The sequence below is a fragment of the Venturia canescens genome, chromosome 11, assembly GCF_019457755.1.
Source record: "Venturia canescens isolate UGA chromosome 11, ASM1945775v1, whole genome shotgun sequence".
Classification (NCBI taxonomy): domain Eukaryota; kingdom Metazoa; phylum Arthropoda; class Insecta; order Hymenoptera; family Ichneumonidae; genus Venturia; species Venturia canescens.
The window spans coordinates 8,993,179-9,046,079 of NC_057431.1; the positions used below are offsets into that span (position 1 = coordinate 8,993,179).

Consider the following 52,901-nt stretch of genomic DNA (forward strand, 5'->3'; position numbering starts at 1 on the left):
TCTTAAAGAGTGATCGAGAATCCGAAGATTTACGTCAGTCGTCCATTAGGAGTTTTTAAAAATTCAATTTCACACTCCGAAAACGTCAAAATCACATATTTTTTGGGAGAATTTTTTTCCATTTGCTTTGTTTTATACTATATTGAAATTTTCGACCGCAGAAACTAAAAAATAGCGGAGTTTGTTAAAAATTATTATATTTTTTCAACTTTTTCCAATAATCATCGAAAAATTGTCATTTCGAACGATCAATTAATTCACCAACGACAAAGTTGCAAACTTGCGAGGCCATTTTGGATTTTTGAAAAACTATCTCAGTAAAAAATTCGAGCGAGTATTAAAATTTTTTTTCACCACCCAAACCGAATTTCCGTTGCGGAAACACAAATCCAACAGCTGGGGAAAGCTTGTTTAGCATTTGGCGAATTTACGATAAAAAATAAAATACGGCGTCGTTTTGGCGAGGTGAGTCAGTCGATGTCGTCGTTCTCCCATGAGCTGGCAAATAGCACTGCAGGGTTGAGAGAACCAGTACATTTAGGGAAAGATAATAATAAGGCAATTTCAGTTCAGGCTTGTTATCTCGGTGGAACGTTAATCTTCATTTTCCGAAGTTCTGTGGACGGTTTTAGCCTGCTACGATAAACACAGTCCAAAAAAAAAATTGACTCATCGTTGCAGGTGCGAGACGTTCATCGTAAGTTGTCGCGATTGAAGTCGAGCATTTTCGAAAAAAAGTCTTGAACAATAGGGAGTCATCGCTACTATTCGTCATTAAAATTCATCGAAACTTATCAGTCGGATTGATCACAATATTCTCGAATCGCAGGAAGAAACGACTATTTTTTAAAACACCCATGACAGCGCCACGAGCGTCCCTAGCATTAAACAAACCAACGGCATCATTGTTTTCAATGTTGCTGCGTAGCCATGCGAAAACGTCAGTGTTGACATAAATCAAAATGTCAGATTGAGATTGTCCTAAAAACAGAAAAAAGCTCGCAATTTAGGCATTTGAGCAACTGACGGAGACGCAGGGAGGAGGAGGTGATAACGAAGCGCCAAATAACAAGGCGGTTGTGACGAGGCGCGGGGGGGAAGAGAAGAAAAAGCCGGTAAATTGGCGAACACGAGATGAGGGGGGACCTTGTAACGGCTTCGCTGCACGGTAGCGTGCACGCGACTGAGAGAGAGCGCAACGGGACACGTCGAGTTGCTGCTCGGCGGGGGCGCGGAGGGGAAGCGAGTGGCGGGGAGCGCCGCCGACGGCGGCGCGGGGAAGCTCCAGTGCCACAAAACCCATAGCGGAGAACCGGTCGCGGTTGCTCGGTTGCTCAGTAACCTCAGTAACTCAGTATACTTCTCTCTGTCGCTGTCGAACGTTCTTATTGTGCGAACGCCGAAAAGATCCTTTTCGTAAGGTCGAAAAAGTTCACTGGACTCGTGTACCTACGTGCAGGGGAAAGATATCGAAATTTCGACTGACAGGTCAGTGGATTAAGTTTACCTTAAAAATGGGAAACCGCTCGATAAAAATGGCACGAAAATTCGTTTTAATCGCGATTGATACGTGGGCGTTTCTGCGCTCCTTAAAATTCTATCGGCCATATCCCTTCCGTCCTCAACCGGTTTTGCCCTCGGACTCGTACTCGATTTGTTCTGGTAATTGCGTACCCGCGATAATCGAATTTTATGAAACTGCCATTAAAAAATCTCTCGTAACTAAAATATTTTGGTTTTTTGAAGGTAACTCAAAATTTATGCTTTTTTCATCATCGAATATCGAAACGAGTTTTATTGTGATATTGAGAAATAAAAAAAATTATGATTCATGACGAATCGCGTACTTTTACCGTCTCACCCGTTTCGGTGCGATCTTCTCTCCGCGCTGGGCTTGTTCTCGAGCGGAGAAAGGATCTTCCAGCTTCTCTATATATACATATAACGTGCATTTTATTCAACATTCTCGCGCGGTGGCTTTTCTAAATGGAGAAGATTGCATTTCCAGTCTACTCTCCCCATTCCATGCTCGATCAACCGGTACCATTAAATGCGATAATAAAAAAATGACAAAAATACGACTAAATTGACATTGTTGAAGGGACCTGTACAACCCTGAAAATTCAATATTTTCCGTAACAATAAAAATTCATAAAAAATCTGATTTTTCAATCGTCCACTTTCCCAGCATTATTAACCAAAAAATGAAACATTCAACTTTTTCTCACTCGCATTAAAATATTCCACGAGCTTTCGAGCTTCCATTATTAATGAAACCCTTGGACAAGTGTCAAATGACAGTTGCACTAAAACATATATTCGGGAACAGAAACGTGATTTTTTTTTAAGGCACTAGCCATCGTAAATGAATTTTATTTAAAAATTCTTGAGTCGAACAAAGAGTTGTTGAAAAAATCGAATTTTGTGAATATTTTTGTGGTTCTCATTTTTAGAAAAAGTGAAAAAAAATTTTTTTGTCCCATTTTGATCGAGTAGAAAATGATTGAACTTTCGTCATCGAAGTTATTGATGAATTTTCCGCTCTTTTTCGCTCTTTTATGGCCCTCGGACGAATTTGTGACGATTTGAACGTCGATTTGGGAGAAGGGTGCGGCCGATTCCTAAAGTGAGAGACCCGTCGCAGGACCCCCATTGTTAATCGTGTGCGTATGTGTCTGTGCCAGTGTCTCGGAGCCCGATATCCCACTGCGTGACGCTCCCTTTTCCTATGCGTTAGACGGCCTCGATTTTCATGTATTTTCATCGACGTTCATTATTTTGTGGGGTGAAGCGAAAATTTTCGATGAGTTTTTAACGAATTTATGAAAATGGCTGCGAAATCTCGTTTTAACGTGACGACTTTCGTCGTTGAAAACGCGCAAATTTTCATTAGCACCCTTCAATTAATTTTTTCCCAGCCCAATTGAATGGCGTTCGTTTGATCCGCAAAGATCCAGTAGGAGATGGTCGGACCTTAAAAACTGACACGAAAGTTGGTATTTGGCTGCGAAAATATGATTTTTGAGAATATTTTTCAAAAATTTGTCCAGCTGGGGGCGTGGAAAAATTTTTCAAACATTTGTACATCGAATTTTCAGTTTTAAGGGGCTATTACTGTCGTTTTTTCAAATCTGAAAAGGGCGTGGTTTGAGACTTTTTTATCCGACAAAAAAATGCGGGCAGAAACGTCGTCGCCGGTCTCCCAGGAATGCAAACCTTTATTTTTTCCGTCTCTTTTTTCCCACTCCTTGAACCTCCTCGATGAGGCTCACACTGGCATCTAAATATACAAAATCTAAATTTGCATTTTGTTGGAAGGCGAAATTCGGGGGTGGGAACTGTAAAATAAATCGGTGAACGGAGGACTCGAATTTAGTGTAATTCTCCAAAGAAATTTGAAAATTTGATTCCAATCAGCTTCTGCGTCAGTTTTGAGTACGCAAAAAAATGGAACCTGTCGAAAAAAGCTTGAAAAACCTGTAAAAACTCATGCAGTTTTCGAGACAAAAGACAAAAGCCGAGCATTTGTAACACATCCGTGACCATGAAAAAAAGGAACGAGATAAAAGGGGCTTGACTCTCTTCTACATCTGTGCGATAGTGACGCAGTCGGGAGTTGCTGGGTCGAGAGTAAAGTGCTCGAAAAAAAAGAGGGTGGTAGGTTACATCCAGAGGCCGAGGTAACTCCCCGCCTGTCGTTTTTCTATACATAGAAACGGGGTGGTACAGAGAGTTGCAAAAACCGAGGTTCAGGACCGCCGAGCTGACAGGTCGTTCAATTCCAAGGAGAAAAGTCCTCGGCGGTTTTGCTGTGCGACGCGCCGTTCTCGAGATATCAAAGGAAACGTGCGGACCGAGCCCGTTGGCTGACGCGTCCCCACCGCGCGCAAGCTCCGCCCGCTACGCCCCAGCCGCGCGCCCGATTGGCCAGCGCTTCGCGCATCGATATCTCGCCAACGCAGCATCCCAGCCAAAAGTGCCTGAGGACTTTTCTCTCTCAAATCTCGAGATCTGTCCACTGCCTTAATTTCGAACGAAACTTTTGAGCCGACCGGTATCCACGGAGCCTCCCACCACCGCCCCCCACCCTTGGCCGTGAGGCTGGAGCTCTCGAGACTCCAATCGATGTAAGCGTCTGCCCCGAGTCCACCGAGCACAACGGGGAATCCCTCTCGACATCAAAAGATAGAAAATCCCTCGCGTATCGAATACTGGACGCTCATTTCGCCTTCTCGGTCTAAATTAGACTCAACGTTTCCCCAAAATTTTATTCCCCGCTCGCCCGCCCCAATTGGCAGCGTCCGATTTTTCACAGCTGACGCGTTTTACTTTCAAAAATCGGCGTTTTCAACAAATTTTTTATTTTAACTTCAACGGAATCACATTTCCAAATTTCGTCAATGATTTTCATCGATTTTTAATATCGTTCATTGAAATCGAAGCTGCGGAACGAGAAATTTTCTCCTTCTACTTTCTGGCAGCCATTTTTTTTTGCTCACACTCAAAATAATAAAATTTCTAGTTCAGTGTATTTTTGTGCATATTCAGTGGATTGGTTGCTCAGAAAATCGGTCTGCAATTTCAACGAAGCTTTGTGCGCATGCAGCTATTTCCAAATTCGTTGCTAACATCGCATTCTTCCTAGAAAAAAATCAAGCTCATTTTTTTTTTTTTTTTTATTCGACTCGCTGAATCTCGGTCCATCAATGGTACGGAAAATACGGAAAAAGGTGACCCACGAGACCGTCACTCATTCGCGTTCGGATTGCGCTCGAAAAAACTCGTTTTTGATTGACATTTTTTTGAAAAAAATCAATTCTTTGTATTTTCTGTCCGAAAGAACGTCAAAAATTGGTGAAAATTGTTTTAAGTCGTTAGTGGCACGATGATAATCAAAAATTCAAATGTTTTTCAAATCGAATAAATTTTTTCGTAATTTTATGAATGTCGAAGAAATTCTTGCTCGAGAAAAGAAATATTGAGATTAATTTGGAAGAGCCTTTTGTTGGAATTCGTATGTAAATATGCGAAACCGTCGAGCACTGTTTCTGCCACGTAACGGTACTTTGTGTGTTTTCTGTCGGTTATTCTCTCCCTCTCTGTGCCTCCTCGCCGCGTCCTTCCCCCCCTCCCCCCCCCAGAGCGGCAGGATCGATTTTCGCACAGTCCTTCGAGCATGCCAACCTTCGAACTCAGCATCGAATAATTCGCAAAATTCGCACATGACAAAAGTGCGAAAGGTGGTCCGTTTGCTGTGCGAAAAAATTGGCGAAAATCGATTTTGATGTGTAATTTTAATTTTTTGAAAAACAAATTCGTACTGTCGAGTGATTTGCCGCGGCCATTTTTATTTTATTCTCGTTAACAATAAAACTCTCCGAAACGTTTCGCTTTCGCGTGCTCCCCGAAAAGCCACAGAACAGCGCGTTTACTCGAGCGAATTTGGCTAAAAAACCCGAAAATTGTAATGGAGCGTGACAGTAAAATTGATGAAATTTTTCTCAAGTCCCGTCCGTTTCACACGACTGAATTGATTTTTCTTTTCCCAAACGAGGAGAAAAAATGTGCAGAAAATTGACAGCTTTTGTGCTCGACTGTATCACGCTCCCCTCTGCAGTTTTTTAACGCGGTTTCTATACGCTTATCCATATTCATACACACACACACACACGCACACAGCGACGCGACAAACCCGACAAATCATGTACGGCTCACACACGCTGGACAACGAGCCCAGCGAGAGCGGTGTGGATATTAGTAAAGTTCGATGTACGTGGCTTTATACACTCGCACACAATAATTTACTGTGCTGTAGTTTTGCTCACCGTTTCATAATGGCTATACACACATGAATTTAAACACGTACGCGTCCTCGCTCCTCGGAGGGTTCGTTACCCGTCACGGTCGTCGCCACGGTCGCCACACTCACGCTGGCTTCGCGCCACTGCCGCGCAGTGGCGCTGGGCGCAGTTTTTTTTCCCCCGAACTGCACTGTACACGAAAAGCGACTGTTTTTCGTCCTTTTCGAGCAGAATAACTGGCGCCTGACGATTTTTTTATTTCACTTGAAATTACGCGTTAGAGAAATGTTTTCTCGATAAATATGAGTTGTCCGAGTGTTTCAGTTTCCTTTAACATTCCACATTCGTTCGTTTTCACCACGATTTCCTGAGGTTCGACATTCTTCTTCATTTTGACAGTTATCGCGTTTGAATCTTCAGATTTTTTTAGAGATTCTACGAACGGAAATGATTTGAATTTTCCATTTTATTTTCTTCCTCTCCGTTTCTTGCTTTCTACTGCAGCCAGCTCGAGTCACTTCCTTATTCCATTAACTACGATTATCCAGCGTTAATTGACGGTTGCGCTCGTATCGTGGCGAGCTCGCGTCCACGCTGTGCAGAATCGCGTTGCGTTCTCTCTCCCTCTTGACTCGTTAGTCTCGGACGATAGAACGTTCTCATTTTTTTCTTCTCTCTCGCTCTTCCTCGATAACCGGACAAATTGAATTTCATTTTGCCTCGAATCGAGCACGAGTTTCAGTGCAACTGGGAGCCCAACTTCGACTCGATCAATGGCCGACTCCATCGCGATGGAATTTCCATTATTTTTCCATCAAACATTTTCTTCGTGGAGCCAATCTTTTTCAAACGACATTTTTCAATACTTTTTCCCCCAGTGATTTTAAAATTACAATTTTTTCTCGCTACTTTTTTTCTTCATTCGAGTCCCCAGACAGTTTTCTTGTCTCGTTACGATCCAGGGAGCTCCGCATCGGACGCGGGGGACGACGTAAACGAGATCGAGGAGCTCCTCCACGCAGTTTTCATTGCAAAAACGACCCAGTTACCTTATTTTACGTGATTTTCAACCGTTGCAATTCTCTTTGAAGCAAATTGCATGTTCATTCCCCATAAATTATCGCCTCGTAAAAAAAACTTCAATTCTGACGGTTTCACATTCTCAAGCGACTGCGAACTGTCAAAAAACACGATTTTTCAAAATCCTCAAAAATTACGAAATTTCCAACTGTTTTTATCCACTTTTTCACAGTTTTTATGGCCACGATGCATTTCTTCCTAATTTTATCCCGCTCGATCGACTCGGCTGTCAGTTCAGGATGATTTTTTTCTTTTTCTCCATTTTTTTAAATCCTACATTTACGTGTACCGTAAAGTCACATTATTCCACGGCCTCTTTAGCTTCGTATTTCTCTCTTTGCTGTATACAGTCATACTCGGCGGTTGCCTTATAAGGAGCTCTCGAAGCCTCCGGAGGTCTTGCGCGCTCTCCTCGCCTTTTATTTATTTTCTCCAGGCCTTCCACCGCTCTCACGACTCTCCAAAAGGCCCTCGAGATCGCTAGTCTGATCGGGGACGGACACAACTTTGAATTCGAAGATTGAAACGTTCGTTAATCCTCGAGGAATATTTCATTTTCGCCATTTTCAAAATAACCACGGAAAACAACGAAAATCTTTCGCCTTCGATCGTAAAAAAATTTATTTCTTCCTGCAAACATTCGGAGAAGAAAAGTTCGAAATTTCAAAGATAAACAAAAATTCATGCTACGATTCACCGTTGGTGAAAAATATCTGACACTTTTCGAAAAATTTCAAAAAGAGTTGGAAAATTTCCATTTTTTTTCTATTTCAGGGCTCGAAAGCAAAAAACTTGGGAAAAAAAATCAAAAATTAAGAAAACATCGACGAGCTGTCAAAGTATTCGATAAATCTTCACTTTTTTACATGGGATGTCGGAAATTTTCAAAATCAAAAAATTTCGACAATTTCGTCGATAAATTGTAAAGAAATATAAAAATCAATGAATTTTTAACGCCGCGCGGTAGAAAAATCGATGTTGAATGACAAAATTTTGAAAATCGAAAAAAATGAGTTTTTTTAAGTTGAAGTGAATAAATCACGAAGCGAGTTGATGGATTTGCTAAATTTTTCAACTTTCATCCGCGAAAAGGTGAAAAAAACCATTTTTTTTCAACCCGATCGAACCTAAAAAATAAATTTTCTACTTCGTCGTTTCCTCGATCAATTGAAACCGTCAATTTCGAGAGGCTTCGGAAAAAATGGAAAATGAATTTTTTAAAATAAATTTACATTTTTATCTCGATAAGGAGATTTCGAAAAAGGGAAGCGAGAATGAATATCGAGAGCGTTTACGGTGATTAGACGTCCGGAGCGGTTTTCGTAGGAACGTTCATGTTTTTTCATGCCTCGAGTGACTTCATTAACGTGGAATTTCGAAGTCACGTTCGAGATTATTTTTTAATCCTTCTCGCTTTTTTTTTTCACGCGATTCATCACGGACTGCGCACGGCGCATCAACTCATTTTTTCTCTTGTCCAAGGTCGCGCGATTTATTAGTCACACAGAATTGCCTCGGCGCGCAATTGAACGAAATTTATTTAAAAGCGATCGGACCGAATGACGAAAATAGAAGTACGATAAAAAAGCGCGTTGTGAATAACGAGAAAAAGTATTTGGTGTGAAAAATAGGGAAAAGCAATTTTTTAAATCGTAAAAAAGTAATCGGCGAGGAGCGAGAAAGAAAAAATGGCACGAGAAGCGGAATTTAAAAATGAAAAATGATTTTGAAATAATTGAAAACTCAGTTGAATCAATTGTGTAAATGATAACGAAAAAAAACGTCGCGGATTGAGCTGAGAAATTGATTAGGCCGTAAAAAGCTGCGCGATTCTCGTATCGTTATTTTTTTTAATTGGATTCTTTTAATGACGTATTTTATAATCTCGTGAATTGACCGCAGCGCCACGAAACGCGGGGCGAATCTCCGGTAGGATTGGACGTTGATTATTTCTTGGCTTATTTCTCTGCCGCGGCGGTGCGACGGCAGGAAGTAACACGACCGACTGATTTCCGGTTCGTGATTCTTTCGCTTTGTTGAATATTTTTCCTCTCCCGCCTTCATTTGTGCGTGCGAGAAAAAGATAAAAAAGGTTAATAACGAGAAAGGGGGAGCGAAAAAGACCGAGGAAAAACACGGACGCGTCGATAAAAAATCGAAAAGTTCTTCCTCCTCTCCCCCCCCCCCCCCCCCGCCCCTTCCCGCCGCCCCGCGCACGATACACGCAGCGAGAATATCAATAACGAGAAACTACAATGGCGCTCGCGACAGCCCTCGAAAATTCACATTCCATGCACAGCTGCGCTCGAAACAAACGAAAAATCGCTTCTAAATATACAATCGCGAACGGATAAATAAAAAATGAAAATATTCAACGACCGAACGAACTTTTGTACACAACGACAAAGCATATTCAATCGATCGCACACAGATCCCTCGCCGTCACGCTTCTTTGTATTCCTTCTTCAAATAATGGCTCGTTTATCTTTTCTTTCTCCCACCTCGACACCTCTGACGAATAACTCATGGCTGTGATAGCAGACTCGAGCCTTCTTCTATACGTCGAATGCGCACCGCGGAGAAACGTTTTTCATCGATTCTCAATTCTTTGAGCTTTTCACATTTTTTTCTGATCTTACGAGCTTTGGATTCTTGCCTGTACTTACTGCACTTTGGACACACGAATTGAGTTCTCGTTCGATTTTTCGAGCGAAAGTTTTTACGGAGTTTTCACTTTTCAGCAGATCGGGACGAATTTTGATTTCGCCCTTCACGCTAATTCGATATTTCTCGTGGTTCGAGTTTCCATCTGATTTAAAAAATATTCTTACTCCTTATTATTTTAGTTCTTTTTTATTTTTCAACACGCCAATTACTTTTTCTAGTTTAATGCTCGAGGCATAAGAACGGAAATGCTAGACGAGTTTTAATTCCTTATTTGTTTTAATGAACACAATGCTAGAAGTGAGAACAGAAATCGCACGAGGGCGTTACGCACTTTATGTATCGCGTGTGATCCGTTATACGTCCGCAATTTTTTCAGCGGCGCTGTCGACTTCCTCCGAAGCTTACGAGCGCGCCTGTGTCTTGTTCTTCAACCGCAACGACCTTCCCGGCGTTCGAATCCTCAGATTTTGACGAATTTTATCATATCGCTGGTCAGTTTATAAATCGTAGAAACTCGTGGCGCAAGACTGATTTTAATTCGCGAGTTTATCACACACTTTCCGTTTCAACAAATTCAGCTTCATTTCCTGGCCAATGGAAGCTAAATCTTCGACTAAAATGAAGAAAAAACTTCGATCATTTCTGTCGGCCCGGGATGCTGATCCACGGAAATGTAGACGAGCTCGAGAGCCTGCTCAGCCCCAATGAAGTTTCGACTTCCGAGTTGAACAACGAAGAGATTATCCACGTTTCGTGTTCACATTTCAACAAATATTTTTCGAAAAAAGTCGATATTCACTCGGAATTCGAGTGGATCTGAACTTCAAAATTCAACATTTTTCAACTTCGAATTTGAATTCGAAATAGGGATTTTATGCAGCAAAGTACAAAATTCGTGGGATGTTGAATAAGTGTAAAAAAATGCATTTCAAAAGGAAAAACAACCTTTCAGATTTTTTTCTGGTTCCGATTTGCATGGCGAATGCAATATTTCCATGAATTTATACTTCGGTGAGAGAAATTTGAAGAAAAATCGTAAAATCAAACATCGAAGAATAAACCGCGGCTGATTGACCATGTGCGCCGCTGAATCGTTCGCCCTTTGTACAAAATCGATTAAAAGTCTTTTGTTTTTCTTTTTCTGCGCCATTGTTTGATAGTCGAAGCACCGTCAATTTCGTTTCGTGGACACGCTCTTCGATGACGCATTGTCACGTTGTGTGTTGAAACTCTTATTCGGCATAACCCACAAAGAAAAAACTGACGTTGCGCGCCAATCGAAAATTTCTCGTGTCAGCGACATCAGCAAATTTTCGCGTATTCCTCGTATCAAGAACTTTTTTTTTTCCATTTCTGGGATTTTTGGGACTGACATTTCGATGGAATGTAAAAAAATCATAACCAACGATCCTCAAATTTTGATGAATATTCAGCGAAACTAAGAAGAGCTTTAAAGTTCGAAATATTTGATAGGAAATTCAGAAATTTTGGAGAATTCATAATCAAATTGACATGAAAGTCACCGAGCTTGGAAACATTCAAAACAAAAAAACTCTTCAGACTCGTAGAATCCCGAATTCTTACTGAATTTTCGATAAATTATCTAAACAATGATTTTTTTCTTTTTCTAGATATTCAAACACAAACATAATTTAACATGTCGAACCCGGAGACCCCAATGTTGAAGGACCTTCCCAAAGTCTCGTTGGACCTCAAGAGCGAACTCGAGGGATTCAATCACGAGTGCATGAAAAAAGCAGCGACAGCCATAAAAAATGTTCTGCCCTCGGCCGAAGGTAATTTTTCATTGAGCTTGATATTTTTAATTCGATTTCTCACAGTAATTTCCTTCAATTATTTGTTTCTTAAATTCCTTATGATAAAATGTTTTTGCTCGTTGTTAAGTTTTTTCAAAAATTATAATCATTTTTATCTTTTTAAGTTTCTTTTGTCAATTTTCACTTTACTTCCAATTTTCTGGCTATTATTTCATGGAGATCTGATTCGAAGGTTTAAAAATATTTTTCAAATATGAAAAAAATATTTTGAATCTCTAATTTGCTTTGAGCAACAAGATCAAATCATTGGATCATTCTCGTTGATCAAACGAAATTCAGCCAGAAAATTGAAGCAAAAATAACTCAAGCGGAGTGCAGCCATGTTCGTTGATTAATTTTCATTAATTTTATCCTAAAAAACAATCAACGAAACAAAACGATTGTGAAACAAAAATGGGAACGTAGACGTCCGGCAGGAACGACAACACTCGGACTTGATCCATGACGTCGAGTCTTTTAAGACAGGTCAATTGAAGCACGCAGACACAAAAGAAAAAATTGTATTGCCCAATGCTACAGGTATTGAGAACCAAAAGAACAAAAAAGGGGAACACGCTCGTCAAAAATGGTGGAAACTCGTGGTGTCAGGCTATAAACTACTAACAAATATAATTAACCGATTAAATTTTGAAAAAGTTATTTTAGGCTTTGGGAATAGTAAATTGATAGCTACTTAGAAATAATTTCGAATATGACCATTAAATCTACGTTCGTCGTCTTCGTGCTTGTGGTGAAAGGAAAGAAAAAACTTGCCCGACATAATGCGATGGGAATCATTGAATTTTCTGTATTTTCATTATCGAAAAAGATGCAAAAATTTTTTATCCAGTTTTGCTATCTTTAAACATAAAATTCTGCTTCGATCATGACGGAGATCATTGTATTGCTTCACATATCGTTGGTGGATCGTCCAATTTCTATGAAAATTCGTACAAATTTACTGGAATCGTGCTTTTTCTCGTTTCGAACCTGCATTTATTGGGGCGCTTCCAAAGAAAATATTGTATCGTCCTGGCCACGCGTTGCTTCATTTTTTCACTAGAATATCAATTTTTTTCACAGATGTAGCTGCAGAAAAAAATCAAAAGACCCTCATCGCCGGAATTGAAACTTTCGATCCGGCCAAACTCAAACACACGGAAACCCATGAGAAAAATCCTCTTCCTGACAAGGACGGTGAGTGAACTCAAAAATTTTGTGACAGTTGAATCGCAGTCGCAGACTCACCCGATTGTGAATTTCGAGTGAGTTTTGCACAATTTTCTCGGCAAAAATTTTTCTTCTTGACAAAAACTTGAAACTTGACAGTTGCTGCTGTTTCCATGGCTATTTTTCAACAGCGATCAATGTCCCTGGCAGTTGATAATTCATTTTGTTCCTCTGTTTCGCAGCTATCGAACAGGAGAAGGGCAAACAGGAGTTCATTTCCGGTATCGAGAATTTTGATCCGGCAAAGTTGAAACACGCTCAAACCCTGGAGAAAAATCCTTTGCCAACCAAAGAAGGTTCGAATTTCAATTGATTTATTCAACCATAACCCACTCACGAGCGCAATTCTTGGAGTGGCAAACCGTTTTTGCGTTTTCCCCGAATTTTTCATTCTTCCGGTTCCCTAACGAAGAATCTTGGCCACTGAATTTTGGGGCTCGTGAAAAATCGATCAGAACGAGTCGCGAAATATTTTCTCTCAAAATATGAAGCAAAAAATCGCGTCTTCCTGTAAAAACAAAACTCCACAAAACTTAAAATTTTGCGAAATCGTTTTAACTACTACAAAAATTGAAAAAAAAATGATGTTTCGGGGTCGGAAATGAAAAAAGCCCCTGGAAGAGTGAAACTTGACTAACCCTCTAAATTTTTATTTCCTTTCAGCGATTGACGCCGAGAAGGTAGCCGCTTAAAGATAACCAGGTAGAGAAAAAACAAACAATATTGAAGAGAAACAAGAAAAAAGGATGGTGAGGGAGAGAAAAACACTGAAACATCTCATCGATCGATCGAGCGGTCTTCAAATTCTTCCAGTCTTTTCCGCATTATATAAAAATTTATTTATAAACGTGCGAAAGCTTTTTCCTGGCAAATAATATTGATATTCGCGCATAACCGAAGGCCTTAAAAGCCGAGCGATCATTTTCGTAGTCTCGTTTTATCGGGAATGAAAAAAGCTTGCGAGAAAAGCCTGCCGAAAAATGTATCTCCGCTTCGGAAATTTGGCACTTTCCGTATCTCGTAAAGCAGAGAAAACGAGAGTGAACTCATCGGGAAATAAAAGCATGCGATCGCTGAAGCAGGCCCAAACTGACAAAACGCAAGAATAAAAAAGTTTCACGATTATTTGGATAGTCAATGCGAGAGAGATTATTAAACGGGAAAATGGATTCAATTTTTGCTATATTTGCTTAAAATCGTGTCTATACGCAACTCGACTATTATGTAGGACTTAAAAATAAGGAATTAAAAAAAAAAAATGTAAAAAAATCACGAAGCGCGTCGAGGTGAATATCGAGAAACAAAAAAAAATACGAATTTACGCGCGTTAATTAAGGCTGGTGACGGCAAGTGCGGCCAGTAATGATATATTCCTACAAAAACGCAAGCGCAGCAGAGCAGCAGCAACAAAAACAAAGATATAAATTGGTGCAATTTTTTTTAACCTCGTATTTTCACACACTCGATTTTATACGTGTAATTCCTTTATTTCGGTTGTTTTCTTCTCAAAACGCGGTTATGCCGCTCGCTCAAACTCCGCGCGCCCCCTTAATATCGGTGCGAAATAATGACTCTCCATTCCTCTGGAGAGGAAAGGGAAAAAAAATATGTTATTCGATATACTCCGCTGGAAAATCGATCTCGCGAATAATTTGCCTATTTTTTTCCCTCGAAACGTAACCCCGAGCACGGTAAAATGCGCGCGCATTATCACTTGAGAATTTTTGAAGAAACAAACGAAACGAAAGAAAACACATTGTCATGAGAATGAAGAAAAACAAAAACAAACAAAAAAAAAAGAGAAAAAAGGAAATAATAAGTCACGAACAACGGTTGATATACTTTTGTAAGAATATGATATTTTATATAACGGGCTATTGTACTTTTTTAATATTCGTACCACGTATTTGTATTGTCATATACCGATGAAGTAATTACCGCGAATACAGAAATTGTGAAAATCAACATAACCTAGAAGTGGTGAAATTGTCTTTTTCTACCTTATCTCAAATCCAGATACTCGACCTGTCATCCTGAAATAAAAAAATCACATTTACGCATTGTCGTGTTTTTTTCTTTTTTTTCCACTTATATTTTTGGACGAGAAACGTTCCATGGTTGAGCAAAACTCCTGCAAGGCGATCTGTCAAATCTCGTCGAATAGTTTTGAATAAAATTCTTGAGGAAATTGTGGTTATTCGTTAAATATATGTGGAAAAAAACGATCCTTTAAAAAAGTAATTTCTTGATTTTTTTTGTAACGGTTCCTCCACTTACGGATGACGAAATTTATTTACAATTGTTTTGGATTTATTAGAAAGACTTAAAAAATAAATTAATTAAATAATTCTCCGATTAAAGGTTTTGAAAACAATGAACAAAGAATGCCACGAATAAAAACCGTGTACGAACTTCGAGAACGATACGGCGAAACACTCGGTGAGCTTTGAAATTCTTGGTAACGGTGCTCGGAAGGGGGGGGGGGGGGAGGGGGGACAACAACAAAAGATAAGGAAGAGCACGAATGTTTGTGACTCGGACAACGACGACGATTTGTACACAAATAAGAAATTCGAAAACAAATGAAATTCGTTTTGCCATTTGTCATTTAACTGAAACAAAGGATGATTGGAGAGAATTTGTTGATTGTCCGTTGAGAATAATGTTCTCTTTTAAGAGATAAAAAATATTCACGATCTTTTATATTCGGCTGTCAGCAGATTTCTCTCAAAATGACGTACATTGTAACGGAATTTCTCGAAATAGTCACTAAACAAAATACAATTTAACAGTAGCAATTGGTAGAGGGAATTTTTCTATGATGATTAATTCAAAAATTTTCGTTTCTTGCGACGACATCGCGATTGCTGTGTCGATACGTCTTTCACTCGAGTATATACATCGAGTGTTTATTTTGGTTAGATATATCGAGTTGTTTGTCCGAGCGTCCGAGCGAACGATGTGAAAGGGACGAAACTGACGAAAGAGCGAGCGAGAATGGAAGAGAAAGGATAAAGAGAGGAATGAATATGGTGGGGGGAAACACAAAGAATAATTTACGTACCACGTGTTTATCGGCGTGGGGAGGGGCGGTGAGAAACGCGGGGGGCGCGATCTTTCGTCCCGCGCCGCGATGTTTGCCGGTTTCTCGTTCTTTGTGTCTTCACATTCGTGCCATTGAGTTACGCGATAAAGGACGACGTTGTACACACTTTTTTCTTCAACGTGCATTTTTTTTGCCCTCTTCGTTTTCTACCCTCCTTTTTTCCGTCCGCAGCAACGCACGTTTCTTCAAATTAGTGCAAATAAACCTCAATTAACATATTTTTCGAACGTATTCGTGCATGACATTCCCTATCATTGTTTCTCATATACGAGATGGATATTTCTCCGAGAAAATCACTGAAAAGATCGCCGCCCGATCCCGTTGACGATTGGCTTCACAACGAGGGATACGTTAGGAAACAAGTTCCTCGCGATCCTACATGCCTTTTTCGCACTTTTGCCGAACAAATTTATTCCACCCAATATCATCATATTCGCGTTAGACGAGAATGTGTCGATTATATGCGGAACAATAGCCATTTGTTCGAACCGGTAAGCAATTACTTTTTTTTAACAAATGTCTGGATATTCGAAATTTTCACTCGTTTTTTTATTTTTCGCTATGACTCACTGTGAAGTCGATCAATCTTATTGTTGCGCTACATTGTTTTGTCTGGTGTTGAGAAATTCGTTGATATTTCAAATGAAGAAAAGGTGCGGCGGTGGGAAAAAAATATCGTGCGCCATTATTTACGTTTTTTAGACCTTTTTTTTTTTTAAATAAGCAACGCATAAATTTTTCACGACTTTTCACTAGTTTTGAAGTGAAATTTGTTGACATTGTAATTGGAATTCAAAATGTGGTTTTTTTTCGTGCAAACTTTTCAGCAGAGCCTCACCTCGCTCTTTCTGCTCGAACTCAAAATTTTATATAATTTATTTTTGCATTTTTTGATAATCGCAAAATAATTGTGTTCACTGAATATTCAATTTTTCTTCGCTTTCCTACAAGAGTCCTGAAAAATGTAAATTTGAAAAATAAAAATAACAAAAAACTCCCTAAAGACTTGGGATTTTCTGGTCAAAAGCTGTCATGGTAAATATTAAATATGCAAAAACCCTTTTTTTTTTTATAAAATATGCCAAAAATTTATTTCAAACCTTCTTTCTATCACTTGCAGCAGAGATACATGAGATTTTTTTCTGATCCCACATGATTGTTTCACTTGTTTCATGGGGTTTTTTTAGTCAATAAATTCATTGGATTGCTACCTGGACCAAATGGCATGTTTCACCGAATGGGGTGGGCCCGATGAGATCAAAGCCATGTCTCTTCTTTATAAAAAAGAAGTAATCATGTTTGACGGCGTGAAAATGGTCAGTAAACCCATCACTGACAATGGCTTTGAAGAGACAGTTCTTCTCTGTCATACACCACCGAAACAGTACGACAGTGTTTACCGCAAAGATTTTGTCGCTAGCGCTGCTTTCTGCCAGTGTAAGATTAATTTTTCCATTGTTTTTTTCATATTTCATCATTCAACAAAATCGCAAACAATTTAATTTTGATCATTCAAATTATTTCAATGTTTAGATGATCTACTTCTGGGTTTTCTTCTAATTTTTTGTTCCATTCTGTCATTTTGGAAAGGAAGAAAAGAAGAAATTGAGATAAAACTGAACACCGATGGAATTCTAAAATTGATGTTCATATTTCTATGACTTTTTTCCCAAAACTAAATTGCTGAAGAATTTTGACCATGCAGTGCTTTAAAGACTTTCTATGCTCGTAACTTTTATTTTTGAATTTTAGTGTTCAAAAATCGTTGAATTTCATTTACAATCCACTGAATTCCAACAGTGACGGTACCAATATAACTCCCAATTTTCTTCGTCATTGTATCAGTTTCCATCATAGTTGTTAACTGACATATCGTCAATGTAACAAAAATTATTAGTAAAATAATTCATTTGTTGTAATACAAAATTGTCTTTCCACAGCTCTTGTGTATCAGACTCTGTATAAGGATGTTTTCAAAATGCCAAACATAGAAGAAACGGTGAAAAACATGCTGCACGATCGCTCGGTCAACCTACGACACGACAAATTTTTCCTCAAGGGAAATGTGGACATGAGAGAGTAAGTTTCGTCTTGAAAATCATTCTTTAAGTTGAGCATTACGATTTTGAAAATAAATAAAAAGGGCCAACTGCAGCCTTCTTTCAGGTACTGAGAAGAAAAGGTTCGTTGAAGAAATTCTGGAATTTCGTTTGATATCGTTGAGATAAAAAATTTAGCGGCTTTGCGAAGAATTTATGTGTTTCCATGTGCTGTCATTTCGATTGCCTATGCCAAATTTTCGATATTTTATATTGTTTTTCTGGCATTCAGTCTATTTTTAATGATACGTTACAATCTTGTTGACGTCTTATAATTTTTTAAAATCTATGTTTTCAGGATTTTCGAAAAAATTCGAAATTTTGATATTATTCATAGTCCCAGAGAAATAACGAGAATGAAAAAAAAGATGAGCATCACGAAGTTGTCGACGAAAGGAATCGAAAACTGTCGAAAATTCATTGAAAAGAATATAAAAAACATGAAAAATTGAGAAAATCATAAGCCAAGGAAAGTAACGATTTTTTTGGTTACTTTTCCAGGAAGTTGACGACGGAATTGTTAAGCAAAATTGAAAAAGGAGCAGAAACGAGTGAGGAGGACAAGTCATTTGCTCGTGGCATCACGCCTTTCCCTTACCGAGTTGCCAAAGCCCTCGATCCCAGTATTTATCGTAACACTGACGTTGACATATGGCACGAGCTTCGAAGAGGTAAGAAAAATTCAAAAAATTTCAACGCCAAAAGCCAGTATATGCGACCGAAAAATCCGTTTTTCCCAGATAAATTCGAGTCTACCAAAAAAAAATTGTGAATAATCGCCACTCCAGTGACAGCCAATGACAAAACGCGTTTTCAGAAGTAAGAAATGGCGGCTGGACACGATGGAACGTCACGGAACTTCAAGTAGGAGGAAAATGCCTGGTACAGGTTGATTACAAGGACAAAGAATCGGACAACTCGAATAACAATAATAATCTGTCACGTACGAGCAACGCTAAGGACGACAACGGGAACGCGTCCAAGGACTCCACTAAAAATTGTTCGGTTAAGCGCGATCCTGTACTGCTCTTTGGCCACATTCAGGAAATGAGCAAAGATGAGGGACCCGTCGTCGTTTTTATTGAGGAACTCGGTGAAAAGCGAACCTTGCCATTTGCTGCTCTAAAGCCCATTGGCCCGAGACGCAACAAGCAAATCAATTGGCTTTCGAACTACCGAAGAAATCCGACTTTCGATACGCGTACGTTCGAAAAATCCGCATCCTCTGACCATAATTCATTTGATTATAACTTGAGTGAAAAATCAAATTTTCGACTACAACTTTTTGCCCCTCTTTCCAATGCTTTTCTTGCAGATAACGCTGAAAATGTTTTCTTCGTGTTTTCTAATTTTGCAGATCATAAATGGAAAAAAACGTGGAATTCGAGTAACAGAAAATCGAAAGAAACGAGTTACCCGACGAAAAATCCCGTGGACCGGAACAACAATAGCAACGACAATAAAACTGACACCGTCGCGAAAACTAAAGAGCCCGAAAAAGCCGAGAACTGGGAGGACGAGTCCGGGTAACAATTTTCTTAACCGAATTTTTCATTTTTTTCGTCGTTTTTATTGATTTTTTCAAAGTTTACTTCCTCTTTCAGTAATAAAACGAAGAAAAATGGAGTGACTAATTATTCCATGGAGACTTACAATTCCTGCCAAGGTTTTCCCATTGAGGTAAACTTCCAAAAATTGAAGTGAACGCCTGCGAACTGCAGCTTCCGATCAATCAATTCATTCGCCAAATAATTTTTCCTCTCCTTCTTTAATTAGTAGAGAAAAAAATTTCCATGTTAATTCTCGAAAATTTGAAAATTTTGAGGAGCCAAAGGAAAAAAATGTTTTCTCATCCCATTTTAAATTGTTCAGACGTCGATCGACGTGAGACCAGTGACGGTTGTGCTGGACAATCCTCAGCCGAATTCCCCAGCACCTCCACCGGCTCCAGTGGCTAATAAAGTTGAGGATTACTCGAAAAAATCGTCGCAAACTCTGAAGAATGGAACGAGGAATGAAAATCCGGAGAGAGAATCGCCCAACGCTGGATCCCTTCCGCCCGAATCGATCATTCAACCCCTTCACCAAGTTTCATTGCATTCGGCCAGTGAGGCTTTCTATCCTGGTCATTCCGGTGATGAATCATTAATTGATAAAATTCCTTTCAAATCTGATAATTGCCGAGAAAGTTTCTATTGCTTTTTATTATATTTCGAAAAAAGCTTTCATCGACGATGTGAAAATAATTGGAAAATGGTTATTTTTGGTGCACAGCGATGCAGCCGATGTACAAGTCGAATCAAAACGTGATATGCACCTCACCGGAAATGAATAATTACGCGTTTCCCTGCTTCGCGGACGAACCACCCACGCCGGGCAGCCTTTTGGACCGGACGATTCGCGCTATCAATTTGGCAGTTCCTTCAAGCGTTGACGCGAACGGCAGCGATTTGCCATACTCTGGTATCCTTTTTTCGCATTTTTTTTATTTCGAGTGAAAAATTCATTTTTTTTTCTTCCTAAGATCTTGAGCTTTGGTATTCGATTCTTTCAGATCCTGTCACGCTCCGATTCTTCTACAATCTTGGCCTCGAGGTACGCCGATATTTATTTGGTCTTTCGAATTTGGTTGAATTGAGAGTTTTTTTCATTATAAGCCAATTTTCTTTATTCAAAATCACAAATTTTCCTTCTTTTGCAATTTTGGACGTCAAACGTTGAAACTTTCTCCGAAGTTTGTAGTCTATTTATTTGTCAGTCATTTTTCATGAAATTTCAAATTTTCAGTATTTTCGAGCGGCTCACGCGATGAGCCACCCCCAAAATCTTCAGGCGCCGTCTTACCCGCCAGTTTTCGTGCCGCACGGAAATTACATCAGTCCAAATGCGCCGAGCGAGGTGCGGGAGCAAGCTTCGATGGGGAACGAGGAGGAGAATCAGCGTCAAGTCGCGCACAGCGCTCCGCGAGGGAATTTCATACCGCCGCGTCGACGAAACCAAGAAAATCCGGCGAACCATGCAAAATTCAACAACAGAGAGGGGCACCTCAACAAGAATTTCAATCGCAGAAACGACACCGGCGACTATGGCAGCGTTATGAAAAGTCATAACAGCAACGACATCAGTAACGATCCCTCAAAGAGAACGAATCTCGATAACAACCGATCGCAAATTCATTCTGCCAACGATCGATCCAGGGAAAATTCCAATCAAAAAAAGAATCATCCCTGCACGAGATACAGGAAAAATGTCGACAGTAAGAACAGAAAATTGTTCGCCAATCGAAATTTTGGGCTGACATACTTTTTTTTTCGTTTTTTAAGAGAAAATTCATGATTTTTTTTAGCTCTTTCCCCTCTTATGCTTGCATAGAATTTCCGTATGAAAAATTGACCACTTTTCACGAGATTTGAAATAATCGATCCGCCAATTTCGATTTACGAATGAAATTCAACTAAATTTGCAAATTCAGGAGAAAATGCGTGTAAAAATTTCGAATTTTTCGTATTCAGGAAAAAATGTTTATGTCGAAAATCCGTTCTGATCGATTTTCCTCCCTTTTTCAGCTCGTAATCGCACTTACGCACCGCCACCAATGTATCATCAAGAGAATTACCAGAGCCCGATGAATTACGTACCGAATCAGCCCTCGAATTTCGAGGCTCAATCTTTCCAGGCGAAAAATTCCGAGTCGATCCAGCAGCAGCCACAGCAGCAGCAGCAGCAGCAGCAGCATGGAAATCCCGGAGTTTGGCAGCCGCCTCCGCAGTCAGCGGGGCCTCCGGGCGGCGGCGGTGCGCCGCAGCCTCTGAATTATTCAGCGCCTTACGCTGCGGGACCGATTTACACGACAGCGATGCCGTGTTACTCGAACGAGTCTGAAGGGTTCTTCGCTCCGGGGACGACTTTCTACCCGTCGATTCCCTTCGTCCCGGCTCCGGCTCCGAACGAAATTCCGCTGGACGGGAGTCCCGTCAATTCCTTCAATCCCGTCTCCCAGGCTTATCCAACCATCTCAGAAAATTATCCTCCACACCCTCCGATCTCGAATCTCTACCCGCCTTATCTTTACCCCCAGCAAACCATGTACTCCGGCATCCCGAACCAAGCGAACAACCCTCAGGACAACTGGTTCCCTGTCCCCGGTGGACAGCCCCATTACGTTCAGTACCCCCACGTCCAAAATCCCCAAACTCCACCGTCCAACGTCAACGCTTCCGCGTCCCCTTAAAAGTCGAGAAAACTTGCGGGTAAGAACTTTCGATTATTGATTCACTGGAACTTGCATTTCGGAGTTTCGAACTCGGAATTTTTGCGGCACCAAAGTCTTAAGACTCTTTGCTCCAAGTTTCGAGCCAAATCCCGGAGTCAGTCTCTATTTTCGATTTTTCATTGTCAACTAATTCGTTAATCAAATTTTCATTGAAATTCTGTTGAACGTGTAATTAGTCTTGGGAAAAATTCAATGGCAATCGATTTTTGATCGATTACAAATTGTCACTAAAACTGAAATGGTCGTGCTACGATGAATTTTCATACTCCAAAGTGCATTTTCCTCGCTTTGCTCGATTTCTTGGAAACAGAGTTCAATTGTACCCGAAAAATCGTCTTCCCCATAAAACTGTTACTCCCTGACATTCCGTTCGAAAAATCGCTTCAAATTTGGGCAGAAAATAAAATTTCCTGTGAAGTTTGAAGAATTCCAAAATCACAAAAGTTCCAAAATCGTTTACTTTCAATTATAAATTCAATTAGACTTTCAATGAATTAATTATTTGCAAAGTTCGCCAAGTTTTTCTCCGGAAGGTGTCCACGTTACGCAGGAATTCGGAGATTGGACATTTTTCTTCTATTCGTGAAATTCCATCGAATCTTGAGACTTCGAATGAGTCCAGTTAGTGAGATAAGAGAGAATATTAAAAAAATATTTTTCATATACTTCGCGTTGTAAAGAGAGTGGAAAATGAATGAAAAACCCAGTGAGATAATATTTCGATATCGACTGTTCTAAAAAAAAATGACTCGAGCTCCAGTTTCAGCGTCAGATTTTCCTACCACAAGTGACTATTTTTCCTTATCGTTGCCTTTTTTCTCTTCATTCGTTTTCCATTCCTGAACAGTCATATTTTTCGCTTTATTTTTTTTCTTTTCAAATGAAATATTCAATAATTAATGTATTGCGAGCTCTTTCGACCTTAATAAAACAAAATGCTTATTTTTTTCAATTTCCTAAATCGTCGTTTTCGTCCAAACTCCATTTAGCTGAACGCCCCAAAAAATGAGAGATTTTGAGCTTCGAAACGTCAAATGAAGAAGTCGTTGGAAAAATATTTTAAATGTTAAATTAATTTTTTACATAAAAATATTTAATTACTAAATTTGAAAAAACTGTACATTTCGAAATGAGATTTCGATTGGTTCACGTTGTCGAGGCCGAACAGTTGTAAGTTCTTGCGAGCTCCGACCGTCGCTCGGCGCTGTCAACGTATTTGAGAAATTTTTCGATCGTCGTGAGCGGTGCTTGGTTTTCCGACAGCGTTTTCAGAATTTCATCGATCGAGAGACTCGCTTCCAGTTTTGGGGTTCCGAGCCAACTCTGCAATTTTTTGAACATTGAAATTCTCATTATCCATGAAAAAATTTTGGCACAGTTTTTTGTCATTTCTCAAAAGTTTTTTTTCATTTCAACGACAAGAAAAATTCGGCACTTATGAGTAATTGGATTTTGAATCGAAGATTTCAGTATTTTAGAAATTTTCGTCGTTCGATTTCCTTTCGAAGCTTTTTCATCGTTCGGTGACGAAAATTTTTGAAAAAATTAGAAAACGTGAAACTTTTTAACCTTGGAGAGCAACAAATTATCGATGTCGTTCCATTCTTGCAACGAAGCTCTCATTTTGAGTGCAACTTTTTGATATTGTCTCGCAGAGATATCGTGCTCCTTCAACAACATTTTCGGCGAGGCCAAAGCTCCCATCGGAGAATTATAATGATCTTTGCACGCGTAACGCAGACAGTCGAGTACCGGCGAATTGAGGTTAAAAACCTCGTCGACTTGTCTGTTCTCCAGAGCCATTTGCCATCCTGAAAAAATAAATGAGAACGTTGGTCGAAATTTTCAAATTGGAAAGCGATTTTTAAGTCACGGGCGATGAAAGTAAGTTTTTTGCGAAATTCATTCCCTTTCGAAGGCCGAAAAAAAGTTATGAAATATTTTTTTCAAGTAATCTTTGGCGCCAAATATAAATTTTGTCAGTTGACGATAAAAAATGATAAAAAAAAGAAAATCACTCAAAAGTTTCGTGTAATTATTGAGAAACGCGGACTCCTTGCAGTCCGGCAAATCGATGAAATGAGTTTTGTAGCATTTTTCAAGCTTCTCGACGAGTCTGCTCGCGTCTCTCGTATTCCTTATTATTATGTCGAAATGGGTAATCTGTGGAGAAAAATTTGGGAGCTCAAAAGTTGATTATACGTCCGATAAGAGCTGACAAACGAGTGTTTTTACTCACTGCAGCATCAACGCGACGACCCTGGGCCCTGTAATTTGACGAATTTCATAAATTCCGACGTTTTCCACGAAAATTATTGTTTTGTAAAAATATTGAAGAATTTTCAAATGTGCTTTACGTGAGCAAATCTGTGATTTCGTTGACTTGCAATCTCGTCGCTAAATATCTTACGTAAACGGGAATCGAGTCCGGCCTTTCCAGCAATATTCTTTCGACCAAGGGCCATTTTAGAGTTTTTCCAATAAATAATATGACCTTCGAACCAAAATAAACAATTAAATTTCATTTGAAACACTTTTTTATTGTTTAACTCAAGGAGGTTTAAATAAGAAGATTTTTTTGTGTTTAATGATTTGTAAAAATGAAAAAATAGCAATCGATAAAGTGCTGATGATTCGAATGAAAATAGAAATAAAACTGACTATAAGAATGGCGTTTCCATCGCCACTTGCTAACGCAGCATCCAAAAGAGCTGTCTTGCTCACAAGGGACTTATATTTCTCAAGGGAAAAAGGCTGCCCCAAAAGTATTCTCCGCAAAGTAATATCTGGTTGAACAACGGAGGGTTCTTCCGGCAGAAAAATTTTGTCTGCCGTTAATACTGTAAAAGACGAAAAAAAAAACAAATTTTGTGGATTATTCATGATGAAGCTGATTTTCGATATTTTACTTAATCGAGTTTCATAGTTTCTATTCAAATCATCTCAGTTGAAATTGATGTCGGCTGTTCTATATTGGCATTAGATTTTTTGATTGAAATCTTTTACCGTTGTATACTTATGAATATAAAATTTTTGTATTTCATGCAAATATTTGATGAAGATTATATTACTTTTTGTTGAAGATGTATTGAAGCTTGAACGTATGAACGTCGTTGAGACATGCACAGTGTTTTTTTAGAGGTTAGTTTCGACTTTTGCTTCGTGTTTTTTGAAAATCCACTTTTAATATCTGGTGATTCAAAGATTATTTGAAATTCTTACTTATATTGAGAGTTTGTTCGCTGATAATGGACAACAAAGGTTTCAAATTTGGTCGAGTATCTTCCTGTTGAAAATATGCAGTCGAAACTTTGATGTTCGATATTCCTTCCCTCAGTTGTGCTGTACCACTCTTCGAGACTCCAAATAAATTGTCGACCTGCAAAAAACCGTAAATGAAATCCAATTGAAATTGAACAATAAAATTCAAACTTTGTAAAAGACGTTTGTGTACAAGATAACCTCGTTGTTTTGATCGAAACTGAATGAGTTTTTGTCGCTACTGTTCCAGTAATCTTCGTCGTCCTTAGCCGACGACATTTTCAAATTTGGAACTGTACGTTAACACTTATTGTTTCAATTGATTATTGAAGTGTCGATAAATTTTTGTTTTCTTACGCAGCCCAATTCTTAAATATTTCGTACTGGAACACTACTGGAATGACAGCTGTCAAACGACATAACCTCACATGCTAATGGGGAGGGTTTCTCTCGTTTCTCTCTTCAAACGCTAGATAGCGTTGCTTCGTTTTCCGCTATTTTTTGAAATACCCCGCTCCCCGACCCCTGCAGCCGCGTTTTCGCGCCAGCTTCCGAAAAGCTATAATAATAATAATAATAATATGATAATAGAAAAATTGTATCAATTATTGAATCGAGTAATTGTTTACATCGTTAAGAGGTTGGTTCGATTTTCTTGTGGTCGAAGAATTTACGAAATTTCGTCTACAATGCCACAAAAATTGCACGTGTTGCGTTGCTATTCTTGTAAAATGTTTCAGGTAAGAACATTTCTCTCAAATTCTAACCTCAAAAGATGAAAACTTTGTTTATGGAGATTGCGCTGATTTGAACCGGGTTTTTTTAAAAATCAGTCATAAGTTTCCGAGAAAAGTCAGGGTCCCATTTCTATATCATTGGCTTCAGAATGGGTTTGTTTGACGGTTTCCGAGTACAAAAAAATTATTATCTATTCTTTGAACCTAGTAGAACTCGATATTTACCATTTTCTCAGTATTTAATTGGCTTTTGTCATTGCCATTGTTGGTCCAGGTGCAAATAGTAAAAAAAGTGCCGAAATGGCAGTGCAGGATGTGCAACGAGAAGCAAATGACTCAAGTCGTTTATTTCCAAGGCTCTGGTGCAGAGTGCAGAAAATATGTGCAGACCCAAAACCTAAAAAACATTGAAGGAAAAGAATTGGCGGTGATCGATGCTTGGGGCTTTGACTGCGAGGTGGACGAACATTCCCAAGACTCCTGTGACTGCAGTGAGAGAAAATTGATGGCTGAAAAATTGACCTCGTTTTTGACCAGCGATGAGCACGAGTTGAAAGAAAATTCAGAACTTTTACAGTCTTCAAAACGCCAGAAATTAAATAGTGGAAGCAAGCTCACAATGAGTTTGCCGGACACGGATTTGTGTAGCTCGAACAAGTGGCAAAGAAAGTCTCGAACTTTTCCAATCACAAAAAATAAATTTGACCGTCCTAACAAGTACAACAAATTTTTAGAGCCTCAAAGAGTTCATGAGGTCAATGAAGAAAAATTTGAGGGAAATTATTCTCCAAAAGAAAAATCGCCAAACTTTTCGGACACGGAACATCAAAATTCACCCATTAAAGATCCCAGTGGTTCAAATTCACTCTCAAACTCAATCAGCCCTAAAAACAGCCTCGAAAGTCGTGCAAATGACCTTCAAAACAATGCTGAGCCCATGGACCAAAAAATTGAAACCTGTGAAGGCTTAATCTCAAGTCAAGTTGACGAATCATCTAATAGCTCACGGTCTCCGTTTCAAGGCATCGTTGCCAACTTGTTTGAGGATCTGGACCACGATTCGGACTTTGAACTCGATTTTTAGAGCACAAAAATTTTAATTACTGTATTTATATTTTTATTGTATTCATTTCACTTGATTACCATTCATTTGTTTTAACCTCACTTTTCATTCAAATTTTCCTGGGAGAACAAGCTTTCTCTTGATTATTTTTCATTATTTATTTTGTACAAGAAGTTCCTATGAGTAGGAGAGTCGGACTGCAATTTCTCGAAGGAATTGTATCAGAATCCAAAAAATGTGATAATAAAAAATGTGTGATAAGTTTTTATGGTGACAAAATTCGCATTATTTAGCTCTTGCAACGGTTAAAAAACCTTTATTATTCTCAAATCAAAACGAATTGCAGTTTCGATCTAAAAACGTTTCGATATAATCTTAGGATTCCATGATTGAAAAGTTATCAAAATTTATACCTATCGTCCGCTGCGCAAAAGTCGAAGCTCGGCGCAAGTGATAAAGTTTCGCTTTGTTACCGACAGATGAAAAGTTGGCTAAAAGTGCACCCAGATAACCGCAGCGTATATATGCGAGGTTACGTTTTGATCAATTGTGGCATTTATGTTCGTACCGCAAAAGCTCCACAACCAAGAGACAATTCAATAAAATAAAAATAAACGAAAATCAAAAAGCCCTCCAGAGAGTAATAAAATCCAGAAAAATGAGTTCGAAACTGTTGTCTATCGAGTCGATCGACATATTGGGTACGATTCCGCAGTATTACGCTTTGGTCGGTGGTTTTTTGGTACTGTGGCTCGTGTGGGTTATCGCGAAGAGACGATACAGTAGCAACAACAATCGTCGGACGCCAGACGACGATGAAGTTGAAAGAAAATTGTCGAATTGGTATCCGGAGCCTTTGATCCCGGAAGTTTCGTCTTCGAAAAAAGTTCCAGTAGAATATGAAGTTCCCCGAAGAGTGACAACGCGAGTAGGGAAAAGAATCGTGGTCGAGGGCGTCGATTGTTTGAATTTAGCGACTCACAATTATTTAGGCTTTGCCGATAGTCCCAAAATCCAGGAAAATGCTGTCGCAGCCATCCGCAAGTATGGAGTTGGTTCTTGTGGCCCCAGAGGCTTTTACGGCACTGTCGACGTTCATCTCGAACTTGAGGAACGCCTCGCCCAGTTCATGGAAGCCGAAGAAGCTATAGTTTACTCTTATGGCTTCAGTGCAATCGCCTCTGCCATTCCGGCATATTGCAAACGACGAGATATTGTTTATGCCGATGAAAAAGTCAATTTTGCCATCCAGAAAGGCCTGGATGCCTCCCGCTCCACGGTTAAGTACTTTCGGCACAACGATCCTACTGATTTGGAAAGATTGCTGAAAGAACAGGCACAAAAAGACTCCAAAGATGCTAAAAAAGCCACCAAAGTTCGTAGATTCCTTATCGCTGAAGGAATTTTCATGAACACCGGCCTCGTTTGCCCACTACCTCAATTGGTTGAACTTTGCGAGAAATACAAACTCAGAATCTTTCTTGACGAGTCTATTTCTATTGGAACCTTAGGAAACAAGGGACGTGGAGTTACCGAGCATTTCAATGTTCCCAGACACAAAATCGACATGATTATGGGTAAGAATTTTAAAAAATTCCATAAGATTTGCACTCATGAAAGTTTGTCATTTCAATGAAATGGTATCAAAATATACTTGACCCTCCGGCTAACTTTCCTGAGTAAAAAACATTTGTTGAGTGTCAAAGGTAATTTGATGCTCGGAAAACCTTTTTCAGTAATCTCGCAAGACCAAGCACTAGGAATTGTACATTTTTTACTCTGGAAAAAATTCCAAATGAAAGTGCTAAAATTTAACTTTTGAAAGTAAAAAATGAATATTGAAGCCTCAGAAGTCTTGAAACACGATTCAATAATAGAAAGTAACAAAAAATTGAATTTCCAATAAATAATTTATTCAATAAATGAATTGATAACAAAAAACATGAACCAATTATCGTTTCACATGAATAACCTGAAAAAGAGTTTATGAATCACGAAAAAAAGTTGACTAATAAATTTTCGTGCTCATTTACTGAAACGATTTGAAAAATGTTTGATATTTTTTCCAGGTTCTTTGGAATGGTCCCTCAGTTCGATCGGTGGTTTTTGTTGTGGATCGTCGTTTGTAATCGAGCATCAAAGATTATCGGGACTGGGTTACTGTTTCTCAGCTTCGCTGCCTCCTCTGCTGACAGTGGCAGCGACGACGGCTCTCGATATGATGGAATTAGAGCCCGAGATATTTTTAACGTTGAAAAAAAATTGCGTGGCTATTGACGCTGGGCTACGAAAAATGAACTTTTTCGAAATTTCAGGATTCAATGAATCCCCCATAAAACATATTTTTATCAAAGAGACTTTCGAACGCACCAAAGAAAATCAAATTCTTGACAAAATATCGGAAAAATGTATAGAAAATGGACTCGCCGTTATTAAATCCGCATATTTGAACACTGAACGCGAGATTCCGAGACCGAGCCTTCGAATCACAGTTTCTGTTCTCCTCAACAAAGAAGATATCGATTTTTTCCTTAAAACTCTTGAAAATTGCACAAAACAAGTTTTGCCTTTGTAAATAGCATTTGTTATCAGTTTTTCTCGATTCTTTTGCTTTATATTCAGTTTTTTAACTTCGGTGACGGAAGCTCACGCTTTAGAGCTAAAAATCAACGAGACACAGTATTTTGAGGTTAGAACGATAAGAAAGGAAAAAAAAAATTATGGTGCTCACCAGAAGTTCACGCTCGCAGAAACCTCGGCAGAAATATTCAGTTTTTGTTAATAATATTGTAACGTTATTTATACTATAATAAAATGTTATTCTTTCTGGATTTGTTTGTTGAGGAAAAATGAAAAAAAAAAAATTATTTTTCAAAACCGACTTATTTAGATCCCAAATTATTGACGAATTTTCGTGTAAAGTAAAAGTTATTCGAATTTTTTTTGGAACATTTTCGTATTTCGAATTTTCCGCCCATTTCCGCCGAAGCTTGAAGTCGGACCTGTCGGACGATACGGTGTGACGAATGCGTAATTTGTCACCAGAGTGCGCTGATTTCTGCGCTAGGACCGCGAATTTCGTACTTCGCAGCATTTTATACTGATTTGATAATTTGATCATTGAAATATTAATAAATGAGAGAAACGTGATGGACTTGGGTGTCTAATGTATAAGTATACCATAAACAATAACCGCTAGTTGATAAAAAATATGAACGTATTGACTAACTCATTCCTTATAGTTTACATTATAATAATCTCCATATACGTTGAAATGTATCGAATAAGGCTTTCTTTGATTTCTTATATAAATAGTTTTAATATCCTAATACGATACTTTACCCACATTCATCTTATAAATATTAGGCTAGACATATCCTTCGTCACTCTTATGCTAAGGACCTAAAATAATAAGGGCATTATGTGGTGTGAAGCGAGCGTGTGAAACCGAAGCGTGGGTCGCGAGACCTCAAAATTGAATGAGTGGGATGATGAAAAACAGCGTGATTGGTCCGCGTATGAGCGGAGCGTACAGAGTCTGCGCGTGAGAATCCAAAAGATTTGTGAGACTAAAAGTCGAACGGAATAAAATTAAGGAGAACATTGTTGTCAGCCGAATAGTCAAAAGATCCACATTTTCGTCAATATATTAATCAAAAATTAAATCTTTGTCTTGAGTTATTGGAGAGAAATTCGCAAGGCGAGTTTCAACTCCTTATCAATCGAACCCACCCAAAACTAAGGGATTCGAAATAATAGTTACTATAATTCCCGCTCGGAGCGTTACGTACGCGCGCCGAGAAGAAAGAAAGCAAAGAAAGAATCGCTAGAAAAGCAGCGGCAGCCGCGAAGCAACGGAGGATTTGAACGAATTTAAAGAGATTTTCGGTAACCATCAAATGGAGGTGCATCATTTATATAATTCTTTTGGTAAATTATTTGAGAGGAAATTGAGAGAGTGTGAATCAGTGGCTATCGCGCTGTGAGTGGGAGAGAGATAGGGTTACAACTTTGTAAATGAAATTCTTCGACACGGTTTGACCGCTTGCAGAAAGCCCCTGTCAGCGAATTTTCTTCGCCATCGTTTCGCTTCCTCTGGCAGATATTCTTTCCAATGGGTTGAACCGTGTCGAAGGATTTCAATTTCCAAAATTCCAAGTGAGGTTAGGTGACTGATTCGATGCGAATTTCCCGCTCGCGGAGTGTCACACGCGTCACCGTCACTGCGGAAACAGCCCGATCAAAAGTCTAAGAACTTTACTTGACGAAACTCGACAACCAACCAATCGGCGACTCGGAAATAACGCGATACCGAAAGTTTAATGATTCGAAATTAAATTTTGCCTGGTTTTGGTACGAGAATTCGACTTCCGATAAAGTTACATTCGCGGCGGTGGATTTTGGGACAGCGAACGATGAGAAGGTAAAGTCGTTTGGTTCGTTGAGATTCTCTCGTAGTAGAGGTGTGCCTGGAAGACTTCGTTTTCGATAAATTCGTTGCACTGCCTCCGAAATTTTTTTTTGCATTTGATAATTTATTTTCATAAAAAAAGTTTCCACCAATTGGTATAAATGGACAAACAAAAAACTAATTTAACCAAATTTATGACTACGAAAATGAAAAAAAATCGGGCCCCTCCGGGATTTGAACCCGGGACCTCCTGCACCCAAAGCAGGAATCATACCCCTAGACCAAGAGGCCGTTTTCATATATAAATAAGCATGTCGTTAATGAAGTTTGTAAGCAAAAATTGAAATATTTTGCCTCTTCAACGAGAGACTTATCATCCAGACTAAATTTTGAAAAAAATTCACGCTCAATAATGTTTCTCAAATTTACAGGTTCCGTAAAGTATCTTGGAAGAAAAAAAAACCAGGCGGCTGCTCGTAGCATGAGACGAGGACTGAATAAGTGTTTCTACGATGATGAAACCAGGTAAAAAGAATGAAAAACCAAAATGTTTTTGCACGAAATTCTCAAAAAGTGTTTTCGACTGAAAATGTAATTTTCGCAGACTGAATAATTGGAGTCCAAAATTCTAATTGCAGAATTTCTTGCTCCGGTCCTCCAAATTTTCAAACCGAATGATTTGAGAATCGTTGAAAAAAGTTTCCAGCATTCAGGAAACTTACTGCAGGTAACGCAGCGACAAAAACTATTTTCAACGATGCTTTCAAGTCTGCTTTTCGTCCTCTCCAAGAAGACCGTTTTCAAGGGGGTGTCTTCGTCTCCGAAGAATCAAGGAAGATTTCTTGGAACTCCGATCAGCAGGAATGGAGTGAAAAAAATTTGATAATCAACTTCCACAAGAGTAGTTTCCACCAATTTTTATTCTCGTGTGAAGGTAAAAAGTGGGAAAACGTCGGTCTGTCAAAATAACTGGAATATCGCTGTGTTTAAAAACATTCAGTATTTATTTGGTTCCACTACAAATATTCAAAGACTCGAATGAATATTTATCCGCCGAAAAAAATCAATAGAATATGAATTTAGAAAAAACGATGGTATACAAAACTCGATAAAATTCAGCAAGGCTTTGATGTTTCTCAGTCTTATGTTTAATGAAAAGTGAATAACTGGCTATCTAATATGACGATGTCGATGAGGATGAAAAGGAATTTTCTGAGGGGGATTTATTTATTTGTACGATAGGCCAACGATCGTTGGATGAGCGCGCAGTTGGTGATTCGAAGTGGAGTCGTTTTGAGGAGGGAGCGAGTTATCACTGTTGGTGATGGTTGAGATCGATTGTATCGGCTGTTGAGATTGTCTGCCGGAGGTTTTGTCGCTCGTTGTTGGTGGGACGTAGAACCACCAGGCCATAAAGAAGAAGAGCAAAGTAGCAGCTTTCCCGATAAATGCGAGGGCCAGCATGTACCTGTTTTCAAAAAGGTAAGAGCAAAAGCAGTGCTTAATAGTATATTACACACCTAGGGAGGGAAAGTAGACTACTTCAAACCGCGGGCAGAATTGTCACCCGAGCCGAAGGCGAGGGTGATAAGCACGCGGTTTGAGGTGGTCTAATTTCACTCCCGTGGAGTGTATACGATTTTTCTGTCCGACGCAGGTGGAATGCGGCAACTTCGGCCCGCGCAGCGGGCCGAAAGTTGCCACTTTCCGCCCGGAGGGCTGAAAAATCATTTTTTTTCTCCTTGAAAAATTTTGCCAAGTTTTTTAACACGGTTTTCATCGAGCTCGAATAATTTGTCGGCTAATTAAGTTTACGGAGATTTCAAATCGTATTATTCCAGGTTGATTTTCTCCTCGTTGATCCATAATCGTCCATAAGAAGGAAAATATCTTGCTGGGCTCTTTGACAAGCGAGCAGCGGAGCGGAGATGATTAGAAAAGCCACAACTCACCGGCTCATGTATAAATTATCGTAGACGAGGCAGGCGCCCCTGCCGTCCTCGCAACTTTCATGCCAAAGTATGCACGTGTCGTCGATGAGAGCACCAAAAATAATGGGGGCTGGTATGGTGCCCAAAATCCTCACTTTAATCCACTGGATTCCAAGGGCAAACGACCTTTGCTCGTCCCTGACGACCCTCAGAGTTGACGAGAGCGCTGGCATCGTGCATAAAAACGTCATAAACATAATACCGAATGCGAGGACCGCGAAGAGCCACAAGTGGCCGCAGCCACTCGGACAAGTCGTGTTAATGGCCTCGTAAGATGTTATCACGTTAGCCCCAGTCTCTGAGGTGCTCGTCGTGTTCAACGGCGCGGCATCGATGCAGCTACATTCCTCGTACACCTGCGCTCAATAATCACAAGCTCGTTATATCTTTTCCAGTTCTTGTCATTTTTTTATTAATAGAAAAACTCATTTTTCAGCTCGCCAGGACAATTTCTTTGGACTCCACGTTCGAAAGTCTCGTCGGAATTTCATTCGAATAGCTTGCCTGGCTCGTGGAAATACTCACTTTGACGTCATTGATTGTCCTGCCTCGATGACAGCCAGCGTGGCACGGCGAATAGTACGTTATTCCATCGGACCCACAAATTGGATCGAAATCCACGTTGAAACAGCCGCAGGCCTTGTTGCAGGTACTCTCGAGATTCGGAGGGCCGCTAATAAAGCAACGAATTTTATGAAGTTTTTCAAAAGTTATAAATTTATTTTTCAATGAGGACGATCATTTATGTGCGAATGGAATCATTTAATTTATTTACAATTCAGTCAAAAAAAAAAGTCAAAAAGTCAAAAAAAAAAAAAAAACAGAATAATTCACTGGCTGACCTTTGAGTAGCGTGATAGGGAACGGTCAAACCAGCAAACTCCAAGTTTGGACAATTGAGGGCAAAGCACAGAGTAAAAACGACGCAGGCTGCTGTCGCCAGGAGGCAAAATTTCAATATTCCTGAACACGATAAATTCCAACGTTTGACCAAATAGCCGCCCAAAAATGTTCCTCCCCCTCCAGCTGGCACGGTCACCAATCCTGAAAAGAGTAACAAATGAAAATAGCCAATGCCTAAAGTTTGCTTGCAAAAATGTTTTTTGGCTTCGAATGAGTATAAAAAAATGTTGTAGAACTTGAAACCTTTTCTGGCCAATTCTCTCGATTCGTTCGACGTTTCAAGCTGTTGAATAAAACTGAGAAAAAAAAACTGGACATTCTCACCTATTAAAAGAGCTGCAGAGCTCGCGCTGACGGAGAATTGATTTTCAATCAATTTAGGCAAGAACGAAGCGAAGCCGGCAATTAAAAATCCATCGCTCGCACCGGCAAGGTTGAGCATGAAAAAGGCTGGATTTTTCAACAGTTGGGCGAGCTCTTTGGGCATTTGACGAATTTTTGAAAAAGCCTCTTCCGTACCGTTGGAGGAACCGGAAGTTCCTTTATGCGCTTCGGATATTCTGTCTTTCGCCAATTCTTCGGAACCTTATTGACAAATTGATAAGAATAAATTTATCGTTTATTAAAAGCATGAATTATTTTTTTTTCGTACCAGGCAAAATCGCTGGGAATGCGAGAAGAGGAATCGCCACTGCGAAGCAAATAACGGCAGCTGCGAGAAACCCGATCCACCAGGCACCGATCCAAACGTTCGAATCCGGTGTCAGGCCAATTCTGCAAGTAAATGAAACATTTTCAGGTTGAAAAACTTGAGAGAAAGTTATTTAGAGCGAAACCCCATAATTTCTGGTGACGTCCCTTTAATTATCATCTGTCAACGCATCAAATTCAGTTCCAAGTCTCGCTGACAAAGTATTGCGATTCCTCGAATAAAATTTCCAACTCGAATAATGAGAGCGTTCGAGGGGGTTTGCAGAGCTCATGTTAGGCGAGGTTGGGAGTAAAAAAAATGAAAATATATATTCAAGGGACATTTTCATTGACGGTTTAAACGGTCCTCATATTAAGGGGTCGAAAATGAAAATTTTCTCCAAAATATCTAAATATATTTGGACAGGATTTCAGCAGCTCCCGTGTTAAGGGGGCCCCCAGCTCTTTTTATTCCCGAAAAATAAAAAATTCTCGATATTTGAAAAATTTCTTTTTCCTTCTGCTTCCAGGTTCGCCTTTCCGGTTTGACATCCCGAAAACTACGAGAATTATGACTCCATGACACGAATGACCACTTCATAATGGTCCCTGAAGGCGAAGTTGAGCCACCGGCAAACTCAATTTACGAGCTCTTCCCCTTTAACCAAAATCCACTTGGGCAACTTTCCACCCGGATTTAAACTCGATCTATCTGTGTCAGAGCTCTCTAAGATTCATTGACCAACGGAAATCGATTTTCACTACACCACACCGTGAATCATTGCCGTACAGCTTGCAATTTCCAGCGTTTATTCACCTCCCCCCCCCCCCCCCCCTCTCTCTCTCTCTCTCGATGCACGTGGGTTAGTTAAATAGCCACGTTTGAAATGCGTATTTAAAGAGTGTCCCAACCCTAAGTGCTCTTATCGCTGGGTGAAATTGAAAAGTTCATTCGAAACTCGATCATTTTAAGGGGTTCGACTAGAGATTTTCCATGTTGACTAATAATAAAGTTGGTACAGCTAAACACTGAAAAAGGAATTGAATCAGTTTTTTGTGACTTTAATCAAGAGACCCAAATGCGACTTGTTACTTCGATTGGTTCGAATCGGTACCTTCGGTGAGGGTCGATCACTAAAAAAAGCTCATCGAGACTCGAACCAAGTGAAGAAAAGTCAATTTGGGACTCGGTTTGGGTCTCGCGTGTCCACTCAAGTCGAAAGTTATAATTTTGATATTTTTTCATCTGGAACTCGAATTATTTTCATGAAATTTCAAGCGATTCGGTTCTGGCATAGAAAATATGAAATTCCCATAGAAAAAAGGCCTCGCTGGGAATCCCAGAGAAAAAATGTTGGAAAAACTTGAATATTCTGAATTTCCGAGGCATGGGCACTTTGCTTCTACGCTGCATCGCTATTTGCGTGAGTTTTTGGCTCGTTTAATCGTCTCTTTCATCATTCGTTTGTGCAATACGAAAAAATGTGGGAAAAGTTCTCAAAAAATATTATTTTTTTGCATCTCCAACAATCGGCGCATTTGAGAGATTGAAATTGTTGTGATTTGCCAAAACTTTGATAAAAATCCCGAACAAGTTCTTAACAAATTTGTATTTTTCAGGTAGCGAGAGAATTCCGGATGCTGGAACGACCATTTGGACACCGGGGGTATGAAAGCAAAACGAGGAATGCACGAAGAGCGTGGGACAGCACGAGCTCTGCCAACAACCGCGATAAATCCTCCCCAGAATTTAATAAAGTTTCCAACCTAGCGAGAGGCACCACCAGTTTGGAGGAGTGTGTTGTGGGTGTGCTTGTGTTTTAGCGAAGCAGCGATGCATCCGTTGCGGAGCATCTGTTTCGAGGCATGTTTCGAATTACCTGAACCGCGTAAAACCCGAGTACGGCATTAATGAGCGAATGATTTTATCAGCGCTGATAAATCTCGTTAATACCGCGCTGTTGTTGATTACGAATTCGTTAGATCAGAATTACTTTCTTGACGGAAATGTCAAAAGTTCAATCTGCCAAAGTCATGAATTTTATTTGAAAAAAATTATTTTTTTTTCCGTCGAAATTTTGAGAATATTGAATCTGATGAGATTCCAGAATCCCCGCAATTTTTGTCGCTCGTATTTGAGCTATTTTTCATATTTCGTTTTTTCCAAATCCGTTTTTGTTACTTTTAATTGCCGATGAACTAAAATAATTCGTTTCTTCTCGATCCACAAACTTGCATCATTTTGCATTTGGAATTCGTTCTCGTCGATTGTTTCGAAACAATTATTATTATGGATTTATCTGAAAAACTAAAGAAAAAAAATAACGAGAAATTCACTCACGTTGCAGGATCGACGACGGGGAAATCGGTGTAGATTTTCAACAGTTCTCCACCGATGACGTAGCCCATTGCAGGCCCGATGACAGCCATCGTGTAATAAATGCCTTGAAGAGAAGAAAATTGCAGAGAAAAATTGAAAGAGAAAACTCGAAAAAATTCAATAACGAAAAAAATGAATTTTTTCCAACGCTTTAAATTACCCAAGTAAACGGAGGACATTTTTTTCGAGACGTTTTCATCGATGTAGGTTACACCGAGGGTGAAAAATGGGGCTGCACCGGCGCCTTGGAGGAGTTGTGCAACGAGGAAGATCGCAAGATAAAGGCCACTGTAGGGCTCAACGTCATTGTGCTCGGTATTAAGGCCGTCGCAAGAGTGCTGAAAAAATTCCAAATTTCGACGATAACGATCGATAATTCAATTCTCGAATTATTTCAAGCTCTAAGGCTCTCTGGGAGTGAATTTGCTTCCCTAAATGTGCTTGTCTCGAGTCTCGATTCCGACGCCAAGCTTTCATTCGTTTTTTTTCTCTGATCCGATGTTTATCTCACCGAGTTTGTGGAGTAGCTCGAATTAGTGAAATCCTGACACACGTTTTCGGATCGTTCGCCACCTCTGTAGGTTCCGGCCAAATAATGCGGCGACGCGAAAACCAAGCTTCCGAGACCCAAGGCAACGACTCCTGCTCCGATGTATCTTGTTTGTCGGAAATTTACCGAAGCGTGGGGATCAAAGATTGATTAGTTTTCTATACTAATTATAATGAACCTTTTCAAGGTGGATTGGTGACGGCTACGTGATCTTTCCACCGACTATATTTTTCGAAAGTTTCAAAAGACGAAACATTGAAATAATCATTTTATTATCATTTTAATAATATTTTTAAAATATAGTCTGTAGAGAACCAACATTTTCATACAATTTTTATTATTTAAAAAATCGTTTGAAGAGTTCATTTTGACGAGCGTGGTGCAATTTTATTTGTTACGAAGTGAGTTTACTGTCCAAAGTAGTATTACGGTGGAGGACAATGAAAAAATGAACGATAAAAAAAGTTAACCGGTATAAAAATGATCGTTTTGTAAAAACTGACAAAAAAAACGTGGCGAAGCAAACGAACGACAAAATATGACCGAAAGGTCGAACTGACGTTACGCGTGAACGCGAATTGAATGCAGCGTTGTAAAAAGTTACCAATCCATTTGACGTGTAATCCGAATGATTTCTCCTCAGATATTTTAAAATATTTCAGCTAATTTTCAATGGTAACGTTAAAAAAGTAAAATACTCGTTTATTCTTAAATACCCACGAAATACAAGGATCGATTTTGTTTTTGCAAAATCTTGGATGCGACTAATGAAAAAATTCAATAACTTTTCATGCGTGTACGACTTCGATGTGCCGGAGTGACGATAGTGTCAGAGAAGAGTCGATATTCAATAATTTGTTGCTAAACTGTACACGCGGTAACTAGTGTAGTGGACAAAGTATCGTGTAATCTTGAATGGCGAATATTCGCCCACCGACCTCAATTTCAAATTAGCCATTGTAAAAGTAAATTTTCTTCCCATTGGGCCCCAGTTTCGGTGGGATTAATCGAGTATTTTAAATTTAGTCTCATCGTTAAAGGCTCCCTTTTCGAAAGTATTTCAATCCACTCACCTTGGTTTCGATGCTTTCGACCGCCCTCCCAAATAGCTAACTGGGACGAGAAGAAAAAAACTGGCAATGTCATAGCCCCCAGCGATGAGTCCAGTTTGCGAGGACCTGAGACCAAACCTCTTTTCTATCGTCGTTATAACGACATTTATAAATCCATTGACCACCATTCCTGTAACATGGCAAATTATCATTTGCAGAACATTCAGCCCGGGGTTTAGGTTTGAAAAGAGTCTCCCCCAGGGGTGGGGACTTTCGCCCCAAAAGGGGCAACTCCTGGGGGAAAATTCCAATGCCAATGACATTCGATCATTATCATTTGTTCCTATTCCAATGAAAAAGAGTTGGCAAAAAAACAGAACGAAACCAATATTCTTTTGAGTCCTCGCATTCGGTAGCGTTGACGCAACGTTTTTTTTTGCAATCCAATTAGGGTATGACTGGATGGGGATGGCTCGACCAAAAATTGTATCTCATTGGAACTTCCGTACTTCCTGATGGAATAAAAATCTGAAAAAATTCAACAGCATTTGGAAAACAATAATCTTCCGGTTACCTATTGTTTTTTTTTACGAATCAAATGTGTGTATTTTTCCGAATGCTTAATTTTTTCCGAATTTTCGTCGATTTTCGAAATTTATTGAAAAAATTTTGATGAAATATTTTTAAAAATTTGAATTTTCGATATGTTTTACAAGACATATTTACCATCAGTTTTGAAAAGTCTCAAGGTAACTCCATCAAAAATGTACGAATAGAGCCACTGACAAAAATTTAAAAAACGGAATTTCAAAAATCCACGAAAATTCGTCAAAAAATCATGAGCATTCAGAGAAATGAGCACACTCGATTCGTAAAAAAAAGAACAAGGCTTTGCTGTAAAATTGTTAAAAAATTATTTATTTAAACAACTTATCAATAACTTTTGGGCAATGTTGTTATCGATAATTGCAGTTGTTCAGAACTTTCCAAGCGTTGCTCAATTTTTTCAGATGTTTTATCGCATCACGAAGTACGGAAATTCCGATCAGGTACAATTTATTTATCGGCTGGGCCATCCATCTCCAGTAATACCTTAAAAATGAAATTCGCATTGCTCCAAACGAGTGAATTTTTCACTTTCCTTTCTCATCCGGCGTGTAAGAGCGTGGGGGGGGGTCAGTGACTCATGATTTTCCCACGAGTGGACCCTTTACTCAATTACAGCCCACAATGAAAGCTCTGCTTCTGTATGCGGAGAGTGAAAAAAAGACCAACTCTCGCGATCTCTAGCCCGTTCACGTTCTGACGTAGAATCGGGCTCCATTGTTCATTAATTTGTTTAATTTATCAACCGTCTCTCTCTCTCTCACGCTTCTCGCTCGAGGAACCGTGGCGCTCGTCGCGCTCGCGTGGCTCGTTCATTAATCTCGGTCTCTTCTGCTGTGAACTCTTCCTCGCTCACAAATAACAACTCCCGCGGGTGCGTTCGTTCTTCTTCACCTTTCACCGCTTGCCCAAGATAAATGTTTGGCGCCTTACGCGCAGTTCCACCCCCCCGGCGAATTTTCATTGTAAATTTAATTATTATCGACGAATCTCCGTAGAAAAGTCCCGAACCCCGAGCCTCTGGGACAAAAACCGAATACAAAGAGCGTGGCGCGCAGTGACATGCGGAGGCGAGTGTCCCAGGCCCGGAAATGAGCAGCTCGAACGCTGCCTCAGAAACTTAAGGAAGTTGAGGCTGTACAGTAGTCATTTTTTTTACCCAAAAGTGATGACCTGTACCTTTGAAAAGTTAGGCCAGTTTACAGTTTGGCAATGTTGCGTACACTTTAATTAAAGAAAAGTTGGGGAAAAAAAGAGGAAAAACTGGTGAAAGCTCAGTCGAAAACACGAACAGTGACGATCCTAACCTCAAAAAACTGCCGGAAAACAGATTATTATTAATATAATCTCAGCAAATCTCCTAATAAATCTGAAAAAAATTGACATTATTCGGCAAGCCTTGCTCATGTTGCCCAAAAAAGCTTCATATTTTTAGCATCATTTTTAACGGAGATATCACCGAATGTGTCTTGACTTCCATAAGATTACATGTTATTTGGGCCAAATTGTTATTGATTTTTCTCAGCAACGACGCTCCTAAACTGTCTGAAAATTTAACTGATTTTTTTTTACACTTCACTTTATAAGATGCAATCGGTTTAAAAGCGGTGACATCATTTTCGTTCTAATGCCTCAACTTCCTTAATAATACTCTCAGCCCTGGAAAGCTTAATTTGAGGAAATAAAGTTCGATGATACGGAATTGAGGTCGGGGGCGAAATCTCGGCCCCGACCCCTAAAAGGAGGAGAGTTCGGTAGCTCTCTCCTACCGGTAAATTCCATTTCCGGTTATCGGCTTCGCAGCCTCTCGAGTCTCTTATTTGCTTCGTGTACACGCACAAAGTACGACATTGCTTCGTACGTGTGCTTCAAGAGCATTGCTACGCGGAGACCCTTCTCTCCCTCTCGCTCTTTCTCTCTCCAGTCGTTTGCAGCTGGTGTGCTTGAAAGCTTCGAAATTGCATTTCGATGGGTTTTCACCCCCCCCCCCCCCCCCCCTCCCCCCCCCGACTCCTTTTTCCCTTGTCCTTTACGCTTCTCTTTCTCTCCTGTTGCTCCCGATGCCCCCTCGCGTATTCTCCTTTCTCGACGTTTGACAGATCGGTATACCGTCGTTTAAACCCCCTGCTTGGGCATGAACCCTCCCCCATAGCGCCCCGCACCCTGGCGGCACCTTTTGGCGATAAATCGTCAAAGTATATTCCGTACGGGTAATTAGACAAAAACATTTGGTGGCGAAACGATTTAATCATTTTCATTGGTTTTTAATTTACATTAAAATTTTATTTTTCGCCGAAAAGTGATAATTATCGTTGAAATTGACAGTGATCGGGGACTGATTAAACGAAATGATGGGGAATTGATAAAAAATCGTTGAAATGAGCAATAAAATAGGCGGAATTTGAGTGAATATGTGTAATATGATGAATATTCAATTTTTTAATGTAATATCAATGAATATATTCAATTTGTAGAGTTGAAAAAAAAGGTTTGATTGTAAAATTCTTTTTTTCGAGGAAAAATGTAGCTTGAGAGTAAGTGAATTTTTTTGAATTTTGCGACAATACAGAATTGACACTTGACACATTTCTTGTATGATATTTTCAGTGATCCAATCGTTCCGTTATCGACTCGAATATTAAGTGAACTGTCGTTGATAATGCGAGAGGTGAAAATTGAATTTAATCGCTAAATGTGCTGCGATATCTGTGCAAATGTTTGCTGAGCTTCGCAATTGCGATGAGAAGAATGGTGATAATGGAATTATTTGACGTTTGACGACGACAGCGGAACGCGAAGGATCGGACGCTCGATAAGATCTTCGAGGGTGAAAAAAATCGGGGAATTGAAAGTAAATAAAAATTACCTTGCATCGCCCCTGCCCAACAAAGCCAAAACAGGGCCCATTTTGCGGTGCGAAACTTTTGCAGGTAAGAAGGTCTGAACCAGAGCCAACCGCATTTCGCTGCCCGCTCGTCGGCCTCGACCTCGACCTCGTCGATGCTTTCCCTCCGCTGCTGATTCTTACGATAAGCCTGATCCGTAATTACTGTCTTTTTACCTATTTCCGTCTCGTCCGGATGCAACTGCAGCTCCGGAAGTTGACTCGGTAGGCCCCCCACCTCACCCAAAACCGGCTGAAATGTTCAACGTTTTTTTTCCTACTCGTTTATCCAGGCACGATTATAAAAGTCTGAATAATTAGAAATTCATCAAATTTTGTGACAATCTTGCTCAACGTCGAGTGCGAAAACACTATTTTTTATCAAAATTTTATTCCGCTTAGTTATCGAGTAATCACGCATTAAGGTATAACCGGATGGATAGCTCGACGAAAAATTATATCTCTAAAAATAATAATATTGCCCGAAAGTAAATAACAAATTAGTTAAACAATTAATTATTCAATAATTTTGGGGTGACCTGTTGTTTTTTTTTACGAATCAAATGTGTGGGTTTTTCCGAATGCTCGTGTGAATTTTTTCCGAATTTTCGCGGATTTTTGAAACTTATTGAAAAAATTTTTTTTAATTTGAATTTTCGATATGTTTTACAAGATATATTTACCGTCGGTTTTGAAAAGTCTCAAGGTAACTGGATCAAAAATGCACAAATAGAGCCACTGACAAAAATTTAAAAAACGGAATTTCAAAAATCCACGAAAATTCGGAAAAAATCGTGAGCATTCAGAAAAATGAGCACATTCGATTCGTAAAAAAAAAAAACAAGGGTTTACTGTAAAGTTGTTAAAAAATTATTTTATTCAACAATTTATTAATAACTTTTGGGCAATATTATTATTGATAATTGCAGTTATTCAGAACTTTCCAAATGTTGCTCAATTTATTCAAATTTTTATTGCATCACGAAGTACGGAAATTCCGATCAGGTACGATTTATCGGCTGGGCTATACATCCAGTACTACCTTAAAGCAGATTTCTTATGCCCGGAATGTATGGCTATATATAAGGAAACGCTATGCTTGTACACGTGAACTTTAGTGATCAATCACTCGATAACTGTACAGAATAAAAATCTTTAAAAATTTGTATTCTCAAATTTGGCACTAAAGAATATGTTGACCAAATTTTATAAAATTTTTATAATTTTGAAATTTTATCCCGTGAATATGCCACGCTCCCTTTAAGGAGGGTGGCTACACTCGTCAAAATGATAAGAAATTGATCAAATTTGGTGATAATGTTCTTCAACGTCAAGTGCGAAGACAGCATTTTTTTCAAAATTTTCTTCTGCTTAGTTATCGAGTAATTACGCATTAAGGATATATTGCACAGGCGATACAATGTTGCCATGCTGAACCATGCTAAAAACATCAAAATATTCAAAATGATCAGAATTTTATAAAATTTGGTGAACATATTTTTTAGTGACAAATTTGACAATACAAATTTTTTAAGATTTTTCTTCTGTACAGTTATCGAGTAATTGATCACTAAAGTTCACGTGTATAAGCATAGCGTTTCCATATATATAGGTATACATTCCGGGCATAAGAAATCTGCTTTAATGCGTAATTACTCGATAACAAAACAGAAGAAAATTTTGAAAAAATTTGTGTTTTCGCACTTGATGTTGAAGAACATTATCACCAAATTTGATCAATTTCTAATTATTTCGACTTTTGTATCATTCACCCTTAAAGCAGATTTCTTATGCCCTAAATGTATACCTATATATATGGAAACGCTATGCTTATACACTTGAACTTTAGTGATCAATTACTCGTTAACTGTACAGAAGAAAAATCTTTAAAAATTTGTATTGCCAAATTTGGCCCTAAAGAATATGTTCACCAAATTTTATAAAATTCTTATCATTTTGAAATTTTTAATGTATTTAACATGGTTTAGCATGGCAACATTGTATGGTCGGTAGCCACCCTCCTTAAGGTCGCACGCTCGCCACAGGCTGGTGCAAATTTGCACTCGGACTTTTCTACACTATTTATTTCACCGTTCAACGTATGGAATTGATCTTACAACGGGACTTTTTCGGGGTAACAATTGCTCAGTAATCGATTGCGACGATGAAAAAAATTGAAAAGTCAACTTTTGTTACAGAAAAATGGGCAAATTGAAAAAAGGCGTTTGAGAAGCTTGTTTTTTATTTTCGTCGCTGCAAATTTGCACCAGTATGCGCTGTCTACGTCCCTCAACATTCTTGTGAAAACGAAGAAAATTAGTGCGGTCCCAGCGAAAGATGAGAATTTCATAAATTTCATCCTTCCAGCCTGAGAAAAATGAAATTTCACGCACTCCCAAATTTCAAGTCTCGTCAAAAGTCAACATTTATCAAAAATTCAAAAGCCAACAATTGCACTAATGAGAATGATTTAAAAGAAGGAATTATCGTCGGCGCAAAAGCGCCTCGACCCAGCAAAACAGCAGCGGCAAAAATGAACGAATTTTCATTTATTATTTCTCTCCCGACGTTCAAACTTACACGGACGACGAACTTGTCACGCATATTTCGATGATTTCAGAGTTTCATATCCAAACGGTATTAAGGCTAAATCACTCAACAATTCCGATCGAGGGCGATATCAGAGTCCGAAAATTCCGAAGGGTCTGTTAAGCCAGAAAAGTGCGTCAAGGGGACGGACGGACCTCGCGAGAGCGCGTGTCGCACGCGACTGAGGAATTAAACAGTGAGCCGCGGTGAAGTGAGAATTCGAGTTTACCAGCCGCGTCGGGGCGAGCGGGGCGACCACGCCGCACTGTTATTTTGTTTTATTATTTCCCCTTCTACTGCGAGGAGCCGCGTATACAGAGCGCGTAGCGCAAACATTGCTTGGAGGACCGATTCTACTAGACGGAATGTGCGCTCGTGTGCGTCCGGATTCAGTCTCAAACGCGTCTCGCACGCCCCCGCACCAGCCGTATCACTCTGCATCTGACATCTCCCCCCCCGACGCCCCCTTAATCTTCATTGAATCCTTTTATTTCGTTACATTTTATTCTAGCCTCGATACGGTGGCCAAAAAATTTTGAGAAATAAAATAAAATTGTTATTCCCTGGAAGTGACGAGACGTAGAAAAATCCCTGCCCGTTTCCGGACCGCATCACGAAAATGGTAAAAAAAAAACATTTTCATCCGAAAAATATCGCTCGAAAAGATATTTTTCAAATAAATTCATTTAACATTAAAAATAATTATAATTAAACAAACAAATGAATTTGAAAAGAAACTTATCATTTTATTCTGAGGGATAAGCAAAACTGAGTGAATTGAAAAATTTACCGTGCAAGTTACGTGCAGCACTAAAATTTATTATATCAATTCGAGGCCAGCAAGTATTTATTGGTAATTCGGGGTATAAGACGACTCGAGGGGACGTGAAAATTTTCAAAGCTTTTCATCTCCTCGAAGATATAACGAAAGTTGAACAAATTTGATGAAAAAATAGTGAAATTGTACGGAAATTAATATTGGGCAGAAAGTACGAAAAGAACGAGTAAGGAAAACGCCAACCGGAAATGCTGAAGTATTTGATGACGATTGCGGCCTTGAAAGTCGTACAGTTTTCCGAAAACGTGAAATAGTAAATGCCGAAACATTGAAGAAATGAAAATAGTTTAACCCCACAAAAGTATCCAACTAAAGGGCAAAACGTGGGGGAAAAAAAGAAAAAAGCATCGATCACAGAAATTTGGTTCTCGTTTCGCGAAAATGAGAATTTCACTTTTAGGGCTGTCGAGTTTTGAGCTCGGTGAGTTTTCTTCCCAGGAGGATCGGTTCGACTTGTTGAGTCAGAGCCACGCGCGGGCACACACACGACTCGGGAAGTAAGACATTGAAATTAATCTTATCTAAAATGTGTTGCGATTGATTCTGCCTCGGGAAAATATTGTCAGACTTTTCGAGTCTGAGCCTTGGAATTTTCCAAGTCCCTAATCGCGACTCTCTTATTCTCGCGGGGAATAAAAGGCTCGGGGAAAAAATGGTCTCGGCGGACTTGATAGACGATTACGACGACGAGGACGACGCTGTAGGGGAACTGAAAATGATGGACGACGCGTGGACCGTTTTTATTTTTCGCCGTGGGTGGCCACCACCGTCGCTCCTTTTCCCCTGCCACAATTAACACAATTACTTTTCGTCACAGACTCTCTCAACAATTTTTTTCCTCTTTCATACCGATGGAGATCAACGGCCTCCGGAAATAATGCGTAACAACGTGAGATCCGTGCGGGCTCCTTCCCGGACAACTTCTTTTCCGAACAATGGAACCAAAATTTATGCTCATTTGGGCCCAGGGAACCGAGCAAACTCGACCGAATACGACGAATCTTTCACGAGACCAAACATCATCGTTCAAACTATGTTTCATGTTTTACGAAATTTCCGTCTACAAATAAAAAAACTCACTATATCGATAAACGATTTTAAAAAATTTAATTAAGGAGTTTCGGTACAGGCGATACAATGTTGCCATGCTAAACCATGCTAAAAACATAAAAAATTTCAAAAAGTTTAGAATTTTATAAAATTTGGTGAACATATTCTTTAGTGCCAAATTTGACAATACTAATTTTTTAAGATTTTTCTTCTACACAGTTATCGAGTAATTGATCACTAAAGTTCACGTGTATATAAGCATAGCGTTTCCATATATATAGGTATACATTCCGGGCATAAGAAATCTGCTTTAATGTGTAATTACTCGACAACTAAGTAGAAGAAAATTTTGAAAAAATTTGTGTTTTCGCACTTGATGTTGAAGAACATTATTGCCAAATTTGATCAATTTCTTAATATTTTGACTTCTGTACCGAAACTCCTTAATCAATTTTATTTTGCATTTCATTGTTATTCTTTTATTTTTCATTCAAATTATTTCAATTAATTTTAATTTCATTAAACAATAATAGATTTTAATTAAAGAGTTTTAATTAAGAAAAAAAAAATGTTAACGATAACATTTTTTTTCTTCCATTCGTTTTTTTTTTTTGGAGATTTAAAAAAATTTAATTGATCAATTTTATTTTGCACTTCATTGTTATTCTTTTATTTTTCATTCAAATTATTTCAATTAATTTTAATTTCATTAAACAATAATAGATTTTAATTAAAGAGTTTTAATTAAGAAAAAAAAAATGTTAACGATAACATTTTTTTTCTTCCATTCGTTTTTTTTTTTTGGAGATTTTAAAAAATTTAATTGATCAATTTTATTTTGCACTTCATTGTTATTCTTTTATTTTTCATTCAAATTATTTCAATTAATTTTAATTTCATTAAACAATAATAGATTTTAATTAAAGAGTTTTAATTAAGAAAAAAAAATGTTAACGATAACATTTTTTTTCTTCCATTCGTTTTTTTTTTTTGGAGATTTAAAAAAATTTAATTGATCAATTTTATTTTGCACTTCATTGTTATTCTTTTATTTTTCATTCAAATTATTTCAATTAATTTTAATTTCATTAAATAATAATAGATTTTAATTAAAGAATTTTAATTAAGAAAAAAAAAATGTTAACGATAACATTTGTTTTCTTCCATTCGTTTTTTTTTTTTTTTTTTTTTTTTTAATGTTCCTATCTGAAAATTTATTCGTTTAGGCATCTAGTGTGAGAATATAATTTATTCGCAGCTGGATTAAGTTGGTAGATAATAAGCCACGGACGAAGCCCGCGAGCACATCTAGCAAACAACAAAAATAGCAAGCTGCTGAGAATCCATTATCTCAAATTGCGATAAACATTTTCATCAAACGGGTCAAGGATTTTGTAAGTGTGTGAAAGAAAAAGTCATGATTTTTAACGTTGGGTCGGTCAGACCCGGCATGATTATTCGCAGCGACACCGACTGTTGGGTCTACGAGACCCAGAGAGCGAGGTTTTCCACACTGAGAATAACCTGATTCCACGTATTTTCCTTAAAATTTGAAATAAAATGAGAGCTTGAAAATACCAAGAACGGCTGCTGTTCCAACAGGACGTGACTCTCATACGAACGCGTGATGGTTGCACGATCCTCGCAGATTATGGGTTACGTGCTCGCGTAACCTCTACCTGCCTTAAGGCCGCGCGAAGCACGTTGTTGGTAACGCCGATTGGAGCGCATTCGACTGGAAAAATAATGCAATGGCACACGCACCAGAGCGATACGATCGGAAGCAGGCATATTCCAAGTCTTTTTTCAGCATCATTGTAACGGGGATTAAATAAAAGTTTGTACATTTCCGGAAAACGGAAGGTTATAAAATAAGGCGGTCTATCAATTGTTCAGTCGGTAAAAATCCTGCTGCACGGTTTATTCCGGGCAGCTTATTAATATATATTCGAAAGAAAATATGTCGAGTTACACGACGCTATTCTCATTTAAGGAAGTTGAGGCTGTACAGTCATTTTTTTTACCCAAAAGTGATGACCTGTACCTTTGAAAAGTTAGGCCAGTTTACAGTTTGGCAATGTTGCGTACACTTTAAAGAAAAGTTGGGGAAAAAAAGACGAAAAACCGGTGAAAGCTCAGTCGAAAACACGAACAGTGACGAGCCTAGCCTCAAAAAACTACACGGAAAACAGATTATTATTAATATAATCTCAGCAAATCTCCTAATAAATCTGAAAAAAATTGACATTATTCGGCAAGCCTTGCTCATGTTGCCCAAAAAATTTCATATTTTTAGCATCATTTTCAACGGAGATATCACCGAATGTGTCTTGACTTCCATAAGATTACATGTTATTTGGCCCAAATTGTTATTGATTTTTCTCAGCAACGATGCTCCTAAACTGTCTGAAAATTTAACTGATTTTTTTTTACACTTCACTTTATAAGATGCAATCGGTTTAAAAGCGATGACATCATTTTCATTCTAATGCCTCAACTTCCTTAATCAAAAAATAAAGTCTAACTCACATTTTTATCAAAATATTAAGGATGATGAGAATATTTTTATGATGAGAATGTAAGAAAATGCTTTTGAAAAATATCCTAAAAGATCAAATTTGTACCTCAACTTGACTAATTATAATGATTGAGTCGGTACCGATGACACTTTGAATACACATAACCTAGGCAACATTTTTACTGTGCGACAGAAGGTTACCGGCAGTCAACGTAATTACTGACGCGTCCTCTTTCGACGCGTCAAAAACTCAGGTTTTTTCATGTTTTCTTTCTTAAAAGCCCCGTTAGGTAATGTTTTTTTTTTTTTAATTAAGGGCATCTGCCGTGATAAATTTTCTTCGCGACATAAACTTTTCTGAAGCTCGAACACCGTACTATTTTTTCACAATTAATATATTATTTCGAGTTCTCCCAAAGGGTAGCCCGTTAAAAACTCAAAATTGTAAATGAAATAATTGAAAATTTTGCCCCCGTAAAAGATCCTGAAACTGTGCTTATCGTTGTCAGGGGACCTTAAACTATCATTTACCGCAAAAAAGTGGACGTTCGCACCGTACTCTGTAGAAATGGCAAAATTAAACGACCTCCAATTTTGCACACGTGCTTTTTAGAGTTCAACTGTGAAATAGTGCTTTTTCTCTAACCTATATCACCATTTTTTATTTTTATTTATTTGAGTATAGAAAGATGGGGCCTGTGGAGTTATTTTCTATGCGTAAAAGTAGAAAAATGTGAATTTTTCAAAGCGCTTTGTGACATAACCTTAAAACACTAAGAATCGGAAGTCCGATCCGACAGACCGGAAATTATTGTAACGATACGGAAAATAAATGACGTAATTTCAGTCTTACCAACATTTCGATTGCCGGCGATAAATAATTGAGACTTTCGACACCAGATGTCATCTTGTCTTTTCCTGTAATAATATGGAACTCTAATAATATGTCATTATCACTGATATACGAAACACTGTTGTTGGGACGCTACTACCAAAAGAGAAAGAGAAAAAAACGACTCGTTTCAGGATTTTACTCTTTACTTTCATATGCACGTCTTTCATTTCACAATGCTAAGACGAGGGACTTTGGATGGTTACGAATCAGCTACAATAGCTGTCAGTAATAATGACGATAACGCCCTCTACATGCGTGTACACGCAATTTTTACACAAGGCATTTCGAGTCAAAGTTTTGAAAAATCGTCACTTTAAAAGCATACTTTACAACAGCTTTTATCTTCGTTTTTCAAATATTTAAAAATTCATGGCTCGAAAAGACAAGAATTTTTGCAAGTACGACATTTTTTTCGACCCATTTTTTTTCTTCGTGTTTATCCGTTTTTCAAATTCCCGCAATCCTTCAGAATCTTACGAACCAGAAAATATTAGGTATCTTACAAATGCCTATTTTTCAAAAATTGATTTTTTTTTTCAATTTTTTATCATTAATATAAATATTTTAAAATAATTTTTTTAAATAAAATTAAATGTTATAAAATTGAAAAAAAAATGAAAATTTTGAAGATATTCGTGCTAGTGGAATTTGATTAAGACCTTGGAATGGACATTTCACTCGAAACGCCTCACACAATATTCCAGGCGTATATATTATATTATATTAGTATTATAGGATGTGTTACGAGTTGTGTGCGAGAAGCGACGGTAGAATGCAAAGTCTAACAGGATAATGGACGTCGCGGTTGAATTATTGTACGTATCAGCTGGTAAAATAACTCGAGAGTCAAGTGCCAACGATCTAATTATTTTAAGAGGTTTATCCGATTCGAAAAAAAACGAAATAACATTTTTTAATTAAAAAACAGTGTAGCCCCGACGAAACCTGCGTCGATGGCTGAATTACAATTAACAAAATGTCGATGTGCCTGACGTTTCTTCAGACAAACGTTTTAACGAAAATTCCTAGAATATTTTTATCGTTTTTCCCCACTTTTTTATTGTTTATGTTTCTCAATGCAAAAAATAGCGAAATTATTATTTTAATAGACTAAAATAAACGAATTTGACATTCCTAGGGTCCCATGGACCCAAGGACGCGGAGGAGGAACAAACTCCACTGACCTGCACTTCAGCCTCGAAAAATCAGCGGAAAAACTCATTTTTCATAATCCATCGTTTAGGTTATGAATAATAAAACGACCGCGTATTATGCTACTAGAAAAATTCATCGAAAAATACTTTTGTATTAACAAAATAAATGGAATTCAACCAACCGGAAACCTCCGGGAAAATAAAAAATTGAAACGTTACAAAACACTTTTATTCTCGGTGGAATAATGAAATGCAACTGAAAGCTTAAAAGCGAGTTTCGAAGTACTATTTGAAATTTTTCTACAGTGCGAGTACGATTGTTATAAACTCTACACGAATCACGTAAGGGGGGCGCCACCTGCTGGATCAAATGGCCACCTATCGAGATTTTATTTACCTCCAAACGATGCGGTTTCAGGTTAGCCTTCGCTTCTCATGTTCTTATTTTAATTTATTTTTTTCAATTTCGAAATAATTTTATCTATTTTTTTAGTTACTCTACAACTCTCGGAGTTGTAATTCCATGAAATACTCGATTTGGATAATTCTTCAGGAATGTAGGAAGCTCGAATATAGAGAGATGAAGATGACTAAACGAAAGATATTTTTCTTAGAATTGAAGAAAAAATAGAAAATTGCGAACGAGGAATCGATGGCTGGAATAATTTTGACGTGGGTTTTTCCTCCTGGGAAAAATGCGAGAAAAAATAATCTTCGTTTTCCTCACATTGATGGGACTTCCCTAACAAGAACGAATAAAATGAAAACTAAATTTGATATAAAAGAACAAGATACAAAATCAGTCCCTGGGCGAAGGTTTCTTCACTGAGATCAACTGCGAAGCGATAAAAACAAGTTGAAAGGTCATTAGGAGCTGATACGTTATTGGTTGCAAAATCGATACGGATGCGAGGAAAAAGTGAGCGACGATGCAAGACGATGAACGTAAAAGAAACGTGAGCATACTCGAAGATGACTAAGAAAAGTGGCTATATGTGCACAAATATTTATATAGAGGGTGTCTTCGCTCCACTGATGATCCTTGTGAACGCAAACCCACGCCCAGATGACGAGTCAAAAATTCTAGAACGATTTCCCATAGGTTCTTCCCCGTAGTAACTTTCTTGATGATCGCCATTAGCGACTGTGAGCGATGAACGGGTCCAGCGTCTAAACGGTGATAGATAGAGCAAAAGTGTATCTGACCTTTTATTTAGAGCATGAAATTTCCCAAAAAAAAGTTCTTGGAAACGTTT

The 52,901-nt window shown here is 38.7% G+C and overlaps 6 protein-coding genes, 1 long non-coding RNA gene and 1 other non-coding gene across 10 annotated transcripts; 5 read left to right on the forward strand and 3 right to left on the reverse strand.

Annotated features, from left to right (window-relative positions):
• The first annotated feature begins 1,302 nt into the window (after nt 1–1,302).
• cib (thymosin beta cib) lies at nt 1,303–14,651 on the forward strand. Of its 2 annotated transcripts, XM_043432547.1 has the most exons (6): nt 1,303–1,488; nt 11,180–11,344; nt 11,792–11,905; nt 12,449–12,562; nt 12,778–12,891; nt 13,259–14,651. In XM_043432547.1, the coding sequence occupies exons 2-6, from the start codon at nt 11,206–11,208 to the stop codon at nt 13,285–13,287; spliced, it is 510 nt and encodes a 169-aa protein (XP_043288482.1). In that variant the 5' UTR covers nt 1,303–1,488; nt 11,180–11,205; the 3' UTR covers nt 13,288–14,651. The 2 variants fall into 2 exon arrangements, with proteins under 2 accessions (XP_043288482.1, XP_043288483.1); XM_043432548.1 differs by lacking the exon at nt 11,792–11,905 and having other exon boundaries at nt 1,308–1,488.
• Nucleotides 14,652–15,659: 1,008 nt separating this feature from the next.
• LOC122418380 (protein ovarian tumor locus-like) lies at nt 15,660–23,034 on the forward strand. Its single transcript, XM_043432549.1, has 12 exons — nt 15,660–16,192; nt 16,889–17,138; nt 17,642–17,780; nt 18,302–18,471; nt 18,618–19,001; nt 19,158–19,326; nt 19,405–19,480; nt 19,673–19,934; nt 20,075–20,263; nt 20,355–20,395; nt 20,588–21,056; nt 21,367–23,034. Exons 1-12 carry the CDS (start codon nt 15,974–15,976, stop codon nt 22,029–22,031), a joined length of 3,033 nt encoding a protein of 1,010 aa, XP_043288484.1. The 5' UTR covers nt 15,660–15,973; the 3' UTR covers nt 22,032–23,034.
• Nucleotides 23,035–23,144: 110 nt separating this feature from the next.
• Vps16B (Vacuolar protein sorting 16B) lies at nt 23,145–25,773 on the reverse strand. The gene is made up of 8 exons (XM_043432551.1): nt 25,536–25,773; nt 25,296–25,452; nt 24,735–24,913; nt 24,431–24,567; nt 24,313–24,340; nt 24,092–24,236; nt 23,643–23,884; nt 23,145–23,396 (listed from the first exon to the last, which is right to left on the reverse strand). The coding sequence occupies exons 1-8, from the start codon at nt 25,611–25,613 to the stop codon at nt 23,220–23,222; spliced, it is 1,143 nt and encodes a 380-aa protein (XP_043288486.1). The 5' UTR covers nt 25,614–25,773; the 3' UTR covers nt 23,145–23,219.
• An 88-nt stretch (nt 25,774–25,861) lies between these two features.
• On the forward strand, nt 25,862–27,402 carry LOC122418383 (uncharacterized). The gene is made up of 2 exons (XM_043432553.1): nt 25,862–26,074; nt 26,346–27,402. Exons 1-2 carry the CDS (start codon nt 25,916–25,918, stop codon nt 27,153–27,155), a joined length of 969 nt encoding a protein of 322 aa, XP_043288488.1. The 5' UTR covers nt 25,862–25,915; the 3' UTR covers nt 27,156–27,402.
• A 143-nt stretch (nt 27,403–27,545) lies between these two features.
• On the forward strand, nt 27,546–29,965 carry Spt-I (serine palmitoyltransferase subunit I). Its single transcript, XM_043432550.1, has 2 exons — nt 27,546–28,711; nt 29,204–29,965. The coding sequence occupies exons 1-2, from the start codon at nt 27,793–27,795 to the stop codon at nt 29,707–29,709; spliced, it is 1,425 nt and encodes a 474-aa protein (XP_043288485.1). The 5' UTR covers nt 27,546–27,792; the 3' UTR covers nt 29,710–29,965.
• A 1,799-nt stretch (nt 29,966–31,764) lies between these two features.
• TRNAP-UGG (transfer RNA proline (anticodon UGG)) lies at nt 31,765–31,836 on the reverse strand. Its single transcript has one exon. It is a non-coding gene; the product is annotated as a tRNA-Pro (tRNA).
• Nucleotides 31,837–32,526: 690 nt separating this feature from the next.
• Oatp26F (Organic anion transporting polypeptide 26F) lies at nt 32,527–51,803 on the reverse strand. 2 transcript variants are annotated; one of them, XM_043432771.1, is made up of 13 exons: nt 51,676–51,803; nt 50,450–50,514; nt 42,584–42,854; nt 39,133–39,301; nt 38,021–38,165; nt 37,670–37,847; nt 37,471–37,573; nt 35,092–35,213; nt 34,764–35,024; nt 34,379–34,580; nt 34,062–34,209; nt 33,498–33,892; nt 32,527–33,013 (listed from the first exon to the last, which is right to left on the reverse strand). In XM_043432771.1, exons 2-13 carry the CDS (start codon nt 50,501–50,503, stop codon nt 32,773–32,775), a joined length of 2,289 nt encoding a protein of 762 aa, XP_043288706.1. In that variant the 5' UTR covers nt 50,504–50,514; nt 51,676–51,803; the 3' UTR covers nt 32,527–32,772. The 2 variants fall into 2 exon arrangements, with proteins under 2 accessions (XP_043288706.1, XP_043288707.1); XM_043432772.1 differs by lacking the exons at nt 50,450–50,514; nt 51,676–51,803 and adding an exon at nt 45,182–45,390.
• On the forward strand, nt 51,139–52,401 carry LOC122418521 (uncharacterized). Its single transcript, XR_006262522.1, has 3 exons — nt 51,139–51,306; nt 51,630–52,063; nt 52,139–52,401. It is a non-coding gene; the product is annotated as an uncharacterized lncRNA (long non-coding RNA).
• The last annotated feature ends 500 nt before the right edge of the window (nt 52,402–52,901 follow it).

What these genes read in the sequence shown, in the direction of transcription:
- cib (XM_043432547.1), top strand. Translation starts at nt 11,206, where the DNA reads ATGTCGAACCCGGAGACCCCAATGTTGAAGGACCTTCCCAAAGTCTCG. An exon ending in TGTATTGCCCAATGCTACAG is followed by an intron (nt 11,906 to 12,448) that starts GTATTGAGAACC and finishes TTTTTTTCACAG; the next exon opens with ATGTAGCTGCAGAAAAAAAT. An exon ending in TCCTTTGCCAACCAAAGAAG is followed by an intron (nt 12,892 to 13,258) that starts GTTCGAATTTCA and finishes ATTTCCTTTCAG; the next exon opens with CGATTGACGCCGAGAAGGTA.
- Spt-I (XM_043432550.1), top strand. Translation starts at nt 27,793, where the DNA reads ATGAGTTCGAAACTGTTGTCTATCGAGTCGATCGACATATTGGGTACG. An exon ending in CAAAATCGACATGATTATGG is followed by an intron (nt 28,712 to 29,203) that starts GTAAGAATTTTA and finishes TATTTTTTCCAG; the next exon opens with GTTCTTTGGAATGGTCCCTC.
- LOC122418383 (XM_043432553.1), top strand. Translation starts at nt 25,916, where the DNA reads ATGATAATAGAAAAATTGTATCAATTATTGAATCGAGTAATTGTTTAC. An exon ending in ATTCTTGTAAAATGTTTCAG is followed by an intron (nt 26,075 to 26,345) that starts GTAAGAACATTT and finishes TTGTTGGTCCAG; the next exon opens with GTGCAAATAGTAAAAAAAGT.
- Vps16B (XM_043432551.1), bottom strand. Translation starts at nt 25,613, where the DNA reads ATGTCGTCGGCTAAGGACGACGAAGATTACTGGAACAGTAGCGACAAA. An exon ending in GTTTCGATCAAAACAACGAG is followed by an intron (nt 25,453 to 25,535) that starts GTTATCTTGTAC and finishes GGTTTTTTGCAG; the next exon opens with GTCGACAATTTATTTGGAGT. An exon ending in GTCGTCGCGTTGATGCTGCA is followed by an intron (nt 24,237 to 24,312) that starts GTGAGTAAAAAC and finishes TTTTCTCCACAG; the next exon opens with ATTACCCATTTCGACATAAT.
- LOC122418380 (XM_043432549.1), top strand. Translation starts at nt 15,974, where the DNA reads ATGGATATTTCTCCGAGAAAATCACTGAAAAGATCGCCGCCCGATCCC. An exon ending in AAATCCGACTTTCGATACGC is followed by an intron (nt 19,002 to 19,157) that starts GTACGTTCGAAA and finishes CTAATTTTGCAG; the next exon opens with ATCATAAATGGAAAAAAACG. An exon ending in TCTACAATCTTGGCCTCGAG is followed by an intron (nt 20,396 to 20,587) that starts GTACGCCGATAT and finishes TCAAATTTTCAG; the next exon opens with TATTTTCGAGCGGCTCACGC.
- Oatp26F (XM_043432771.1), bottom strand. Translation starts at nt 50,503, where the DNA reads ATGACATCTGGTGTCGAAAGTCTCAATTATTTATCGCCGGCAATCGAA. An exon ending in TCGAAAGCATCGAAACCAAG is followed by an intron (nt 38,166 to 39,132) that starts GTGAGTGGATTG and finishes CCGACAAACAAG; the next exon opens with ATACATCGGAGCAGGAGTCG. An exon ending in GGACAATCAATGACGTCAAA is followed by an intron (nt 33,893 to 34,061) that starts GTGAGTATTTCC and finishes TATTGAGCGCAG; the next exon opens with GTGTACGAGGAATGTAGCTG.